The following is a 56,300-nucleotide window of genomic DNA, read 5'->3' as shown; positions in this document are numbered from 1 at the left end:
ATGGTTTAAAAATGAACAACTTCTCCACAATTCACACTCGCCTTACGAACAACAAACCAAGCGGCACGAACGACGCCGACCTTCTTATGGCTATGTTGAAACAATACAAGGGCCTTCATGGTCACCACTTCGGCTTGGGGATGTTTGAAATTTGGAAGAAATGCACGAGCTCGCCAAAGTGGCATCCGATCCCGACATCTTCACCGCGACCGTCCAAACGGTCAAAAACAACGTCTAATTCGGCCGATCAATCGCCGTCTCAAGCCGGGTCGGATGCTCGTTCTCAATTTAACTTAAACGAGATTGATCCCGATTTTCTTTTTGATGAACCGGATGAGTTGCCACGTCCGGTAGGAAGAGAAAGGGCCAAGGCGACGGCTAGAGGTGGGGGGTCTTCGTCTAGAACGACATCCTCGATGAGTTCCGATGTGAGCGCGCGGTTTGACAACTTGGAGCTTGCACTTAAAGAGTTTCACGAGGACAAAAAACACTCGAAAGAGGAACTCAAGATAATACACGAAGAAAGAAAAGCGATGCATGCGGAATACAAAGCCATGCATGAAGAAAGAAAGAAGGCTAAATCGGAGCGACAACGAGAGGACTTCAAGCTACTCGCAAAGGATCTCTCGCATCTAGATCCGGCCACACGGGCATTTTTGGAGAAAAAAAACAAGGATAATGACAAAATACGCAAACGAGGGCTCGGGCGCCGAATAGTAGTTCTATTTTTTTTTCTATTTGTATGTTTTTTAGTTTAATTAAGTTTGATTTTTATTATTTAGTTTAATTTAGTTTGTATTTTATTATTAAATTATATTAAGTTTGTTGGTTTATTAAATTTATAAAAAAGAAAAATAAAAAAAAATTAAAAGGCTTCGAAGCCTTTTAATTAAAAACAAGTGTCCACGTGGCGTTGACGTGACACCGGGTATTCGAAGCCCCTCGTGAGGAGGACAGCCTAGTAGGCGCATTGTTTTGTTTTTAAAGAAAGTCACAATTGGTCGAATCTCGTGAACAATGACGTTGACTGTATAGAGTTCCGCGCTGTTAATTAAAAACAAGGAGAGTGAAGTGAAGTGAAGTGAGCCCTAATTAGTAGTAGATTTCTTCTTCTTCTTCTTCTTCTTCTTCGACTGGCGATTGGAATCATGTGCGGGCGTTGTCGGTGTTCTATCCGTCCAGATGACATCCCTCGCTCTTGTAACATCGGTAACCGTCCGGTTCGTTTCATCGATACTGACCGGTAACTTCAATCGCCCTTACGGATCTCCTATTATGCGTCTAATCTCTGTTGATGTTGCTGATTTGATATGTGTTGTCTGTGTCAGTTTATGCTTTTGATATAATCAGTCTTAACGTTTCACTTACTTTATTCGATAGTCCAACTCGCTAGGCTCTAGTAAGGGCAATGGGTACCGACTAGCGATAAATAGGGATTAAGAGGATTGGAATTTTTAGGGGTGGGATCCGGTACAAATAAAATTAACATACTTAACATACAAATAACCAGAGTAATTACAGTTTTGAGCTAGAGTAATTATGTTATCAAAAATAATAATTACCCTAGTTATTTGTACACTTCTCACGATAAAAGTCATCTGTGATTGATCCAAACCCGATTTTTTATATGTAATTTTTCAAAAACTTCAAAATTTGACCGAAATTCGACAAAATTTGACCAATTTTGACCGTTTTCAACAAAATTTGACCAATTTTCACCGATTTTGACTGGTACCGATTTAGGCGCCGATTAAGTGCAATCGAATCGTTAGCTCTCCGATTTCCGATTAATCGTCGCCAAATGTGATTTTGCAACACTGACGTTTCATATGGATTCATGCTAGTTATTAGATGTATTATCATTTGTGGATTGTGAAACTTATCGATTTGCATTGTTGCAATTAGGTATAGCATATTAATGAATATTGTACTTGTGGAACGTAAGATATACCTGCTGTAGATTACAGATACATAAATATGTAACGAGGAAAAGTTAAAATCTATATCTGTATACTTTTTTAAGTTTAAAATCTAATCCACAAAACCAGAAGTTGGCACATGGCTTCAAATTGATCTTGATATACTGGTGCTGCCTCTTAACCAGTAACATGTTTAAAATTTGGATGATAAAGAAACACTTGCTGAAGTCCATTCACATTAATATTACATTATAGCCTAGTTTAATTAGTTGTTATATTATATGTAATGGTTCATTGTTAATTCAATTATTTTGGATGAAAATTTAGGTACCGTCCAGCATATAATGTTTCACCTGGATCAAACATCCCTGTTGTTCGAAGAGATACGGAAGCTGATGGTCAAGGAGCTGTTGTGCAGTGCATGAAATGGGGGCTTATTCCAAGTTTCACTAAAAAGACCGAAAAGCCTGACTACTATAGAATGGTAATGTCTCAATGCATGCTCTTAGTTGATGACATTATCATAAGCTAATTATTAAAAGTTTGTGACATTATCAAGTTATTATGACGGATTGATTTTTGTGTTCTAGTTCAATGCTCGATCAGAGTCAGTTGGTGAAAAGGCTTCCTTTCGGCGCCTTCTTCCTGGAAATAGGTGTTTGGTTGCTGTTGAAGGGTAAGTAGCAAGTTTTATACGCGCTGTATTGCTGTAAATGTTTTTGTAGAAATAAAATTGTATTCAGTCTTTCTCATATTCTTGTAAAAGTCTTTATAACATTCTTTGTTTGAAAACAAGAGCTTTAAGAATTGGGTTTTTAGATCAGAGTAATGCCTATTAAAGCTTTAATGATGCCAGTTTACGATTTAATTTGTATGTTGGAAGATTTAGAATGAAGTTTGATGTCTATATGTAAGAAATTATTGTTAGTAAAGGCTTATTGTAATAAGTGACTTCATATAGGTAGCTGATTTTTTTTGTTTAGTAAAACCAGTTTAACATTCATCTTTAAATCTTTTGCCTTGATCTTATAGATATTTTTTTAAATACCATACTTATAAATATCGGTCAATTATTTGGATATTTATTTTTTCATCTTGTAAACTTTGATTACCATTTTCAGATTTTACGAGTGGAAGAAAGATGGCTCCAAAAAGCAGCCATACTATATTCATATGAAGGATGACCGCCCCCTTGTCTTTGCTGCTCTTTATGATTCCTGGAAAAACTCTGAAGGTAGCACAACTTACTATCCTTCTTTTTAAAATGATGCTTTCTTTAGTTCTCTTGAATGATTTTTGATTTTGTGCTACAGGGGAGATTCAGTACACCTTCACTATTTTGACAACAAGTTCTTCATCAGCCTTAGGCTGGCTGCATGGTTAGTAATGTCTTATTTTATTAAGCAACTTTTTTTATGCTCTTTTATTTCATATTGACAACTTGTGAGCTAATATAACTTGCCACACTAATTATTTACATTAAGAATTAAATATTTTGGACTTTTGTCTATTGTAGACAGGATGCCTGTTATATTAGGAAATAAGGTGTCAATTGATGAGTGGCTAGACGGTTCTTCATCTTCCAAGTTTGATTCGTTACTCAAACCATATGAAGAGCCAGACTTGGTAAGCGCACATATTTTTATAAAAGATGTTTATGTTATTGAAGAAAATTAGTAGTTTTATTATTACTATCATTATTTACTTTTGCAGTTTTGGTATCCTGTAACCCCTGCAATGGGAAAACCTTCATTCGATGGACCCGAGTGTATCAAGGAGGTATGAAATATGAGTCGGTGTCTGTCGATTTTTTTATATATTTAAAACTTGTCACTAATTTTATTCATTTAAATTTATAACTAAACATTCAGGTAAAGATTGAGGAAACAAAACCGATCTCAATGTTCTTTGCAAAAAAGGTTACTAAAAAGGAAGACCAATCAGAGAATCAAGAGGTAACCGAAACAGACAAACTAAAAGGCCCAAAAGAGGAGCCCGAAACAGACAAACCAAAAGGCCCAAAAGAGGAACCCGGAACTTCCGTGGGTCCCGGCACATTGAATCTCAAACGCGAGTATGGTGACATTTGTTCTGATGTAAAACCTCCTGTTACTGAAGAAGCTGACAAGCAGTTTAAAAGCCCGGCTAAAAAGGGAAACTTTAAAAGTCCAGGTGATAAACAAAAAACACTATTCTCGTACTTTGGGAAAGGTTAGTTTTTATTTTTTATTTTCACGAATGTGTAAATATACTTGATCTTTTGTTGTATCTGGGACGGCTTTGTTGTAGGGGTTGAACCTTGACTGCTTGTACCTTTTTGACTTGTGGGTATGAGACCCACAGTTATGGTTAGAATGTTTTTAATGAAATCGAATGAACCGTCTAAATCAAAGTAAATCGGTCAGTTTGGCCGGTTTGAGATATATTCAATTCAGTTCACGGTCTGAGAAAGCAGGTTTAATGGTTTGGTTCAATGCTTGGAACATGGAACCAACTGTTTAAAAACCCAATGTTTATTTTTTTTCTTGCCATTTTTGGAATATGTAGCTATGATGCATAATATTTATGTATTTAATACAAGTTGACGGTTTTGAAAGAAAAAAAATGGTTTTGACTGTTCATATTGCCAAACACAACGCAACCCAACCAACTTGGCCTGTTTGGTTTGTTGTTTTCCAAAATCTTAATTGGCAATTCGGCTAAAGTTTTTGTCAAACTGACATAATGGGTAGAGGTGCAAATACCAGTTAACCGGTTTGCCATACCAGTTATTGGTCAACGTAGCTAAAACCAGTTATTTAAAAAAGCAGGTAATAAAAAACCAGTTATTAACCAATAAAGAAGCCAGTTTCAGTTCCCTTTTACTTACCAGTCCCCACTTGAGTAACCTAAACCGATTCTTATTCTGCTGTTCATATTGGTTACAAACTGGTTATTAGGTCGGGCTGGTTTCGGTTACTAACCTGTTACGGTTAGGCTAACCAGTTATTTTTTGAGATGGTAAATTTGGCGGGCCGAAGGGGGAATTTTTTGTTCATAGACTAAAATGGGTCTGTTTTACCTTAAAACACTTTTTGTTCGAGTAACAAGCCTATGGATAAGGGATCATGCATGTAAGAACCAAACACGAAAATGGGTTCCTAATCAAACAAATGTATCTAGTAAAATTCCACTCATATATAGCAAATAGCAAATCTATTGGTATAAGATCACACAAAATGTTCTTGCAGGTCGGCTTGCGGCCGGTAATCTAAATTCATAACTGCGGCCTGCATCAAACTACAATCAAATTTCAAAGCTCAACATAACATTTATAACCAAATAAAGTCTAAAAGAACACAAACAGTGGAACATAGTGTAGTCTTAACCTTCAAACATTAGATTTGAAGCTAAAATCACAAAATATACCAACAGTTAACACATAGGAAATAGTTGGGGTTTGAGAATCGGTAATGTCAAATAATATGCTTCCATGAACCTTCCTTTTGATACCATCTTCATGATGAACTTCTTCAATATACAAAACGGGTTAGCCACAACCCGACATTGTATCACTAATCGAGATCTAGACCGGAGCTTTATAAGCTTGTTTCCCAGCCAGACCGTGCTGTTCTTTCTCCTTCTCCGCTGGTGGCGTTGGTGGCGGCACCATCTAATCATGGTGGCGGTGTTGGTGTTGGCAAACATGGGGAATGTTATAGCTTCTCTTTTTTTAACATGCTTCTTTTCATGTTGTTCTTTATACTAGTTGGTATTAATAGTGCTTAACTTGAGGAGTTCGAAGCTTAATGATCAATGATCTTGGTGGTCCCATGTAAATCAATGATCATTATCACTAAATTAATATCTAAACCCAATTGCTTAGGATATTTAAAAATTCTTTTTGGGATTTTACGAGGACCAGAGTAACCTAAGTCTCGCAAAGTGTGCATGTCGCATGGGTTTGGGTCAAGATGAATCCGAGTCGAAATGAATCGTTTTAAAAAGTACCAATTTTCGTTTCTGGTTAAAATGGGATGTCGTCAAATTGGAATTGGCCTAAAATGAGTCTCTTTGTGAAAAGGTAACACATTAGGTTCAACCACTATATTGTGGTTAGTGGCAACATTGGAGGTGGTTGCGACAACGGCGGTTGGGACTTCTATGAGGTGGTGCTAGTGTTGGTGGCGGTGGAACAAAAAATAGTCATGAGTGGTGCTAACCCATTCAATAAATTTAATAATAGTTTCTCGTTGTGATTCGACTAATTTGATATGACCCAAATTGATTTTTTGACTAGTTTCGTTAGAATCATATCAGTTAATCTGAGTTGACTTAAATGAATCCATACACATGAAATTTTTACCCAGATCGTGCCATTATTTATAAAACGAGTCAACATTGTCACCTTTAGTATAACGGATCACAATGCGTAATGTTTCTACCGAATTGGCCGATAAGTGTTTTTTATTAATTTATGTTAAGAGGTGCTAAACATGGTTACAACATATGTTATATCAATAATAATTTCTTCTTAATAAGATGACTTGGGAAGTCTAGCATATAAGATTAAAAATTTAATAATTTTTTTTTATTTTTTTTAATCTACTCGTTAAAGATAGCCGATGAGACGGAGAAGAAGATAAGCGCGATATAGAAACGAGCAGTGTTGTAATAACAAAATTACAATTTAATATCATTTTGTGGTGATTAGATAATTGAAAATGTGTTTGAATTTTGTTTAATTGTGTATTAAGAATGATTATAGGAAAGAATCCTTAATACATTATTAAGCAGGGGTGAGGGTGGGGGGTGGCTACTTGCTCGAGTCATGATTAGAGGGGGATGCACATTGCTTTAAAACAGGCCTTAATGGTCCCAAAGGAATCCGGCTACTATTTGTGATCAAATTAGTGGGCAATCATCTGGCTTTATCTTCAAGATTTACTTTTGGTTTAATTATCTATATTTAGAAAAAGTCTAATCTAGGTAAGAAGGACTAATTAATCGCCTACAATAGTCATGGTGGTGTTAACTGTTAACCCGAATTCCAAAGCACTCATGACGGGTTTTTGGACAAGTATTCGGGTATGAGATTATTTTTAAAATATATTGCGGATAATGAGACATGCATAACATTAGATGATACTTGACCTAATAAAAAAAACTATATACACATTGGGAGTTTGACTAGAAACGTCAAAATAATAATCTTAATTTGACACATATACATATGAAAAAAAAATACAAAAGTTAGCTGAAAATGGAAATATTGAGCACAAAAACACCAAATATTCTCCCTATTCTAAATCTTAAATTGTACTTTGAAGGCCATTGGGTCAATGGGGGCTTCAACCTATTACTTTTTTTCTTAGACCATGTGTGGTGGGTGTCAAACACCATTACGGTATAAAAATGGGGAGCGTTAGAGTGTTGGGTGCAACCATGGTGGAGGACATTAAAGACAAATAGCCATTAAGGACGGGAGAATTCCAATAAAGAAAAAGTAGTTGATTGATACTTTAGTTATAAAAAAAATAAATATTAAACCAATATAAATACAATTTTCGGGATCTAATATTTTTTCATATTTATTATTTGAATTTCCGTTTTTATTTTTTATACTTTGTAATTTCTTAAACTGTATTAAAAAATAATTATTTTCTCTACAAAGGAAATAGTCATAAGGGTGACATCTTGTAGTCGGGCCCGTGAACAATTCCACATGATTATTAACCGACTACTCGTATTTAGGAAATAAAAACAAATGCTGAACTTAAAATCCTTGTGAAAGACATCTCCCGTTTACCAGGTGTGTTCGTGAAATTTACAAAATAGACAAGCCGAAATAGCTACAATTAAATTTAGTATTTTTTTTACTCCCGTTCTAGTATTTTTGTTTCAGTTTTATTGTAACTCTTTTTGTTTTTATAGTAATTTGAAACTTCATTTCAATTTTGTGTTGTTTTTATTAATTAAAATAGTATTTACTTCAAACAACAAATAACTAAAACAATGATTAGCGAATGATTACATTTTAGTTAAACAATTACCTAAAACTACATGTCAACTCTTCATAGTTCATAACTTCATATTATTTGTTTACAAAACCGGTTCAAGTTTGCACTATAGGTTTCAAGTTCTGGACCATAAATCATTAAACCGTTAAAACCGACCCATAAACCAAACCGTGTATAGTAATAAACCCGAATAAGTTTTCCCGCGAAAACTAGATAAGAAGCCAACTTATGAAGAATACCAAACCCTTATCTCTACACATTGTTTTCTCTAATTTCTTTCACTTAACAATGGCGATTGCCAAATTCCAGACACCAAAACATCTTCTTTCTTCACCATTAAGCTTACCCACAAAAAACCAAATTCATTCTCAAGTAAAGCATCATCCTTCACCAACACGTCAGCTTCCAATCACCATAAAACCCAAATCAAATCATTCGATTCAATCACCTTAACCTCAATTCCAAATACCCATCAAAACCCATCTCTTAATTTAGCCTAATTTGCCCACAATGTCTTCTGCACACCAAGTGTTCGATGAAATGCCTAAACCAAATCCAACACCTGTTCCGACGCTGGTTCCGACAGCGATTCCTGTGGATCTTTCCAAGTACTCGAAACGGGTGCTCTTGAAAACGATTATGGACCGTGGAGACGGTGGTCTGGGGTTGATTGATCAGAGGGTTGTGGTTGGTGGATGGGTTAAGTCATCGAGGGAAATGAGGAAAGATCCTGTGCCGGGAGCTCAGCCGCCAGCTGGCGGTGATGCGAAAGCGGTTGATGGTGGTAAAGATGTGAAATGTGTTGAAGTGTTTCAATCACGAATCCCGTTTCTTCGAAGCATTATTAAAGTGTTCGGTGGAAACGTTGTTCACACCAAGGAGAAACTTGAAACGGTGTTTCCAAAACAAGCGACTCCTTCGGTTTCAATCTTGCAAATTAATGATGGTTCTTCTGTGATCAGCCTGCAGGTATTGTAAAATGATCATTTTACCCTCTAGCGTGTAAATTTACGTAAATATTCACAGTTTTATACATTTAGGTAGAATTGTAGAAAGCCCGCTTTAAAAAGTCTCGGTAACATTGTAAAATAACCGTTTTAGCCTCTAACGTATATATTTACGTAAATATTCACGGTTTTTCAAATTGAGGTAGAAATCCCATTTTGAAAACAACCCCATAACATTGTAAAATGATCATTTTACCCTTGTGTAAATTTACGTAAATATTCATACATTTTTTTAAGCTATTCACAATATATAATATTATAATAAAAGGATCCAATTTTATACATTTAGGTAGAAAGCGCACTTCAAAAATTTCCCGTAACATTGTAAAATGACCATTTTACCTTCGTGTAAATTTTTGCAATCTTATACATTTAGGTAGAATGAATGAATAGAATAGGCCCGAGAGCTATGAAAGGAGAGAGTTTCCTATTATTTTGATTTTACCCTCTAACATGTTAACTTACATAAGCCTTCACAGTTTCACACAACTTATTATTTGATGTAGGTCATTGTGGATTCTTCCATAGCTCCTCCATGCCAGCTCATGCCTACCGGAACTTGTATACTAGCAGAAGGTGTTTTGCAAAAACCATCATTGCAGGGAAAACACGTGATCGAGCTCAAAGCCGAAAAGTTGTTGCATATCGGGGTAGTTGATCACGATACTTATCCTTTATCAAAGAGAGGTTTACCTTTAGCTAGAATAAGAGATTGTGTGCACTTTAGACCTCGAACAACCACCGTAAGAACTTCAACTTCATCATTTCTCTGTATTTTATTGATTTTCGTTTAATAAGTGGGTGAATCGGGTTTGTTGACCCATTGGGTGATAGTTATAAACGGTTTGGGTCGAAAGCCGCGTTCACCCGTAAAATAGGCGGGTAGGGCTGTTGGGTAATGAGTCAAAACGGGATTTTTGTCTCAAAAGGTAATCTTTATATGTAAGGTATCTGTTGTCAAAATGATTGAATAAGTTATCCTATATCAATAGTTGTCTACTTTTTGGATGAGGTATTATGAGTTAACGTGATGGGCTTTTTAGGTGGCATCGGTTATGAAGATACGGAACGGGCTGAATCAAGCCAGTCACACCTTTTTCCAAAACCATGGGTTTATTCACGTGGAAGTCCCAATTATAACGGCCACCAACACTGAAGGCTTTCCCAACGTCTTCCAAGTTTCAAGTTCAATTTTTTCTGCTAAAGATTCAAAAAAAGACGAACCAGTTTCAACGAACGATACAGAAAACATTGATCTTGAAACCGTAAAGCTTTCAATTGTTGAAAAAACCAAGAAAGTTGAAGAACTTAAAAGAACTGATAGCAATAAAGAAGCGCAATATGCAGCTGTTCAAGATCTTCATAAAACAAACTTATTGGCTGCTGAACTAGAAGCAAGGTCAAAGTCAAAGTTGAGGTCGAAGTCACAGTCTAAGTCAAAGATGGAGAATGTTATAAAGGATGATGGGTTCTTTTCTAATCAGGCTTTTCTTACTACTTCTGGAAGTCTTCATCTTGAAAGCTGTGCGTCGGCTCTCGGAAACGTGTATGCGTTCGGGCCAAGATTTCAAGCGGATAAATCAGATTCGAAAAAATATTTAGCGGAAAAATGGATGGTTGAAACCGAGATAGCGTTTTCAGAACTTGAGGTTGATATATATGTTTCTTGCTTCAACAACTTTTGATTTTTTCTAGTATACGGTTAAACACCTTTTTGTTGCGGTTTTCAGGAAGCGATGAATTGTGCTGAAGATTTCTTGAAGTTTGTATCGAATTGGGTTTCTGAAAATTGTTATGAAAGTCTTCATTTTCTTTCAAAAAGAGTTGACCGAACGATTCCCGATCGCTTAAGTTCATTGGCGTCAACAGTATTTGAAAAGATCACATATACAACCGCAGTAGAAGTTTTGAGCAAGGTAAGTTTCAAGATTTCACTTAAATAAGCAACTAAAGGTAGCACAATGGCGGATTGGGTAACGGACCTAAACATGTTGGGGTAAAAAAGTCAACTTTTTATATGGGCCGCGCGGGGTTTACCTAAAACACTTTCTTTTTTGTCAAAATATAAGTTTACTAACTCTTTGCACAAAAAAAATCATGAGATTTATGAATCAAAATTACACTTTTGGCAACTTTTGATATGTTTCTTATTAAGCAAATTGTTTTTACCCTTTTGACCCACATAACCCGAATCAGCTCATTAGTAAGTAAATGGGTCGAAATCATCACATCAGCAACACAAAGATAGTATTGTTATAATCAAATTAATTAATATAACTTACAATTGATTATTATCTTTCAGGTTACAGACAAAACCTTTGAAACCAAAATCAAATGGGGCGTTGCTCTAACAGAAGAACATGAAAGGTTTGAACCAAACAAACAAATCTCTTATTATACTACTACTACTATTATTATTATCAACCTTCACGTCTAATTTTTTAATGTAGTTATTTGGTTGACGAGTTCTACAAGAAGCCCGTAATTATTTATGATCACCCTAAAGAATTAAAATCGTTCAATGTGAGATTAAATGATGATGGGAAGACCGTTGCAGCATTCGATGTGATTATACCAAAGGCGAGTTTTTTTCTAATTCGTTTTAACTGGTCGAAAGTTGACCCGACTTGACCGTTAATAATCAAATAAGTAAATGATTGTTGTTAATATTATTAATTTTATTATACAGGTTGGAGCTGTCATAAGAGGCAGCCAAAAGGAGGAACGTTTAATCCATTTAAGTAAAAGGTAATATAATAAACTCGTTTGTTAACAAATACTTTAAAGTACTAAATATGATTTCAAAAACTATATTGTTACATTAATGATCTAATTTTTACGGGTTTTTTATGTTCCAGGATTACGGAATTAGAGTTGAAGAAAGATCAATACGAATGGTATTTAGATCTTCGAAAGCAAGGAACAGTGAAACATTCCGGGTTTAATGTTACATTTGACGTTATGGTTCTTTTCACCACGGGTCTTAATGATGTTCGAGATGCGGTCCCGTTCCCCCGACATCAAGGAAAAATACATAATTAATCATGCTTATTGCTTAAATTCATATAAAACTCATTTAGTACAAAAGTGATGTTCAAGATACTTATATAACATGTATACATGTAAAAAGTTGAAAAGTGAAATAAGTTTATGGTTTGGTTTGTGACCTTTATAGTACTTGATTGATCCTATTAAACCTTTTGGATATTTACTCAACCCGGCTCATTTTTACATATTTATTTATGAATATAACAAATTAGATTTTAGTAATTTATATTATGACTCATTGGTCGATAATAGTCTATATTGTCAATTAAACAAGCAACACTCCTCGTTCTTAGTTTGTGGTCAAAGTAATCAAGCTTACTCGCCAAATAAATTGGGCATCCCCATGTGCCCATCTGTGAGAAAGAATCGGACATCTCCATGCAGTGGCGGACCCAGGATTTTTTGTCAATGGGGTCCCAATTTTTCCGGTTTACAAAATTTTTGGGTCGGTCGTTATTCGGGTCGGGTCAAGAGGAGGAACATAATAAAACACGAAAATATGGTGTCATCGGAAACGAGTAAGTAGAAAGAATATAGATTAGAAACTAGATAGAACATACACTTTTAATTCATTTTTATTCATACCCGAAAAACATAAGCGTAAGCTATATATATATGGTCTTACATGAATAACCAAGACATGAAAAACTAACTCTGACACAAATAAATGATTAATTATAATATACATACACAAGATAAATAATTTAAGTATATGTAAAACTCATGTTGTCATTATATATGTTGCATGGTGATAATGGTTATATGGGATAAACTAAAGTGATAATGGTTATATGGGATAAACTAAAGAAAAAACACAAATACCCTAACTAAATAACTAATATTGACTAGAATATTAAAAAAACAACAAAAACTGGGTATGGTGAGGCTTGAACCTGCAACCTCTCAAAGAAAAAACAAGGGACTTTCCACTAGACTAGTTCAGCCTTAATAGCATGGGTTCCAAGTATTAATTTTTATGGGGTCCTTACAAAATTTAATATATCGTCTCTAAGTAATTTTTAAAAAACATTGGTGTCCCGGGACCCCGATGGGAACTATGTGGGTCCGCCCCTGTCTCCATGCATATGGCTATGCGTATGGACTCCATACACTTACATATTAGGCGTATGGACACAAACCTATACATATGGAGACCCATACGCATACAACTCAAGCGTATCAGGTGTATGGACACAAATCTAAGCGTATGGAGTCCCATACGCATACAACTCGAGCTTATGGACTCTATAGTATGTGTATGAGCCACCACAATTACATTAGGCGTAAGGACTTAAGTCAGCGTATGAGGCACCATACACATACAATCCATGCACATGGGTCTGCAATACATGTACACAACGCTAGACTAATGAACCTTATTATATTCGAACAGTCCTAGACACAAAATACTGTCGTAACACATTCTTTGGGTCATCCTTGAATCTACATTATTGCGAATTTTACAATTTTGAAATTTTAAACCATGCTTTAGTTCGTCTAAATAACACCGTGGTGCATATGGGATCCAACCTTGCACAATTATAATTTTGAAATTTTAATTTAGATGAAACCTTTGACGTATTTGATTTGTTTCAAATGTTTTGTTAGTTTCTTACATATGCGGTTTTATCAAACTAAGGGATCCAACCTTGCACAATTATAATTTTGAAATTTTAATTTAAATGAAACCTTTGGCGCACCTTGATAGTTAATAACTCAATATACTATATCTGTATATGAAAATGGATGATTAATCATACCTTTAAGGAATAAAAAAAATATTTTTCGTAATGTTGGAAGAAATGAGTTATGTTCATGTGAGCCGTGCTATATCATATTGCTCGTAAATACGTGAGATTATTGTTTATCGATCAAGAATTATTTTTAGAATCAAAACATTAAAAGAAAAACTCAAATCCATAATATATCATTTAGTGATTTTTGTGATCAGTCAAGTATTATCTAAAAATACGTGTCAACTATTCATATTATTTAAACTACGACCAATTATACGTTGACACCCATGAGATCGGGTTATCTTTAGAAAAAAAGAAACCATTTGTAGTTACCAGCCAAAAGCATTTATGTTGCTTTATAATGCTTCGGCCGCATTCTCTCGCAACAGCATGATCGAAAACATTAAAAGTAGCCTTTCGTAAAACTGTATTGTCATCATCTAGCCATAAAAATTCCCCAACAAACTTAGTTGTTTCACGAAGATTCATGCGAAAGTTCCAATGGAACGCGTCTTTTACGGTCATTGTTTTGTTTCCAAGATCATCTTCCGTAGAGTAAACATGAGCAGCGAGATGCTCGATGTTACCATCAATCACTTGAATCCAATACGGGTCGAATGAAGATGTTACAAAGTAAACATGAGATAATGTTAAGACCGAAACGAATAGAAAGTATGTTGTATGACTCATGTTAGGTTTATTGATGGTTAGCCTATGAGTTTGTTTCCTTTATATGGTATTTGAACGAGAGTCTAATGACTATTTATTGTGGTAAAAGTTGTTACGTAGCTTCTTAATTGTCGATCTTTAATTATATAAAATGGTTTTAAAGACATCAAACGCTTATCTAGGTTGTACGTTTAAGATTTTGCCGATATTAATTAATAAAAATATATGTTGCATATTAAACGTTATAATGCTTAAGTTGGAGTTCTGGTAAGCTATCACAATATTATAAATCTTTGTTTGCAACATAACTGAAAATATTATTTTTTTTCTCTTAAAAGTACAAGTAATTCAATTTCCTATTTTATCTTGATTTATCAACTGTCTTGTCACGGGAAGTCCCATTACTTTTATTAAATAACTAATTTAACAAAATTCCTAAAATCTTAATCACGTTAAATGCTTCAAAAGGTTAATCCATATATATGGATTAACCTTTAAACCTTTAAACCACAAATATTTATCTATAATGAACTATCTTATAATCTTTTGGTAGAATTTCGATGTTCATTAAAAAATATAATTACAACTTATAAAATTAGTCGGTGGATATTTTTCGTGATTATAAAGAAATTACGTGAGAATACAGAACGTATTTGTATGAATATTCATATAGTTTGAACTTATTAAATTATTTAATTTAATTAAATATAGTTTTTTTTTTAAATTTAATCATTATATGGGTTTAAAGTTAGTATAATAATAAACAATAATACTTAAAAATAAAGGAAATTAAATGGTGACAATGGACAAGTATGCATGTTAGGATTCCGTATATCACGCATTTATTCCCTGCTAATTGCTACACACCCCTCCACTCTTTCTGAAGAAACACTAAGTGACCCCGGGCAGATTATGGATAATCTGGGGGCTAGATAATGTTTCCCACGAAGGTTAGGTCCAGCAGAGTAAGTTGTACTTCAGGGAACCTGCAAAACAGACACCGTAAGCTCGTCACTGAGAAGGGGGGGTTCCTCCTTGTGACCACCCTCCGGCGTGAGAATCAGTCTATATTGCTCTTTGAATATAAAAGTATGTGAATACTATTAGAGCAGTTATCAAGTAAGTTATACGAGATAGTAGATGATCTTACCATTCCAAGATATTGGAGTATTTATAGCCGAAGGTAGGTTTTCTAGAAGGTACAGCCGGCTGAATAGTATTCCTGTTCAACCAACAGTGGATTACGCACAGGCCATACTGGTTGGTGGGTAGGTTACAGCCAACAGTAATAAAGTCGGCTTCACTATTCCACCAACTGTAGACCATGCACGTCCTACTGACTGTGGATTGTACGCAGGCCATGCTGGTTGGTGAATAGGTTACGGCCAACAGTAATACTATTCCACCAACTGTAGGCTGCGCCTGCTCCACAGTGAGAGTTGGTGAGTAGGCAGCGGCTAATAGTGACAAACAGTACTAGAGGGTGCTCCTCCTCGCACTGTTGTCGGTGAGCTGTCACCCTGTGATTGGCTCATGGGCTGTTCTGGTCAGATCGTCTGTCCTATCCATACCTTGGTAGGTATGGTACAAAAGATCTTTCAGAATCAGACTGGCTCATTTGGGCGGGATTGTTCCCGCCTTGCTCATGCCTTCACGTGACTGCTGAAGTAGCTAATCTTGTACGTGTAGCCTTGCTGTCTGCGGGTAGCCTTCCCTGATGGCTTGTATCCGCAACTGCGGGAACAGGCGGGGTACTTCACCATTGAGAGGCTTTCCCTGCGTGTACAGCTTGCGTACTGCGCGTAAGATTCTATGAGCATGGTGGGTCCTGCGGGAGCAGATGGCCTTTGCGCAGACAACCCTGTTCAAGGTGAGTCTTGCGGGACCAACTGGTCTCTGCTGGGACCTACCTCTTCAAGTCCCCCCAGTCCAATGTTCTTCTCATGCGTGTTTAATAAAGTGAGGTGAACTTTTGGACTTAAGCAAAGGGTTTTGAAAAGGGTTTTGTAAGGTTTTCCATGGGAAGTCCTTGTCACTTGCAGAAATGCCCGAGTTTCCTGCTTGGTCTCTGGGTATGATGCGGGTAGGTCTGTAACCTCCTCGCAAGTCAGGAGCGTTGAGTCCCAGTTGTATGTATTTTCCATGAGGTTTTGGTAGTTTTGAACATAGTGATCAATTATGTTAAGACCACCAATTCCATCTTAGAGCTTCAAACAACGTAGTTCTCGACGTTCCCGCTATGCGGGGATGTTACTTCCGTTTCCGCAAGCATTGCCCAGAAGATCCTTCTTGGTTTCAATTCCCAGCGGAGCGCTAGGTATGTGAAGGGTTTTGCCTTAACACTGTACCTGCGCTCGTCTTACGGTTACTTTACTTCCAAGGTATTCCTGGCGTCAATTCCCTGCGGGTGCTAGGTATGTGAAGGGTTTTGCCTTTACACTGTACCCGCACCCGTCTTATAGTTACTTGGTTGCCGGGGTACTTGGCTTCAATTCCCTGCGGGTGCTAGGTATGTGAAGGGTTCTGCCTTAACACTGTACCCGCAGCCGTCTTACGGTTACTTGTTTACCAAGGTTTTCTTGGCTTCAATTCCCTGCGGGTGCTAGGTATGTGAAGGGTTTTGCCTTAACACTGTACCTGCAGCCGTCTTACGGTTACTTGTTTGCCAAGGGGTAAGGGATATTTTCCCGCTTACTTTTTAATATTTTCGAATTTTGAATTTTGAAATTCGAAGAGTTGGTGAAAAGATAAGAACAGTCCAAACCTCTGAAACGTCGTGCGACAGTTTCTTCTGACTGTGTCAGGACGTGCAGGAAGTTATGGTGACGTGACAGAACATGGTCATTCCAGTCGTTTTTTCAGGCGCGTGGGCGTGATTTTTCAGGCGCGTGGCCGCGAAATTACTGGCACACGTCCTTTCAACAGCTGTTGCCAACCTGCTTTTTGCCACGTGTCATAGTTTCATTGCACCTTTGATTTCTCTCTCCTCCGCATTAAATTCACCGCATTAATTGCGATTACTATATAAAGGGGGAGAGAGTTATCTGTAATTCACACTTTCACCTTTCTTCTTCTTCTTAGTGATTTCCTGCAAATACTCCCCTTTTCAGGCAAGCATTTTCCCGAAATCACTTTCTTCTTTCCACCATGTCTTCTCATGATACTGATGATCAGAAGACTGCTGGCGAGTGCCAGTGTTCTCTTCCTGTCGATCTGTACCAGTATATCGTCAGGAAGTTCATGCTCGAGTCTCTCGAGCCTGAGTTTCCTGAACCCCACCATACTGTGTACGATGCCCCTAGTGGCAAGATCGGGGTTTATGCTGCATTCTTTGTCTACGGAAACCTTAGGTTTCCGTTGACAAAGTTTGTGTACCGTGTCCTGGAGAGGCACGGTGTGCACCTGACAGAGGTGCACCCCATGGCCATTGCCAAGGTCCGGCACTTTGAGTGGGTGTGCCGGATACTGGGCCTTGAGCCCTTTGTTGACCGTCTGATGACCTTCTACACTTGGAGGTGCATCCAGGGGTGGTACACTCTTACAACCCGTATAAAGGGTTTAAAGATTTGCACCACCGAGCGGAGTCTTCGCTCATGGAGAAGAGAGTTCTTCTTCATATCCGCTCGCGCCGTCCCCATCGCCATGAAGTTTAAGAATGGCCAGGCACTTCCGAACCTTCCCGCCCTTAACTACGAGGAGGCGGAATGGTTTTCGAAGATATCCCGGGTCCAGTCCCCGGTTTTCCGTTTTCCGGAGTCGGCGATGGTGATGCTGGGGATGAGCCGGGTGTGGAAGGCGGCGAATGCGGATAAGGTTCCGATCGTCCTTGAATATGGTTCGAACTCTACCCCTTATGGTATGTCTTGTTTCTTTTTTGCTGACTACGATTTTTTCTAACTTTCTTGTTGATTTCAGAGGGTAACGATCTTCAGTCGCTCCTGAATCCGCGGGAGGAAGATGGTCCTGCGCGGATGGGTACTCGTGCTCTGGACGAGAACGAGTTGCCCATCCTCGAGCAGACTGCGGGTCGGTTCGTGGAGGTTTACCCGCCAGGCCAAGAGATCCTGAGCCACCGACGGCCAGGTAAGCCTATCTTCTACCCTGAACCTCTCAAAGCTGTGCCTGCTGCTGGAGTTCATGACATTTCTTCTTCTGAGGAATCCGCAGAAGGTCCTCCACTGGTGCGGAAGAGAAAGGCTGCCGTCGCGAAGGGCAAGGAGAAGGTGGCCTCTACGGCCGACCCGGTAGTCCTATCTGACTCGGAGTCAGATAATGCAGAGGTGGCGGGGAAGCCCGGTGGTGAAGAGACCACGGCTCCGGAGGCTGCAGGTGTCACCTCCGAGGAGGCAGCGGCAACGACGGTTACCGGTGTCAAGAGGCCGGCTCCATCGGGTTCGCCCCCGCTCGTCCGTGCGTTCAAGCTCAAGAAACCCCGTAAGTGCCCCCATAATTCTTGTCTAGATTTGTTGTTTAAAATAAATTTTTCTAACACTTTTGCTTATGTAGGTGTGGATGTTGACGCATTCCAGGGTGGAGTTGGAGCAAGTATTCCCCCGCCAATGACGGTAGGCTCGGTCAGCCTTCCCGAGGCATCGACCCAGGCGTTTACGCCTGCTTCCGCTGGTTTCAGCCTTCCTGAGGCTGTTCCAGCTGAGAAGGTGTCTCCGCCGGCCGTGAGTGCAATTTTTACAGCATCTTTCACGGAGCCGGCGGTTACTGTTGCTGAGGAGGTGGCGCCAACCATGGCTACCACAGCGGCTGCCACTATACCTGCGCCACCGGCACCGACGGCCGGACCTTCAGGTATGCGCCAGGCTTCCCGCCGATCTATGCCACCTTCCCGTCTGCCTGACCTGTTGGATGGATTTCCTTTAGGTTCAGGTGATGGGTTTGGCGGCTATCGGCCTGTTATTGACCCTACAGGTACGTAGGGTTCTTTTTCCTTTACATATTTTTATCATCTTTTCCTAACTGCCTTTGTTTCTTTTGCAGTGTCGGATTCCAATGAAGTGTATGTTCCAAGATGGAACATACGCCGAGGAACAACCCTTCGCACCCCTGTGGAGTGCGTGGACTGGGCTCGCCACGCTGCTCCTCATGGTGCGTTGGGGGAAGCCATGGCTAGCTACCAAGAGGGTAGGCTAACCAATGAGCTTCGGGTTCTCCAGGCCCGAACGCAGCCCCGCGTCGAGCTGCTTTGTCGTGAAAACGACAAGTTAAAAGCAGCTCGCGCCAAAGATATATCTGAAGCGCGGGCTCTTCGGGAGGAGAACCGGCAGTTGGCCGCTGCCGCAGCCGAGAAGGAGAAGGCATTCAAAGCCCTTGAGGTTGAAGTCCACGTGGCTTTTAACCACGTGGTCGTGGGTTCGGGTCCCACGGATGGCGCCAATGAAGAAACACTAAGTGACCCCGGGCAGATTATGGATAATCTGGGGGCTAGATAATGTTTCCCACGAAGGTTAGGTCCAGCAGAGTAAGTTGTACTTCAGGGAACCTGCAAAACAGACACCGTAAGCTCGTCACTGAGAAGGGGGGGTTCCTCCTTGTGACCACCCTCCGGCGTGAGAATCAGTCTATATTGCTCTTTGAATATAAAAGTATGTGAATACTATTAGAGCAGTTATCAAGTAAGTTATACGAGATAGTAGATGATCTTACCATTCCAAGATATTGGAGTATTTATAGCCGAAGGTAGGTTTTCTAGAAGGTACAGCCGGCTGAATAGTATTCCTGTTCAACCAACAGTGGATTACGCACAGGCCATACTGGTTGGTGGGTAGGTTACAGCCAACAGTAATAAAGTCGGCTGCACTATTCCACCAACTGTAGACCATGCACGTCCTACTGACTGTGGATTGTACGCAGGCCATGCTGGTTGGTGAATAGGTTACGGCCAACAGTAATACTATTCCACCAACTGTAGGCTGCGCCTGCTCCACAGTGAGAGTTGGTGAGTAGGCAGCGGCTAATAGTGACAAACAGTACTAGAGGGTGCTCCTCCTCGCACTGTTGTCGGTGAGCTGTCACCCTGTGATTGGCTCATGGGCTGTTCTGGTCAGATCGTCTGTCCTATCCATACCTTGGTAGGTATGGTACAAAAGATCTTTCAGAATCAGACTGGCTCATTTGGGCGGGATTGTTCCCGCCTTGCTCATGCCTTCACGTGACTGCTGAAGTAGCTAATCTTGTACGTGTAGCCTTGCTGTCTGCGGGTAGCCTTCCCTGATGGCTTGTATCCGCAACTGCGGGAACAGGCGGGGTACTTCACCATTGAGAGGCTTTCCCTGCGTGTACAGCTTGCGTACTGCGCGTAAGATTCTATGAGCATGGTGGGTCCTGCGGGAGCAGATGGCCTTTGCGCAGACAACCCTGTTCAAGGTGAGTCTTGCGGGACCAACTGGTCTCTGCTGGGACCTACCTCTTCACTTTCCCAATCATATGCCAACTTTTTTATTATTTTGGAATTATTGTAGATAACTTTTTGTAAAATTATGGGATTTATCCATGGCTAAGCTCTTTTTATTTGTCAATAATTTTCGTGATTTTTACCACCATAACCACAACTCAAAATTTTTATAAGTTTTAGATCCGTAGATCTAAATATCTCTCGGAACTGTATTGGACACTGTTATTAAAATATTTTGATGGTTATTTAAACTTTTAAAAGGAAAATAAGAACTATGTATATAGAACAAATTATTGCAACATTTCAGTTGACGATTATAACTAAAGGTGGCTGATTGTGTGGTTACATTTTTAGAAAACTAAAGTCAACCAATAATAAATTAGTTTCCACTTAGCACTACATCCCCATACTATTTATCATTAGTTATCACTTATCACTTACTAATAGGGATACACATTTTGTTCAAAAATACATGTACACGTATATGTATCTGTATTGATTTACTTTATTCGGTACGAGTACTCATTTTTGTTAAATTTTGGTACATGTACAAGCGGGTACATGTACGGATACGATACATGCACGTCTGATATTTTGTATATGTTTGGAATATACAGGGGTTTAAATGAGATTATTCGTATTTAATATATAAAATAAATTCTCCAATCATGTTAAACAAGTACCGAATGTTTCTTCAATATTAAAAAACATAACATCCAAGACTCGAAGCAACAAATAAATCACTTAAAGTTGGCGACCGACTCATGGTACTTAATACTATCTTATCATTAAATTCGCGACCAATTTGGTACTTGTACTAATTTGGTACCCGTCACGTATCTGTGCAAGTACCAATACTCGGACTAATTCAGTTTTTTGTTACTCGTACTAGTATCAGTTTCAAGATCGTTGAAGATTTGGAAATAAAAAATTAAAGTGGTACGAAAACGGATACTGTACCGAAATACCCGTACCCGTACCATACCGAAAAGTTTGGTACGAGTATTGATGCATGTTTTTATTGATTTTTTGTATGAGTCTAATCGGGTATGAATACAAGTACTATCTCAAGTTTATCCCAACTGACGACTCTTTGTAACTAATCAACAATAAACTAAAATTCACGATTACCGTTAGCGTTTATGACTTGATTAGTTTTCAAACAATTCTCAATTAATAATGCAAACACAAAGCACTTCAAGTTAGGGTTGTTCATGGTTTGGTTTCAAACCGTGAAACCGATCAAACCGGACATCGGTTTAGTTTCGCGGTCGTTTTTTTTAAATTTCGGTCGGTCGGTTGGTTTTAGAATTTTTAAACCGTAACAAACGGTTTGGTTTACGGTTTATACCGGGAACCGACCGTATAAAACCGGACCGGACCGTTAAATTTGACAATATATATTTTACATTTTTATATATGTTTTATATTCATTTGTTTGTTGTTTATAACGGGTTTAACAAAAATAAATCTAAGGCTAGTAGTTTATTTGGAATGTACTAGGATAAAATTTGAAAATATCATTTTAGCAATTTATGTGTATTATATTGCATAGGTTTAATCTTTACTTTTGCAGTTATTTCTAGACTTATAAACTAGTCATTAGACTACTATTGTTTTCCTAGTTGTTTGATTCAAATAAAAAGATAAATGTAATGTCATGAAAGTTAGTTGGCAAGTGATTTTCATATAACAAAGACTAATAAGTCTAAACCGTAACCAAACCGTTAGTAACGGTTTAGTTCGGTTCGTTTTTAATTTTCAACGGTCCGGTTTTGGTTTTTGAAGATCAAAAACCGTTACTAATAGTTTGGTTACGGTTTAACCTAAAAACCGTAAAAACCGAACTGCAAACACCCCTACTTCAAGTACCATTTCAATAAGAAAATGAAAAGTTTTTGGTTCGATGGGGGGTTCTCAAACTTCAAAGTTGACATAACAAAGTCAGTAGTCTTCACAAGTATTGATGTTATGCTAATTTACTTCACATGGTTTTCTATTATTATCATAATAATAGACATTATATTATTATTATTATACATACTCCCACATATCCTAGTATTAGTATATCATCACAAAATACATACCAAGTCTCCAATCGAGCCTAGCTATTCAATATTGGATCAACAAAATGTTAGAATCGAGCCGGGCTTTTTCAAGCTTGAGTCAGATCGAGCCTCAAACAAAGCTAGCTTAGTTATCAAGCCATGACTCGAGACTTGTAGGGGAAGCTCATTTAGACTTCTATGTATTAATTTCACACTGCACAGTTAAGTTCGAGCTGAATTTAACTCTTTTAAAGTATTACACGAGCTCAAGTTGACCTTAGGCTCATTTAAACTTATTTCACATCGTATATATAATTAAAACAAAAATGTATATTAACTAGTTATAAACAAGCCTAGCCTGAGCCTGAGTCTGAGCCCGAGCATTAAAAAAACAACCCAAGAGTCAATCTTCAGATTTAGGAAAAGAGCTAGAAACGAACCGAATTCGTGTTTTTGTAAGTCAAAAAAAGCGTAGTGGATCTTACGCTCAGCTCAACTCATTTACAACACTACTTTTTTTTAATGGAATTGCCTAAGTGCTCCATGTTGGGTGACCCAATCGCAACAGCCACCGCCAACTAGCTTAACCCATACATACTGATGCCACCGCCTACAAATTATCTCAAGTTCTGAGGAAAACTCACTTGCTCGAAGGTCCATTGATAGTAACCGAACGCTTTCATGATCGAACAAAAGGTCACAAAAATCTCAGTTTTTGTTAATTGAGAAACCCAACCCATTTGGAATGGAGTTACGACACTATTTTATAAAAGGATTTTGTTCCTAAAAACAAACAAAATAAAATCTTAAAAAAAAAGGAAAGAAAGAAAACGCGGCCCAATTTTCCTTTAAAACGTTCCCACGTTATCCCTGTCAATCACACCTCTCTCTCTTTCTCTCTCTAAAACCCAACTTTCTCTCTCTAGAACCAAAATGGGTGAACCCGAGCCCGAATCCAGAGAAGAGTACCTGTTCAAAATCGTGGTGATCGGAGACTCAGCGGTGGGTAAATCCAACCTTCTGTCTCGGTTCGCTAGAGACGAGTTTGACGCACACTCAAAGGCCACCATTGGCGTAGAGTTTCAGACGCAGGTGGTGGATATTGACGGCAAGGAGGTTAAGGCACAGGTGTGGGATACTGCCGGTCAAGAACGGTTTCGTGCGGTTACTTCTGCTTATTACCGTGGTGCTGTTGGTGCGCTTATTGTTTATGATATTAGTCGAAGGACCACTTTTGACGGTATTAAACGCTGGCTTGGTGAACTTAATAGTAAGTTGTTGTTATTATTATTATTATTATTACATTCGGTTTAGATTTGGTTTTGTTAATTTTGTGAAATTTGAAGAGATCTAGAAGATGAGATGAATGGTTTGACTGATTAGTTTTGGATTTTGAAATTGACAAGAGTTTAATTAGGTTATTTTACGGACATATTTTGTGTTTGTTCGTTTCTGTTCGTGAACGTTAGATGTGTAATGTTTGTTTGTTTGTTTATGTTTTTCATTAAAGGTTTTTAATTTTTTTTAAAATCTTATTTTCATATAGATTTAAGTGAAATTATTAACTGTAAAACAAAAATGTATATGAGTATTATGTGATTAACATATGAATAAGTATGTTAGAAAAAACATTAACACAAATTTGGAAGCCACAGGCCTGGAGCGAATAGTCAACACTAAGTCATTGACTATTCTTGGTTAGTCAAATTTGTTTTTTTAATATGTGGCCGTTCGTTTGTGTCCGGACACCGTTCGCAAACAAGTTGATTTTCTTAGTATATCCTTAGGTTTCATCTTTCTAATTATCTACTTGTGTCTAAAGGAATTTAATGTGTTTGCAGCTCATTGTGATACCACGATGGCGACAATGCTGGTAGGGAACAAGAGTGATTTAGAGAATATTAGGGAAGTAAGCGTTGAAGAGGGCAAAAGTCTTGCAGAAGAAGAAGGCCTGTTCTTCATAGAAACATCTGCACTTGACTCAACGAACGTTACGACAGCTTTTGAGAGTGTGATTCGTGCTATTTATGATAATGTTAGAAGAAATGTTTTGAACTCAGATTCTTACAAGGCAGAAGTTTCGTTGAACAGTGTAAGCTTGGTTAAAGACGGGAACACAAAGCAAAGTTATTGTTGTTCCATTTGATTGTTTTTCGGGTTTGGATCGAAAGTTGCTAGTGGCATTACTACTCTCGTTTAAACACGCTTGGTGGTGGCATGTTTGAATGTTGGTCTCTAATGGGGAGGTTTTTTGGTTTGGTAGTTGATTTTGATGTATGTCTTTTAGTTGTCTTATTTATTTGGACTGTTTTGTGAGTTTAATTTATATTTATAATCAGGGTCGAGGCCCAATTATATACAATGAGAACAGAATAAATCGGTGTTTGTTCTTTTTTACTTAAAAGAGTTTTGAGTTATTTACAGTTTACACTATGTTATTGGTGGGAATGTATTGTAAAGTGTAGTGGCTATATAACTAAAAAGGTTAAAGCTTGAAGCTTGACTCGAGTTCAATTGAGGCTTTATTTTCAAAGCTTAATTATCGGGTCAATGTTTTCTAATCTGTGTCAACAGGCCTTGATTGTTACTGTTAAGATGTTACATAATATTAAAGTTAGAGAAAATATAACGAATATGTTTGTATTGCACTGCATTGGCATAATATGAAGATTCTGATCTTGGAACATTAATATCATTGTTGGAACTGGAAACACTAAAGAGCAAATACCAAATCCAAAGATCATGTGATGGCACAACTTCAAGCATAATCGTCGGAATCAGATCATCACCACGCTGGTACTGACATCGCCAAGAAGTGGGGCGGTTTGACCGTTGCTAATGTCAATCAATGCCACCAAGCATCACTGGTAAGTCGTGTTTGGCTTAATGTAAGTCATGTATCTGCTGGATGTCGGCCCACATCACTATACGTAAATATTTCATGACAGATATTTATCACGCCTTTACAAAATATGCAAATATTTAACCTTAAAGTTTTAGTTGACATCTTTAAGAGCTTGTCTTATGGGTTTATGCAAGCACATACCCCTACCCCGATTCGACGAATTGACGATGTACACTTTTGTAATGGTCTAAGACCCCATCGACCTCTTACATCATACTTTTTTCTGAACTTTGGCTTTTCTCTTTCAGAATCCGCAACTATTTGTAGGAAATTCATACAAAAACATGGCTTATTCATTTGGTTAGTATATAAGACAATAAAAATAATCGTGCACCAAAAGTTCATGGCAGCTTGATGATCATGGTTTAAAAGCAACATTTTTTTAGTGACGACGACGAAGATGATGATGTCGTGGCACTTCTGCTATGATTTTTTCCTGATTGCGCCAACAGTATGAAGAAGGTAGGCTGCACGCATCTAGGAAGGCTACATTCCATGAGTGAGTTCGTGGATCACAGTCTCATATGATGCACAATGGCTTGCTTTATTTTCTTTTTAGAATTCATCATCCAATGCTTGTTGTTACACTCACGCACTTTCTAACCATGCTCCACTCACGACCATGGGCATGGTGTGTCGTGCTCATGAACCAGCATGGCACGTACACTCATGATAACGCTATTACGCCTCACAGCCTCAATATCAAGTAGTTTGTGAGTTTCACGTCTTATCACCAACCCTGATTTGGTTATTTGATATTCTTCTCCTTTTGATTTATGGCGAATTACAATCACATTATTGGGAGATTAAGATTTGTTTAATATAAAAATGTTCTTATTAAAATTGATTGAATTTGAAGAATATGAGAGTTAATAATATCCACCAATTTATTATACATTAATACCAATGTAACTATATCAGTAAATATCACATGGAGAGTTTGCACTTTGCAGTTATTTATGATGTAGTAGTATAAAAGTAACAGAAACCAACTTTATTATAGTTGTACAACTTTGAAATGGGGAGTTTGGCGACACTAATGCATTGTCTACAACCAAAGTATAAAGGTTAAAGACAACTTTAAATATATGTGAGATCATTGTGAGTTGTTTCCATAGTACAATAGTTTGAATGTTTCTATAATGTCATTTTTGAAAAAAGGATAAACCACTCGGAAGGAACTGCCCTTTTGATCAATTTAACTACAGATACATACAGAAGAAAACAAGGGAATGTAGTGTCGTGTCATCAGTATATAAGCTCACACTAAATCAGACTAAACTCACCCTACCATGCCGACCAACAATGGTTATAATACAACAAATCTACATCCAACCTGAGTTCGTCCAGAGCATATTATCATCCAGACAAGTAATGGTTCGGATGATACTCATTTTGCCAAAACTAACTGTTTATTACAATACCATTCTTAATGACTATCTTGAGTATTTACCATACCCGTCTAAATCGATCCTTTAAAGGTAGCTTTTTATACCATGCCCGTCTATGTAAAACATAATTGGGTTGATTGCAAGTTCAATCCTCTAAAGGCAACTTTTTATAGGATTCACTATTTCACCTAAATGATTAATATAAGCAGTCAATGAAACTATACAGTTTAAACCTCAAGTTAAATGTCTAAGCTTTATAAGACATGTGGTACAAATCTTAATTATTGGTGGAATTCTTTATGATTAGCCTTAGGATTCTTTAATATGCATGTCTAACCCATCATAGATTCATCCATATAGGAGACAACAATAATAATGATCATAATAAAATATTCATAAATACATTCTCTCCCTTATAAATTTGCAGTCAACCAATATTTGAAGGAATTGTTTATTTTCATCAACTTATAATTTATTAACTTTTTAGCAATAAGGTGTTTGGGATTGCTTACATTGTTAGGGGAAAAATTTATAAGTTATAATAACTTATTAATTTAATGAAAAATTATAAGCAGGTAAAATAAGGAATCCCAAACACCCCTAAATCAAATTTATTAGGGGGATGTTTGGGATTGCTTCTTAAAATTGTTTTTTGGAGCGGCAAAATGTCTAAAATGCCCCTCCAAAAGCACCAATTTGATGCTTTTAGGTGCTTTTGGAGGGTCATTTTGAACATTTTGTCTCTCCAAAAAGCAATTTTAAGAAGCAATCCCAAACACCCCTAGAAGTGGACAACGCGCAGGAGCACCGCCCCGGTACCACACAAAAATCATCCCGAGCAGCATCACATCCTGATATCTTAAATAAACAAAGAAGAAATTGGTCTATGCAGGGTGGACTTTTGGGGTGGGAACACCACCCCGCCTTTTAGGGAGCGAAGCAACATGTTCAGGGTGGTGACACCACTCACTCCTATTATATGAATTTTGTAGACTTAAAAAATAATGTTCACCTATGAAAAAACGCAACTGATTATAAAATGTAGATAATCAAAGGCTTAAATTCACCAAAAATAATTGAAACCAACATGATAATAATGTTAATCTTCTAATTAGAGATCAAAGCCCCAATAATAACCATAAATAGCACGTACATTGCACTGTTCCTAGAACCATAGCTCGGGTTAGGGCTAGAAACTGGAGCAATAGCCGGACTACGGGCGATTGAATTGCTAGTTGGCGCCTTCTCCGTCACTTCCAGCTGCAATTTCCCCTTGGCATTCAAATTCTCCGGCTGAAATTCATGTTTCACCGGCATTCCATCCACAACCGCACCACCGACCTGCCAGACATGATTAAACTCCTTCATCGTCTTCGGCAACTTCACCGTTGCATGGATCTTCATAGTTCCAGCACTATACTCAGCTCTGGAGTTCAAAACCTCATACAAGAGAATATATATATTTGATAAGTAATTAATTACGATGAGAATCAACTAATTAAGTATGTATCAAATACATAAACTCTGTTACCTTCAACAATTGACGAGTACGAACTGATGTTGTACGTCTTCAACGTCATCGAGCCTTTGGAGTCCTTAAAAGCCACAAGCGCTTGGGAACCAGCCATTCCGGTTCCTTTCGGGTTAATCGCCCAGGCGATCCACCCGTCTGGTTTCGAAGGAGGCGCAACGAATGCGATCGAAAGCGAGGAGGTTTTGGCAACATGATTCCAGTAAAGAGAGGCTTTAAGAGTTGGTAGATCGGTGCAGTTAATGTAGAGGTTGTTGCTAAACTTTTGTGATGAGCAGGTGATAGAGTGCGCCGGTGAGATTAGGAGGAGGAGAGTTGCGTAGGTTAGTAGGATGACACGTGGCGGTGGTGGTTTTGGGTGGTGGAATAAGGCCATGGTTGCCGGTGGAGAGAGCAAAGTGTGTTGAGAGTTTATGTGGAAAGAGGACATTTATAGAGTTATTTTTGGTTGATTTGAAATTTAAAGGGGACCAGTGTGACTCTGGTAGTATGGTGTGTTGGTGACAATTAGTTTTGAAATAGTAAATGACTAGTAGTAGTTTTGAAATGAGAATGTTTTTATTTCAATTTTCCTAAATATTTTGATAATTAACAGTTTATTGAGTGAGTCTATTGTTATTGTTATACTGGTTTATAGGTTATATTGATTTTAAAAGCCAACTTTTTTTAACACAGTGGTATGTCTATAGTAAGCCATTAGGCCTACCAATCATTAATGCATGAGTTCGAGTTCTGATACACGATTTCAATCATCGGTTATTAGTTTAACGCTTAAAAGTTTCTAACACAAGGCCTTCCAAAGAGGAGACCATAAGGGAAAACCTCATGGCCACCATACTAGAGACCTTATAGATCGGGTGAATCTAGAGTATTTAATCAGTCTGGTTGTTTAACTTTCCGATCGATCAGATTTTAAAATGTGAGTATCATCAAACTATCAAATTGTTGCATAGAATTAAAAATGTATATTTAAATCGATTATAATGTTTAATGGATACTCTCATCGAGTCATCGTATCTTGGAATATACATGCCTTTCATAAATATCAATGATTTCGATCTTCAGTAATGAATGAAAATCTAACGACATAAAGGTCTTCAATGTAAACAAATTATAAAGATAAAAAAAAACCATGAAGATATAAACTACCTATCAATAATTCAAACACTAATTATGGTTGAATACTATCTAACATATGTTTGTGTTTGCTCTAAATCTCAATATTTCGTCAATTATAGGTAAAATACTTGGTATATCAAAAATGTTTATTTTTAACCAAACACATCTAAATCTAAGGGTTGTTTGGTAATCTTATGCTTAACTAATAAGGGGTGTAATCTTATGCTTAACTAATAAGGGGTCTGATTAAGATGGAGTCTTTAAATAATTCAACATGTCACTGAAACTTAATCATTAAGAGACTCCATAAGCTATTAAGAGGTGTAGCCAAACAAACTATACTTGTTACCTATTCAGATATAGGGGGTGTTTGGGTGGTTTTTCAAACTTGCTTATTTGATTTTTAAAAAGCTTCATTTGGAAGCTTTTTGAGAAGTTTTGTCAAATATTTTTTGCTTTTCAAAAATCAAATAAGCGAATAAATAAATTTATAAATTCATCCAAACATCCTCATAGTATCTTTATGAAATCATTAAAAGCAACTGAAGAGGTAGGTCCCAGCAGAGCCCAGTTGGTCCCGCAAGACTCACCTTGAACAGGGACGTCTGCGCAAAGGCCATCTGCTTCCGCAGGACCCACCATGCTCAGAGAACCTTACGCGCAGTACGCAAGCTGTACACGCAGGGAAAGCCTCCCAATGGTGAAGTACCCCGCCTGTTCCCGCAGTTGCGGATACAAGCCATCAGGGAAGGCTACCCGCAGACAGCAGGGCTACACGCACAAGACAATAGATACTTCAGTAGTCACATGAAGGAATGAGCAAGACGGGAACAATCCCGCCAAAATGAGCCAGTCCGTATGATTCTGAAAGATCTTCTGTACTATACCTACCAAGGTATGGATAGGACAGACAATCTGACCAGAACAGCCCATGAGCCAATCACAGGGTGACAGCTCACCGACAACAGTACGAGGAGGAGCACCCTCTAGTACTGTTTGTCACTATTAGCCGCTGCCTACTCACCAACCCTTACTGCAGGGCGTGCGCAGCCTACAGTTGGTGAAATAGTGTTACTGTTGGCCGTAACCTATTCACCAACCAGCATGGCCTGCGTATAATCCACAGTAGGTAGGACGTGCATAATCTACAGTTGGAGGAATAGTGCAGCCGACATAGTTACTGTTGGCCGTAACCTATCCACCAACCAGTATGGCCTGTGCATAGTCCACTGTTGGTAGAACAGGAATACTATTCAGCCGGCTGTACCTTCTAGGAAACCTACCTTCGGCTATAAATACTCCAATATCTTGGAATGGTAAGATCATCTGCTATCCTGTTATCTAGCAATCTCTTAATATACACTTATATTCAGAGCAACCTAGTCTGATTCTCACGCCGGAGGGTGGTCACAAGGAGGAACCCCCCCCCCCCTTCTCAGTGACGAGCTTACGGTGTTTGTTTTGCAGGTCCCCTGAAGAACAACCGTCTCTGTTGGACCTCATTCTCGTGGGAAACATTACTTAACCCCCAGATTATCTATAATCTGCACCGGGTCACTTAGTGTTTCTTCATTGGCGCCATCCGTGCATAAAAGCTAGAACTAATTTAGTTTTTTCGAATTTTCTGAAGAAATGGTTAACGTTACTCCGGTCCAAAGGCCAGTAACCGACCAAGAAACCCCGGTAACAACCCCAGCAACTGGGGGGAACACCGGCGGTTATACAATCCTTACGAACACTACCCCGACTACCCAAGCCGGGGCAAGTGGAGTAAATATTCCACTGGGGTTCACCGATACCCAGCTGGATAAACGAACGAGGGTCCCTCGCCAAACACTAGACCAAGTGAAGGCGTGGGCCGAAGAACGTCAGAAAGAGTTCCAAGCTGAGTTGGACGAACGCTTGCGTTCAGTTCAACAGGCTGACGAATTCGGCAGTACTCGCCAACACCTCATTATGAACAGCGAGGGCGAGTACTCAGACGAGAGGGAGGAGTCCGATACCGACGCAAACCCTCGCCATAAGGCGAAAGGGAAGCGTAAGGAAACGGACTCCCAGCCAAAAAGGAATTTTGGGGAAGCCTTTAAACCAACAAATGCGGAGAAAAACCCGCGTGACTTCTCCAAAACCTTTAGACCAACTGCTACGAATGCAGGAAAGTCAAAATTTGCAAGGGACATTGCGGAAGCAATTGCCCCAAGAAGTGCCAAACAAATGTCCAACATTGGCACTTATGATGGTCTATCCGACCCAGATGACCATTTGAACAGGTTCATTGCAGGGGCTACCGTCAGTAATTGGACGGAACCCACGTGGTGTTACATGTTCCAGATGACTCTGGTCGGAGCAGCCAGGGCATGGTTCGACCGTTTACCGGTCCACCACATATATGACTGGGCGGACTTTCAGAATAAGTTCAGCCAGCACTTCAGCCAGCAGAGGAAGCATACTGAAGAGCAGTGGACGATCCTCAACTGCGTGAGAGAGGAGGATGAATCTTTACTAGACTTCATCACCCGCTTCAACTCCAAGAAACTGAGTCTGGGCAACGTAAGTGAAGATCTCGTTCGCGCCGCTTTCATCCAGGGCGCCGAGTACCCAGAGCTTATCCGCACATTAACGGGTAAGGACGGCATGCCATCCACAAGGGATGCCATCATGACGGCAGCCAAGCGCTTTGCCGAGACGGAGAAGCAGCTGGGAAGAGATCTTCCCCAGAGTACTCACCTCTACACGCAGAGGACAAGGGAGAACAACGTTAGGACCGCCCGGCAGAACAAAAAGAGGCGGCTAGGTATTTGGCAGTCAAGGGTAAACTTTGACACCTCATCCAGCTCTCGCCCTCTTGTTGGTGGAAGGGACAACACACACCCTTCAAACCGAAAACACCGGTGGACGCCACTCACCAAGAGCGTCACGGAGATATTTGCCACAGAAAAATTGCCATGGCCAAAAGCCCCATTGATCCGGCAGAAACCTAATGCGGATCAAAGCAAATCCTGTTATTTCCACTGGACAAAGGGTCATGGTACTGAAGAGTGCACATCCCTGAAGGATATTGTTGAGACATTTGTGAAGGATGGAAGACTTGCACATCTCGTGGCATCAATCAGGAAAGGAGGAAGAAATGACAACCGGTACAGAGGTAACGGACGAAAGCCCGTCGACATCAGCATCAACATGGTTCATGGCAAGGTCGGAGGAAGAAAAAGACGAGCGACAGAACCATGCGCGTGGAAGGAAGCTGAGGTGCGCTTCCCGCGAGTGCCAGGAGGCCCCAGCAAAGAAGGCCCCATCGTCATCAAAAGCCAGCTGGGGCATTACATCACTTCCCGCACTCTTGTTGACAACGGCGCTTCGTCGACGGTGATGTACAGGCAGTTCTTTGACAAACTGGATGATGAAGACAAAGAACGCCTGGAAACGGTCTACGCTTCAATGGAAGGGTTTGATGGCAGCACAGAAACCCCCCTGGGTATCCTATCTTTCCCCGTTACTCTTACCGATAGGAATCATTCACGCACAGAGGACGTGGATTTTGTCGTGATGAGAAAACCACACCACACGTACGACATCCTATTCGGAAGAGACGGGATGGCAAGATTCAACGCCGTGGTATCTTCAGTCCACGGCATGATGGGATGGCCAACAGCTGAGGGTGTAGCGATGATCACTGGCATTCCCCAGGTATGCATCGCATCTGTCTCATCTAAACCCAAACCAAAAATGGCCAAACCAACCATTACCAAACCGGAAAAATGGGCCTTCAATGGCAAATACCCCGACCAGCCCGTTACCATTGGACCAACAATCGTTGATCCCACCCGCACCTTACTCAAACGCCTACTGCAGAAAAACGCTGACATCTTTGCGTGGACACCAGCTGACATGACTGGTGTACCCCGAAGTAAGGCGGAGCATAAGCTCAAGTGCGATCGGGCTGTTACGCCAGTCGTACAAAAGCGCAGAGTAATGGGGCCTGAACAAACTAACGCGTGTAGAACCCAAGTCAAGGAACTCCTTGACGCAGGCATCATACGCGTTAGTAGATATCAAACATGGGTTGCAAATCCCGTAATGGTACCGAAGAATGACAAACAATGGCGCATGTGCATAGATTTCAAAGATTTGAACAAAGCATGCCCCAAAGATTGTTATCCGTTACCAGAAATTGATCTTAAGGTGGATTCGTTGGCACCATTTCGCCTTAAATGCTTCTTGGATGCGTATAAGGGGTACCATCAAATCCACATGGCCGTAGATGACCAGGACAAAACCGCGTTTCGGACGCCCGATGGTACATTTTGTTATAAAATGATGCCCTTCGGACTTAAGAATGCAGGGTCCACGTACCAACGCCTGATGGACAAAGAGTTTCATGCCCAAATCGGGAGAAACTTGGAAGTCTATATGGATGATTTGGTCATCAAAAGCCCCGAGCCAGAAGCGATGTTGAAAGACATTGAAGAAACTTTCAACACGCTCAGAAAGATAAACATGAAGCTCAACCCGAGCAAGTGTTCATTTGGGATGGAAGAAGGGAAGTTCTTGGGAGTCATTGTTACTAAAGATGGCTTCAGAGCGAACCCTGAAAAGGTCGAAGCCATTGTTAAAATGGAATCACCTACCACCATCAAACAGGCTCAGACACTGAATGGACGACTAGTCGCACTTAATCGCTTTTTGGCAAACCATGCGGATAAGTCGTTTCCTTTCGTGTCAACATTGAGAAACTGCTTAAAGAAAACGCACTTCCGCTGGACACCAGAAGCGGAAGCAGCTTTTCAGTAGATTCGGTCACGCTTGATCGAACTCCCAACACTTACAGCACCACAAGCGGGAGAGGAGTTAATCCTATACCTTTCCGCAACAGATAGAGCAACCGGGGCAGTACTGCTAACAGAACGAAAAGGCATCCAGATGCCAATCTATTATGTTAGCCGTGTACTAACAGACGTAGAAACCCGGTACTCTACCCTCGAAAAATTAGTCTTAGCACTTATACACGCTTCACGCAGGTTAAGACGATATTTCCAGGGCCACCCAATCACCATTCTCACCAACTTCAAACTCTCAAACGTTCTAGGCAAACCCGAATTATCGGGACGTCTAGCCAAATGGGCAATTGAATTGGGAGAATATGCAATTAAGTACAAGCCAAGACCAGCCATAAAAGGCCAGGTCCTGGCCGATTTTATTGCAGAAGTCCCCGCTACGCGGGAGAAAGAGTGCCAGGAGGAGGCTCAACCCTCCCCAGCACAGGACATCAACGATATCTGGCGACTCTATACTGATGGAGCAGCCAACAACGAGGGTTCAGGCGCAGGGTTAAAATTAACCAACCCAGCGGGCCAAGAATATACTTACGCTATTCGGTTGGATTTCCCAAGTACGAATAACGAAGCCGAATACGAAGCATTCTTGGCCGGATTGAGAATTGCGCGTAAAATGGGAGTGAAAAACTTGGAAGCCCACGTGGATTCCATGCTGGTGGCCAACCAAATAAATGGGACGTACACGGCTGTGAACGACACAATGGCCCTGTACCTCGCCCAGGCAAAAACCCTTATGCGTGATTTTAATGATTGTAAAGTCATACACGTTAAGCGCAGCGAAAACAAATCTGCGGATGCGTTAAGCAAGCTTGCATCACTAGCCTTCACCCACTTGGGAAAGGACATCCGCATTGAACTCCTCGAAGCACCATCAGTCCCGCGCAAGGAAATTTGTGTCATCCAAACCGGTACAGAAACGTGGATGACACCAATAATAAATTACCTTGCAGCAGGAACACTACCAGAATCAAAAACACAGGCAAGAAAACTACGCTGTAAAGCACTAAATTATCAACTCATCAATGACAACCTTTACAGACGTAACTTTCTTGGCCCACTTTTAAGATGCGTGGACAACCAAGATGCTGACTACCTCTTAAGGGAAGTACACGAGGGCATCTGTGGAGTTCACGCAGGTCCCCGCGCTGTTGTGGCTAAGCTGAACAATGCGGGATACTTTTGGCCGGGGATGCATATGGATGCACTGGCATACACTAGAAAATGCAGGTCTTGCCAGCTTTACGCACCCAACACGCATCGCCCGAAGAACGAACTTGTTCCAGTCACTTCTTCGTGGCCATTTCAGAAGTGGGCCATCGATGTGACAGGCCCATTTCCCACAGCAGCAGGAAATGTTCAGTTCCTAGTGGTAGCCATCGATTACTTCACCAAGTGGATAGAAGCAAAACCTTTAGCCCAAACAACCGCAAAACATATCAAAAAATTTATTTGGGAATTTATTATTTGTCGTTTTGGACTTCCACAGAATCTGGTGAGCGATAACGGCACCAACTTTGCTGACAAGAAGCTACAGCAGTGGCTGAAAGAACTTCAAATCACCCACACCTTTACCTCAGTGGCACACCCGCAAGGTAATGGTGAGGTGGAAAGAGCAAACAAGAGCATCGTCGATGGCATAAAGAAAAGACTCTTGAAACACAGATCCGGCTGGGTGGACGGGCTCCCGCACGTCCTTTGGGCAAACAGAACGCTGAAAAAGGCCAGTACGGGGGAAACCCCGTTCAGTCTCACTTATGGCACTGAAGCCATGGTCCCAGTCGAAATTGGTTTACCCTCACCAAGGGTCTTGATCCAGCCAGAAGACAATGATGCGGAAAGACGGTTAGACCTTATGCTAACCGAGGAACGCAGAGACTTAGCCGCAGTGCATGAAGAAAATTACAAACGACAAATGCAAAAGTACTACAACACGCGGGTAAAACTCTGCAACTTCAATGAAGGAGACTACATACTGCGTAACAACGAGGCTTCAAACCAAGAGCGCCCAGGAAAGCTGGCCCCGGTCTGGGAGGGGCCATACATTATCAAAGAAGTCCTGGGAAAAGGCGCATACCGGCTTGAAAGGCTCGATGGCACTCCTATCCCAAGAACATGGAATGGAGCTCAATTACGCAAATGTTATATGTAGATCAATTCCAAACTTGTAAAGAAAAGGCCTAGAGCCACTTCTAATGGAAATGATTCTCCTTACACAATGTGTTGATAGCCTTACCTTTAACTTATGAACTTCCCATGTGCCGGTATTCACCGCACCAATGCGTGAAGAAGTAAGTAGTTGCGTGTGGAAGGCGGCAAAACCCGCATAAACACAACGCTAAAAATGTTAAAAAGTTCTAAGGAAAACCTACACGCAGGTCAGTGGTAAGTAAAGTTTAGCCATCCTTGTAAGTGTAAGTGACGGTCTTACCCGCACAATCACAAACAAGGAAGCAAAACTTCAACCTATCATCTACCACGTTCAAAGGTTAACTTATTCTGAACACTTAGAAAATTTCAAGGAAAAGATGAGGAAAACTTCCACGCAGGATAAATGTAAGTTTAGCCATCCTACTAAGTGCAAGTGACGGTCCTACCCGCACAATCATGAAAGAGGAAGCAAAAATAAACTTATAATTTACCACGTCAAAAAGTTAACTTATCTAAGTACTAAAGAAATTGCTAAGTGTAAACATGCGTAAAATAAACAAAGAAAAAGACAAACACATTCTTTATTTCATAAACTTGAATATTACAAACATTGCTGGGTATATACCCGCATACAAAAGAAGTACAAGAGCAAATATCTACGCTAGTGGTGGAAAGGGATCTTTTGGATCATGCTTCAGGACCACTCCCACTTGGACCCGCACCATCGGCAGAGTGTGACGGTTCAAGGAAAGCTCTAAGGACAGCAAGCCCATCATCAGCAGCAGCAATTTCATTCACCTTCTCCACCACCGGATGCGGGAAGGCAGCATACTGGTTCACTGCTTGGTCATAAATAGTCTCGGTATTCGCATTATACAAAGGGAAGTTGGAAGGCGGGACGCCTTTCTCAGCAAACCATAGACCAAGCAGGAAGCCGGTCCGTTCCCCATCCTCATGAGAAGCGTTGAGGGCTGCGCTCATAGCATCGTCGTAAGATGTCTCTGAAAAGACCCGATGCACAACCTACAAAAAATGTACAAGTATAAGAACTTCTATTCTACAAAGGAAAGCGTGACGACATAAAGCTAAAATACCTGAGGCAACGCTTCTCGAAGAAGCCATTCCTTGACAACCAGAGCTTGGGTGCAGGCGCGTTCAGCTTCGTTCTTATTAAGATTGGCGAGAAGCACATCCTTTGCAGCGGCCTCTTCAACGCCCTTAAGCTTCCGCTCGGTGTGCGCAAGCACACCCCTCTGGTCCAGGATCTCTTGAAGCTTCTTCGCATCCTCCATAGCCAAGGCATCATGAGCCTGTTGAAGAGCCTCTAACTTAGCTTTAAGTTCTTCATTCTCCAGGCGGAGAGGCTCAGCAACAGCTTCAGCCTTGGTGGCCCTCTCGGTTGCGTTCCTCGCAGTCTCCTTAGCTAGCCGAAGCTGTTCGTTAACAGCTTGGGCAGCCTTGGAGCGGGCCTCGAGTCGCGCTTGAACCTCAACCTCGAGGGCCTTGAAGGCCTTCTCCTTCTCCGCAGATGCTGCGGTTAGTTTTTGGTTCTCCTCCCGGAGAGCACGCGCCTGAGATACTTCTTTAACGCGAGCTGCTTTCAACTTGTCGTTTTCACGACAAAGCAGCTCGACGCGTGGCTGCATCCGGGCCAGGAGAACCCGAAGCACGTTGGTTAGCCTACCCTCCTGGTAGCTAACCATGGCTTCCCCCAACGCACCATGGGGAGCAGCGTGGCGAGCCCAGTCCACACACTCCACAGGTGTGCGAAGGGTTGTTCCTCGGCGAATGTTCCATCTTGGAACATACACTTCATTGGAATCCGACACTGCAAAAGAAACAAAGCAGTTAGGAAAAGATGATAAAAATTGCATAAAGGACAAAAGAACCCTACGCACCTGTAGGGTCGATCACAGGCCGATAGCCACCGAACCCATCACCTGAACCTAAGGGAAATCCATCCAAAAGGTCAGGCAGATGGGAAGGTAACAAAGATCGGCGAGAAGCCCCGCGCGTACCTGAAGGTCCAGCCGTCGAGGCCGATGGCGGAGGCGGCATGGTTTCCGCCGCAGTCGATGGCGGAGGCATGGTGTCCGCCGCGGACGCCGCCGAGGAGTCAGCAGCAACAGTAACCGCCGGCTCGGTGAACGATGCTGTAAAAATTGCACTCACCGCCGGCGGTGACGGCATCTCGGCTGGAACAGTTGGCTCAAAGGATTGAGCAACTGGACCAGCGGAAGCAGGCGAAGGTGCCTGGGTCGACGCCTCAGGTAGGCTGACCGAGCCTACCGTCATTGGCGGAGAGGTACTCCCCTGCGCTCCACCCTGGAATGCGTCAACATCCACGCCTGCAGAAAGAAGACAAGTGTTAATAAATTTATGAAGTATGATAAATCTACAAAAAGAATAATGTTTATACTTACGGGTTTTCTTGAGCCTGAACGTACGGACGGGCGGGGATGAACCCGATGGAGCCGGTCTCTTGATGCCGGTCACCGTCGTCGTCGGTTCTCCGGAGGTAACAGTCGTAGCCTCCGGAGCAGTGGTCTTCTCACCACCGGGGTTCCCCGCCACCTCTTCATTATCTGACTCGGTGTCAGATAGAAGCACCGGATCAGCTGTGGAGGCCACCTTCTCCTTCCCTTTCCCGCCGGCAGCCTTCTTCTTCCGCACTAGCGGAGGACCATCTGCGGATTCCTCAGAAGAAGACAGGATGTAAGGAATTCCAGCAGCGGGTACAGCATTGAGGGGTTGAGGATAGAATATCGCCTTACCTGGCCGCCGGTGGCTCAGGATCTCTTGGCCCGGCGGATAGACCTCCACAAACCGATCCGCCATTTGTTCCAGGATGGGCAACTCGTTCTCGTCTAGAGCACGAGTACCCATCCGCGCGGGACCGTCAGCTTCCCGCGGGTACAGGAGCGACTCCAAGTTGTTCCCCTCTGAAAGAAAATAAACAGTTAGAAGATAAACTCGTATAAGCAAAGAGAAACGGAGCATACCGTAAGGGATAGAGTTTGAACCGTATTCGAGGACGATTGGAACCTTTTGCGCGTCAGCCTCTTTCCACACTCGGCTCATCCCCAACATCACCATCCCGGACTCCGGAAACCGGAAAACCGGAGATTGGACCCGGGATATCCTCGAGAACCATTCCGCCTCCTGGTAGTTGGTGGCGTGAAGGCTCGGAATTGCTTGGCCATTTTTAAACTTCATGGCGATGGGGATGACGCGGGCAGAAATGTAGAAGAACTCCTGCTTCCACGAACGGAGACTGCGCTCGGTTGCACAAATCTTCAAACCCTTGATACGGGTTGTCAGTGTATACCACCCCTGGATGCACCTCCAAGTGTAGAAGGTCATCAGGCGGTCAACATGGGGCTCGAAGCCCAAAATCCGACACACCCACTCGAAATGGCGAATCTTGGCGATCGCCATAGGGTGCAACTCGGTCAGATGAACACCGTGCCTCTCAAGGACACGGTAAACAAACTTTGTCAACGGGAACCTAAGATTCCCGTAGACAAAGAATGCTGCATAAACCCCGATCTTGCCTCTGGGGGCATCGTACACGGTCTGATGGGGTTCAGGAAACTCAGGCTCGAAAGGATCGAGCATGAACTTCCTAACAATGTACCGGTACTGATCGCTGGGCAGAGCACACTGGCACTCACCAGCAGTACTCTTGTCATCGGCCGAAGACTCAAGATCACGAGAAGACATTGTGCAGAAAAAAGAAAGCGATTTCGGGAAAATGCTAGCCTGAAAAGGGGAGTATTTTCCGGAAATCGCTAAAGAAGAAGAAGAGAAGGGTGAAAGTGTGGATTGCAAACAGCCCTCTCCCCCTTTATATACTAATCGCAATTAATGCGATGAATTTAATACGGAGGAGAGAGAAATCGAAGGTGCAATGAAACTATGACACGTGGCATAAAGCAGGCTGGCAACAGCTGTTGACAGGACGTGTGCCAGTAAATTCGCGGCCACGCGCCCAAAAAATCGCGCCCACGCGCCTGAAAAAGAGACTGGAATGACCATATAATGTCACGTCACCATAACTTCCTGCACGTCCTGACACAGTCAGAAGAAACCGTCGCACGACGTTTCAGACGTTTGGACTGTTCCTATCTTTCTACCAACTCTTCGAATTTTGAAATTCAAAATTCAAAAAAGATTCAAAAGTAAGCGGGAAAACACCCCTTACCTTGGCAAACAAGTAACCGTAAGACGGATGCAGGTACAGTGTTAAGGCAAAACCCTTCACATACCTAGCACCTGCAGGGAATTGAAACCAAGAAAACCTTGGCAACCAAGTAACCATAAGCCGGATGCGGGTACAGTGTTAAGGCAAAACCCTTCACATACCTAGCACCTGCAGGGAATTGAAACCAAAAAAACCTTGGCAACCAAGTAACCATAAGCCGGATGCGGGTACAGTGTTAAGGCAAAACCCTTCACATACCTAGCACCCGCAGGGAATTGAAGCCAAGAATACCTTGGCAACCAAGTAACTATAAGACAGGTGCGGGTACAGTGTTAAGGCAAAACCCTTCACATACCTAGCACCCGCAGAGAATTGAAACCAAGAAGGATCTTCTAGGCAATGCTTGCGGATAGAGGAATAACATCCCCGCATAACGGGAACGTCGAGAATTATATTGTTTGAAACTCCGTAATGGAATTGGTGGTCTTAGCATAATTGATCACTATGTTGAAAACCACCAGAACCTCATGGAGACTATATACAAGTGAGACTCAACGCTCCTGCCTTGCGAGAAGGTTACATACCTACCCGCATCATACCCAAAGATCAAGCAAAAAAATCGGGAATTTTTGCAAGTGACACTAGGAAACCCGCGAGAAGAATCCCCACGGAGAACCATAAAACTAAAAAGCCTTTTCAAAACCCCTTGCTCAAAGTCCAAAAGTTCACCTCACTTTATTAAACATTCATGAGAAGAACATTGGACTGGGGGGACTTGAAGAGGTAGGTCCCAGCAGAGCCCAGTTGGTCCCGCAAGACTCACCTTGAACAGGGACGTCTGCGCAAAGGCCATCTGCTTCCGCAGGACCCACCATGCTCAGAGAACCTTACGCGCAATACGCAAGCTGTACACGCAGGGAAAGCCTCCCAATGGTGAAGTACCCCGCCTGTTCCCGCAGTTGCGGATACAAGCCATCAGGGAAGGCTACCCGCAGACAGCAGGGCTACACGCACAAGACAATAGATACTTCAGTAGTCACATGAAGGAATGAGCAAGACGGGAACAATCCCGCCAAAATGAGCCAGTCCGTATGATTCTGAAAGATCTTCTGTACTATACCTACCAAGGTATGGATAGGACAGACAATCTGACCAGAACAGCCCATGAGCCAATCACAGGGTGACAGCTCACCGACAACAGTACGAGGAGGAGCACCCTCTAGTACTGTTTGTCACTATTAGCCGCTGCCTACTCACCAACCCTTACTGCAGGGCGTGCGCAGCCTACAGTTGGTGAAATAGTGTTACTGTTGGCCGTAACCTATTCACCAACCAGCATGGCCTGCGTATAATCCACAGTAGGTAGGACGTGCATAATCTACAGTTGGAGGAATAGTGCAGCCGACATAGTTACTGTTGGCCGTAACCTATCCACCAACCAGTATGGCCTGTGCATAGTCCACTGTTGGTAGAACAGGAATACTATTCAGCCGGCTGTACCTTCTAGGAAACCTACCTTCGGCTATAAATACTCCAATATCTTGGAATGGTAAGATCATCTGCTATCCTGTTATCTAGCAATCTCTTAATATACACTTATATTCAGAGCAACCTAGTCTGATTCTCACGCCGGAGGGTGGTCACAAGGAGGAACCCCCCCCCCCCCTTCTCAGTGACGAGCTTACGGTGTTTGTTTTGCAGGTCCCCTGAAGAACAACCGTCTCTGTTGGACCTCATTCTCGTGGGAAACATTACTTAACCCCCAGATTATCTATAATCTGCACCGGGTCACTTAGTGTTTCTTCAATAGTATAAATAGTTTCATACTTGCATTTGTAATTTTAACTTTTTCATTAGTGTAAATATTAGCCTAGAGGAATATTCACCTCTTTATATATATTTAAGTAAAATAATATTAAGATGTTCAATCACCCTCTTAAAATCTAACCAAAATCCTGGTTTAAAAGGCTAGAGACGTTATGAAACTTTTAGGCTCTAAAAGTTAAAGCGCGTCGCGGCATTGAAAGTACAACAAAATATGCCTTATATATGAGCCTTTTAATCTAGTAAATATTCGAAGTCTTCATTCGTTGGTCATTTTTACATACCAATCTCCCGAATACCCTCTATTGTTAACAGTTTTTACTCAAATGAACATAAAGCACCACCTCAAGGCCGTATGCGTTTTATTTAATCACCACACACACACGTTTTTGCTCTTTTTAAAACCAAGAAGGCAAGAACCAATCATTCATAAAACCTTGTCTCCAACTTTTATCGCATGGTCTGAAAATTTAAAGTACCAAAATGAAGGTAGGCTTTATCATATATCCGTATACCAGTCAGCCATAACTTTTTCCTTTTTTTTTTTAATAAAATGAACTTCAAACTCACATGGCACATAAAAGTAGGCATAGAACTTCACATGGAGTTACATCAACCCCCCTTTCACTTTCTTATTAACCCTAACTAAAGGCCTAAAGCTGATCACCAGTCAACAAAAAAACCAAAGCAAGAATCCCTTCCCACTTGGCCACTTTATCCCATTCTCTAGTAAATCACAAAATTCCCATCTCAATACACCTTTAAAAAGATTATTCAAAGTCATTTTAATCACTAAACTGTCACACCGACCCGATCCTAGTGTCACTCGAATGTCATATAAGTAACTACTACAAAAATCTGCTAAGTGGATCCGCTCCTAAACAAAACAATAACCAGATAACAATAACAAAAAGAACAGCTGCAATTTATATAAGTTGAAATGAGATAAATTGAGTAAATTAGCAATGTCGAAAGATGTTCTAAAGGAAAAAAAATGGTAGAAGGATCTTTTGCACAAAAAGATCCTAATAGATTCCAGTGAGCTCAACTCAACTCAACTCCAGGGATAGAAACAGGAATCTACCACCCTAAAGGAACTCCATGAACATACAAACTCTTGCACATGTGATCCACAACAAACAAACTCCTTTCTTTCTTTCTTCTTTTATAATTTAATCCTGTACCGAACACGCGAAAGAATAATAAAAGCTTATCTGGTCATCCTTTAGTTCTCATAATAGTAATGCTGCCTTTCCCGCCTTCGGTCCTGATTTTGGTTTTACCAACAATAGGCTTCCCCGAGAATGCAGATGTAGGGTATAACAGCGTGGGGTCCTCATAAGGTTTCTTGGATTTTGATGGTGGTGGGGTCAGAATCTTTTGGTTTATGTCTTTCAGAGTAACTGCGCCTTCACCACACGGTTTTACAAACGCAAACGGTAGAACCACTGATGATGTAACCTTCGCTGGTGTTTGAATGAATGATTTTTTCCCTATGATCAAGTAATGGAACTTGTTTAGGATTTAAGCAAGAAATTAGGGGTGTAAACGAGCTTAGCTGCTCATAGCTACCTGAGATTGGCTTGCTAATAAGCAAACAGCTCGAATTGAGCTGAGCTTAAACAAGCTCGACTAGCCTTGTGAGCCTAAACGAGCTTGTTATCTATATAACTTTTATCTAATATATTAAACATATACGAACACAACAATTACTATAATGTGTGTGTGTGTGTAATATTAATAAATATAACCAAACAGAATATATATCATGTTATACACAATAATGATAAACGACGAATATATAAAGAATGATAATTATATATGTATACAAATAATAAACAATAAATGAGTCGATCGATCTTGAAAAACTTCTCATGATCCAAGCTCAAGCTTGTTATTTATATAAATTTTATTTAATATACTAAAAATATACTTACATAACAATTACTGTTGTATAAAAATACGATGAAAATAACTATGTATTATATTAGAATGATAGATAATAAACAAGCCAAACTCGAGCTTGAAAAACTACTCATGAACCGAGCTCAAGAATGAGGAGACAAACCTTTGAAAATGATGTTTTTACGGGTAGGAGTGCGGTTTTCTTGAACCAGATTACCTTGATTCATGGGTTGTGAAACACCAGAATCTAAAACAAAAATTAAGCAGAAAATAGTTAAGAGAGAATAACTAAATTATCGAATTATTTGATATCAAAATATGTGTGTACCTGTAAGATGCATCCGGATATCAGATGTCCCAGTTAAATTCCTATATTCAAAAATTGGACTCATGTGATTAACATGCAGAATTGGCCAATAATAATATAAACTCAACGAAACAAACATACATATCATCAGGGCTAAAATGCATTCCCGAGTCATTTACTAGGCAATCGGCTAACCACCCTTCTGATGATTGGTCCAGATCCAAACCGTCATACCCGGATCCAGATACAGACATATCATCTAATAAACACAAACTGTTAGTCACATTCAAACTGAATAAACAATTCTTACATCATTATAATAAAATTATCAAGAACCAGACCAGCAAATCCAGACACCCATTGTTCCATGTCCGCAAAGGCATCATCCAACGAGTCTACATTCTCCTAAACAATATACCCAAATAAGATTTATCAAACGAAACTAATATCACGAAATAATAAGAAGAAGAATGTGTGGTCCTTATATACAAACCTTAGACTTCAAAAAGTTGGATGAAAAATCCTCATCACAAAGTGGAAGACCATCTGCAGTCAAACCTTCATCATCAAATTGCAGCATCCGTCTTCTCTTTGATTGCGAAGACGGCTCCCGACATATCTCCTTTCCCTTGTTCACATTTTCTGTTTCATCAGTCATGTCAGATTAACAACAACAATATCCAAAACTAAAACATAAATGACAAAATTACCATTGTCGGTAACTTGATAACCCAAATCCCCACAAGACCTCGCAGGGGTGGTGGTTGTATCATCAAACACATAAGAAAGATCATCATTGCCGTTGTCTCTCACATCGTTCCACAAGCTATTAGAAACATCTGTTTACAAATCAATTATTAGATTAGATACATCCGACAATATCAGTGTATAAAAATGATTGCTAGCTTTACCTAGCTGTAACGCGTAATCTTCGTCTTTCCAGTCCCACATTTCGTCACTAGAATTCAGACAAAATGATAATACATTAACAACATTATATTAATATTATACCCATTGAAGACCATGAATCAGACACAATTACAAGGTATTTAATTATAGACATAATACAGCAATCAATTCGTTGATTTATAATTTTATATATATAATGCATGCAATCCATACATTTAGTGGTGGATCTATATCTAAGGGAACATAAAGCTGAATTTAAATCTGAATTAAATTATGCAAATCACTCCAACCAATTAAAAGTTGACCAAAATATAATCATTAATGCCGACTATAACAGATTAATAAATAAAAAAAATACATTTGACCTTGACCCACCTCAAATCAAACACCATGAACATACATTTGAATAAAATCAACACCAAACAGAACAATAATAAGAGGATTAGAACATACTTAAGGCTCTTATCGTGGTCCATGGCAATGAAATCTGTAAGCAATTGGATAAAATTAAAGAGAAATCGAACAATATATTTCAATCGGAAGTAGCCGTAGAGAAGGATTGACGAGACATAGAATTGAAATGGGAGCAGAAATGATGTGGGTTTATGAGCAAACCGCCGATTGTCAAGCAGCACACACACAGAGCATATTAATATGAGTGTGGGTGTGGGTGTGATTTGTGTAGTGTGAGTGGGCTTTGGATTATTATTTTGGGGCTCTATTTATGAGAGTGAATTGGGATTCCATGGGAGACAGACCACCAGGCTGAGGAAGGGGTTCAGGATACTTTTCCCCTTTATTATTTTATTTATTTTTTTTATTTTTATTTTATTCTAACGGATAATAAATAGCTTTCTTTAATTAATATAAATATAATAATAGTAATTTTGTTTGATCAATCTTTTACTTTTTCAAGAAAAGGGCAAAAGGTAACATGTTTCTCGTTATTTTTAGTTTAATCAAATAAAAATAATACTTATTATTAATATGTGCATATGTTAAATAAAATAAGTTTTTTAGTGAAGTAAAATTAAATTAAATAATAACAATAATAATATATTAAAAATAGATATTTAGATTTAAATAATTCTAATGTTGTAAAAGTCGCTAGACAGACTCTAGGTGACAGACTGAGAGTTGAGTGTACTCGGAGTACTCGGGGAGTAATAAGACATGGTAAATATAAAGAAAACTGATTTTCGTTGTTATATATATGACAAATATAATAAGTTTACTAATATTTTAAATAAAATATATAAATATCAGTATAACTAAAAAATTACATTTTGAAATACTAAAAAGTACTAATCATTAATAAAAAATAAATTATATTCGTTCTTTAATAATATAGAAATATGAATTTTGTTTTACGTTTTTAAGTCAAAATTGACCCAAATTGAACGACTAGACCTGATTCTGGCTAAAGGTTGACCACCTTTGATCGATTCTTATTAACTAGGCGAAGTTTAAAAGAAGTCTCCTCGGCGTCATCCCTTGTTGCAATTACTCGGGGAGTAGTCGACCTTAAAGACCTACTTTTACAACGTTGAATATTGACTATTGACACATAACTGTAATAACTAATGAATTTTCTACTCATGGTTTCATCTTTTAGCATCCTCTCCCCCTCCCCGGGGCCCTAACAACACGCGATAACAAAATTCGAAGGCCGTTAGTCGCCACTCACAACTTTTTTGGCCTGAAAACTCAACTTTTTTTCACCGAAATCCCAGCAAAAACACCACCTTCACCAACCATCCACCATCACTTGAACACCACAGTTGACCACCATGTTGAACCCCCCCCCCCCCTCCTCCCTCCACTTGAGCACCACTAACTAACTCTGACGATGTAACTAGGGTTCCATCGACTCAATAACTGGGGAGTTTAATATAAAAAAAATAATTCTTAAGGTCTGACTAAGGTTACAAAGAGGCTCGGAACAAAATGTTGCGTTTTCTGACCAAAAAAAATAATTCCGACCTAAATTTTTTTTCAATGACTATTGTCGTTAGGATTCTGCTAGCCGCGGGTCATTGGAAGAAAATATATTAAAAGATGAGCTCGCCAACGGACATATCGTTAGTTGGGTTGTTATTTGTCAATAGTCAATCGTTATGATTATTTAAATCTAATTTCCTTAACAAATTATATGAATTGCTTTGTGTTATGTATATGTTGTGATTTTGATCCTTATGTTTCAAGATTTACGAACTTGGTATTTGGAGGTCTTCATACCAAAACGTTGGAAATTTGTTACGTTCATGATAAGGCATATTGTTCTACATGTGTAACATAAAAAAAGTTTATCAAACACAAATCAAAGACAACAATGTTCATTATACTCTACATAGCTTGGGTTAGGGTTTTTTTTGTTTGGCGTGTTTATAATATAAGTAACTACTTCAATTTGAAAAAGCGTCAATTTCCACAAGGTAACAATGAATAATGATGAAAATAAATTTGTTGCTACTTAGGGGGGAGGGGTGGTGGATGTGATGGCATCACTCATCACACACTCCACCCAATTATATGGTGCCACATCACCAACCCAAAATCCATCACATGTGATGGTTTTTATAGGGGTGGTGATGTGGTGTGATAGTGTGTGATGGATTTTTTTAATAAATAATAAAATAAATAAAAAGAAAACAATATTACATTAACTAAAAAATAAAACAAGATCACATTAAACAAAGACAACTAAATTAAAAAAAAAACCGACAAAAAACCACCCAAAAAAACCTACGGCCCTTCCCAACCCCACTTGTCGCGTATCTCGCGTTTGCGTTGAAGTATGAGCGATTTAAAGGGTTCCTCAAGATGTTCGTGCGGTTGTAGGAGAAAAGTTAGATCGGCGTTTTTTTGTTTTTCATTCAAATGGTTAATATACGCCTCCTCGCGTTTCATTTTTAACATATGAGCCTCTTTCCTAAGCTCCTTCTCTGCCATTTCCCCCATCTTAGCCGACTTATATTCGGCTAAGTTTTCGGCCACCGCTTCCTTTCCAAGTCTTGACGGTTCCCCACTTTTCTTGCAATTTGGCCGTGTGGGTGTGGGTATGTCTTCGTCGGGATTGTCTTCGGGTTCTTCGTTCAAGTTTATGTTCGGCATGTTGCATGACAAGCCGCCTGTAACATCCCGAAATTTCTAAAGTAATATTTAATATATTATTTTGTCGGGTGAAATAAACGAGTTAGTGGAACGATAATAATAATAGCAAAATATGAAGACTTAGTAGGATAATTAGATGGGATTAGATAGGGATCAAAAGGAAATATGGGCCTTCGGTCCATGGGCTTAAGGGAGTATAAATACCCCCTTAAACCCCAATCCTTTCCATTCCATCCATTTATCCATCCTAATCTCTACACACCCCAAAAATACACACACAACCCGAACCAAGATCCAAAGGCGAGGACCCGAGCTTGTTGGTGTTAGATCGTCGTGACGAACCAAAGCAACAAGACCAGCTCGTGTTCGTAGTTCGACTCATTTACGGTACGTTTATATCGAGAACTTGTTCGTTTAGGTTGGGATTAGTATAGAAATGATAGATCTGTGTTTGTATGGTAAAAACGAATCCAACAAAGCTAAACTTACTGAAAATGGTTATGATTTGATGGGTTAATCGATTGATAAAAGAACCCGTAACCTATATGCCTAAATCGCACCCTTTAAACATCGATGTTAGGTCGATTTGATGGTTGGGGTTTGTAGGCGCTGGTCAGACGATTCCATGAATACCTAAATCAAGTTATTTGGTTAAGAAACGAAGATGATTAAGGGATTTAAGCACGAATAGTAGCTGCAGCCGACAACTTCGCCTGCAAGCTAAGTTCGCCTGATGAACTTCGCCTGCAAAGCTAAGTTCGCCTGATGACAACTTCGCCTAAAGCTAAGTTCGCCTGATGACAACTTCGCCTAAAGCTAAGTTCGCCTAAGGTTTAACTTCGCCTAAAGCTAAGTTCGCCTAAGGTTTAACTTCGCCTAAAGTCGAGTTCGATTAGAAAATAAATTAAAAACCTAATGAAAAATGTGTTAAGACAGTTAAGGTAAATAAAATTTTTCCAAGCTGACCTGGTAGCTCGACCCCAGCCAGGGGCTCTGCCCCTTGGACCCTGCTAGGGGCTGCCGCCCCTAGACCCCGCTGCCAGGGGCGCTGCCCCCGGACCCCCGTTCGTTGTGGGTAGTAGTTAAGACTAGAAAGATGATATGAGTAGTGATAGTTAATTGATACGTATACTTGTTATACAGTCAGCCGTGCAAAACTGAAGAAAGGGATTACGATTAACGGTGAACGTAACCGTGTTCAGGTGAGTTTCTAGCCCCATTTCCTTGTTATGTTTTCGGGGTTGTGTGCATACTCGATGTGAAGTGTGAATACACTTACCTTAAGTGGTAAGTGTATGCTATAGATGTTATACGAGGTAGCTACTATATAATACTTGTTGGTGCGTGAACGATCTTCGGATATTGCACGCATCGCCAAGGATAGTGATTGCCAAGTGGTTATTAGTGTGTATGAATGCTATGATGTGACTTGCTTATTATGTAAATTATATGAAGCATGTTGTAGACAAGTAGAGGTAGAGCGTGTTAGAAGTGGCAAGAGTGTAGTAAGAGTGTTAGTGGCATGACGATAGTATGTGGTAGGGTAAGCCTATACGTGACTACGTCATTAAAGTGGCAAAGTGGCATAACGTTATACGTTATTAAAGTGGCAAAGTGGCAAGGTGGTAGGTGTAAATAAGAGGCTAAGTGGTAAGGTAAGCAGGTTAGATAGTGGACTACGTGTCTTCATATACGTATATGATGCAAGTAGTGGTTGTATGATAAGTTGCTTGATTAACTAGAACTCACTCAGCGTAGCTGACTTTTAGTATGCACGCAGGTGATCAGACCAAAGAACTAGCATAAGGATGACACATGGCATGGATTGAACGGCTGGCATCTTAAGATGGAAGAAAAGATTTAAATATAATGATTTGTTTTATAGTATCAAAGAAGAGATTGAATGTTTTGTAACGAATGCTTCAAGTAAACGTTTCCGCGAAAGTTTTAATTAACTCTGATTTGTAAGAACTGTGTTTATGAGTAAATCCGACACTAAAGTAGGGCTACCGGTTCGGGGCCTTACACCGCCGGTAGACGTCGTGTAGTCCCCGGACTCGGAAGTTTTTTATCTTTTTGAACAAGATCCTTTCTTCCTTGGAGCCGTTGCTCCGTTCAAATCGACCAACGGAATCGGTACCCACTTCGCGTGACGTCTCGCAATCTGCCACGCATCCAAGTGGGAAAATCCTTACAATGGTAAACTCGGACATATTCACGCAAAGCGTTCGTTATCATAGTCGCCTCGCTCGATCCGCTTTGTGGAGTTCGGGACTACAAAACATTTAGAAAAAATATATATATAACAAATTGTAAAAATAAAGTACTAGATTATAAAATAAATAAACTAAAATAGTTACCTCTTTGACGTAACAAGCATTAAATTTTGACATTTTTCAATTCAAATCTCCCCACTTGCCAATCATTTGATCCTTGTTTTGTTCGGTTGCGCCGAGAAGTTGCGAGAAATGTTCTTTAATATGTTTCCATAACGCGTCTTTTTTTTGTTGGTTTGAGCGTTTTTTTGATTCGGAGCAATGTAAATAAGCCTTGGTCAAGGCGACCTCCTCATCGGCCAATCAACGCCGAGCACCTCTTTGATGCGGCTCCTCATCCTCGGATTCATCTTCATCCAAAGTTTGCACATCGTGACGAAAAACACTTGCAAATTGATGTATAACATCGTTATTGTCTAGGGGATCGACGGACATTTGGGACGGTTGAGATCCAAACATTTGAGACGGTTGAGATTCAAAATTTTGAAAAGCATTATTTGGGTAATTTTGGGTAGAAAAAGGGGGTATAAAAGGTTGGTTTTGATACGATTGGTTTTGGGGCGGTTGATAATAACGTTGTTGTTGGGAAGGTTGTTGTTGGTTTTGGGACGGATGAAAAGGTTGGGGATAATAAGGTTGTTGTTCGGAAGGTTGGTTTGTGTCGGGTTCGTCTTGTAAGCGAAATCTCGTCGGTTCGCCTAGATTTTGTCGAACCTTTGGTCGGGTTTAGGTTTTCTTTGAACCCGACCCACGTTTCTTAGAACCCTCCATTTGATATGTTAAAAATGGTGTGTGTAATAGAAGATTTTGAGTTGGATTTGAGTTGGATTTGAGTTGGATTTGTGTATGTTTTGAAGATATATATAATGTTTTTAATGTGTTTGTAAATAATGTTTTTTTTTTATTTTCCACAACACCAACGGCTAGAATGACCCCCCCCCCCCAACGACTATTTTTCTTGGAAATGCACCCCCACCAAGCGTGATGGCCATCACGCAAACTACCACATTTCCGCGTAATAAGGGGGCGGCGGCGGTGTTGAAACTGCCATCACCCGTGATAGGGAGGCCACCACGCACCGCCCCGTCCGCCCTTAGTTTCGTTGAAGTTTTATTTATTTATTATTTGAGACTAAGTATTTTGAAATAACAAATGAAAAGCCTTTTGTTGGTAAAGGTTGATATAATATATGATGGTTGAAATAGTTGATGAATACAAGTTAAAGGTAATGACGTTTACGTCAAAAGCTATAGGAACCTGGAGTTGAGAACTGCACTGGTCCGGTCCTCCTTCGAGTTTTCCTCGGATAATGCTAAGTAGCGCCACCGTCGGTGACAGATCGACGGTTGGATTAATGCCAAGTGGCGTATCTTCACGGTCCTCGCGGACCCCATTGTCATTTAATCGTTATGGAAAATCCTTGGGTGACGCTTGTGGGGTCCGCCCTAAATTTGTTTGTAACCATCTTGATATTTTGTGGGCCTCTTTGTGTCATAGCCACACCTACGACCCCTATGTATCAAGTGGTCCAAGCAATGGGGATGGATCCAAATTTGTCTTGGCCTGTGTCATGTATCCGAGTTTTTTCAGTAATCAAACTTTGATTTGTTATCCAAAGCTTCTAAACATTCATTCTTTGAGTTTGACTTAGTTTTTTGATGATGGTTAAGTCATCGATGTTTGTTTTGAATGAAATACATTTCCAAAGTGAAATGATTATTTCAAATATTATTTGAGATTCAAATTATGAATATTTAAATATGCTTAAATATATTTCTATGAATTATCACCAAGTTTATAAAATTTCACAACTTAATTTGATTTAAGTTCCATCATCTTTAATCTTCGTTATGTATTAAGCACTCAATCTTTAGAACCAAGTTGTACCAAACATGTTGAGACAAACCTTAAGCGGTCAACATGCATGGGAAGATGTTTTATCAACTTTTTTTAAGAAGAATATTTTTTTAATATATATTTAACATGTTTAACTCACATAGACACAGAGTTCTCTTTATTTTTTTTAATCAAAATCTTGACTTTATATTTAACCTAACCCAGATGTGAAATCATGCCGTTAATTCACACGTCTTTCTATAGTATGATTTTTGGAATGTTCAAATAAGAGTAAAGGGGATGAAGTGTAATTCAGGAAGACATGGTGTTGGCATCTACCCAAAAATAGAGGTCGTACCATTTCCAAATTTATCATTTTATACATACACTACTTATTTACTATTTTTTCCCCTTTGTGCGGTTTAAACATCTGACTTCCTAAATCACACCTTAATCACATTTACGTACTTATAAAAAATTAGAGGCATTGCATTCAAGTCACACATGCAACAAAAAATAGGGGTTTCAACCTTTCAGGTTGGGTAATGGGGTTTCGTATTCAATGTGACATTTTATTTTTCATAACTTTTATTATATGATAACTATATATATTCAAGCACGTGTTGTAATACCATTCAACTTTTGTTTACGTTTCAACACATATTTTATCACTCGCTGAGACATATTAGATACAACATACATCAAACAGAAATAAAATGCAACATTAACTTTTGATAAATATTATATTGTAACTTAAAAACAATGTTCTGTACTTCTGTTCATTTTTGCTTGAAATCCCTAGTTGAGCTTCTTAAATTCATTATAATAGATTGAAAAGAAAAACCACAATGAAACCGTATATTTAGAGGTTTATATTCAACTCACTATATTTTGTTGCGAGTGTATAAAAATAGTAAGTATTGCTGAGTTTGAGATTTTGAAGATAAATAAATTTATTTTAAAAAAAATATATTTTTAAGTTAAATCACTCCGATATGAACTTTGTTTATGACACGTACGCAATAAGTGACGTGGTCATTGATGGTTGGAATTGGTCACAAGTGTTGTACGCTGATTGGGTGTTGGGTGAGGACTGTGTTACACATGTCATGCAATATGAATATGATTAATAATAATGGTAGGTACACAGTTTGGGCCGTATTAATTATACAGACAATGGGCTGTATTCATTTAATATTTTTGGCCCACATACGATACCAATTTCTGTTTTTTGCTTTAAATAAACAAATAAATATCCTTAAAACCAGCATTAATATCAACTTGTAACAAGGTTGGTGATGTCATTAGTTCACTTACCAGAGAAACAGACCTCCACATATGTAATTTCAATACTAAAAAAAGTGTGTAATGTTAAGAACTTGGGAGTTTTTTACAATGCATTTTAAAAACGAATTATATCATAAATACATATAAAATAAAATAACAAACTAAATTAAAACAAAATATGGAGCTATTTTATATATTGGTTTCAATTGCAATATACGGGTTAGTAATAAACTAAAAACAATAAAAATAATATAATAAGATAAATAATTATTCTAGATGAAACATGAGAAAAATACGATTCACAAGTCACTTAAAAATGTTCCTTGTTTTTTGTTACAATTGAATTTTCAGATACATTTTGATCATTGGTTAAACTATCTTAAACTAAGATAAAGACTCGTTTATCATTCAATTTTGGAAAGTCCTTTGTTGATAATTTGCCTGATTTTAATTTTTGACCAGCCATTTTTTTGGTCTTAATCAACTTAAACAATTGCAGGGCCTAGGTACTGGGCTCATCAATAAACGTGTTAATTGTAGGTAAAGGATTCGAGTAGGTTGAGCAATGAGTGAAAATAAGTAACTTTAAATAGAGATGTTCAACGAAACCGGTTCCTGGAACCGAACCGGTGGACCCGAACCAGTTCCTACCCGACTTTTGTAGGAACCGGATCCTATCTGATTCAACCCGATGATCCGTGACCGGTTCTTGCATTTCTGAGTGGGGGCGGGTAGGAACCGGAACCGAACCGGAACTGGTTCTGGAACCGAACAATCCGGAACCGGTTCCTAACCGGTTCTAGCCGTTGGATCGTATATAGCCGTTGGAAATCGTTTTTTTGGCCGTTTTTTGACCGTTGGGGTCAAAAATAGCCGTTTTTTTGGCTCCCCAAGCACCCCACTACTAGTATAAACAGGTATTTGGTGTCATGGGTTCATCACAACACTCAAAACGCAAACCCGAACGCAAAAAAATACAAAAAAAACGCTATTACAACGTTTTGAGTTCTCTAATCTCTTGTTTTCTCTTATTCTATATTCATATTTGTTGTTATGGCTACCTCACAATCATCGGTTGGTCAAGGTTCCAACGCCGAACCAAGTTTTGTTCGTATTGTACCTCATAATCGTAATCAAGAGATTTGGTGCAATTGGGATTTGGTTGAATTGAGTGACCATTCATTGAAGGCTCGGTGCAAGTTTTGTGGGATTTATTTAAACCCACTTTCGAATTCAAATTTGAAGAAACACATCGAAAAACCGTATTGCAAGGCGTTGAAAAAGAACGTCGATTCGCAACAAACGCAAATGGATAGTGAAGGCGGAATATTTACATACCAAATTGATCGAGTTCAAGATCGTATGGCGAAGTTTGTGATTCAAGAAGCTTTGCCGTTTAGCCACTTCGACAACCCTCGCTTAACCGCCATGATTCGAGATACGCTTCAACCACAATACACTCACGTAAGTCGTCATACTCTTAAACGTTATTGTTTAAAATTGTGGAAGAAGACCAAAGAGGTACTAATTGCATATTTTGAAAATATAAATACGGGAATAAATTTAACTAGTGATGTTTGGTCGGCTCCACATGGTCTACCAGAATCTTATCTTTGTGTCACCGCTCATTGGGTAGACCCGTCATCGTGAGAAATGATGAAACGCACCATTGCTTTCGAACTCTTTGAGTATCCACATACGGGAGATAATTTGTTTGAAATTTTAGATTATGTTATAAAAACTTATAAACTAGAAAATAAAATATTTTCAATGGCATTTGATAACGCGTCGAATAATACATCGGCGGTTGATAAATTAAAATTAAAATATACGCCGATTTGCAATGGTGTATTTTTTCACTCAAGGTGTGTTGCACA

At 39.8% G+C, this 56,300-nt stretch overlaps 6 protein-coding genes across 7 annotated transcripts; 3 read left to right on the top strand and 3 right to left on the bottom strand.

Annotated features, from left to right (window-relative positions):
• Positions 1 to 1,053: 1,053 nt before the first annotated feature.
• LOC143535818 (uncharacterized) lies at positions 1,054 to 4,286 on the top strand. Of its 2 annotated transcripts, XM_077029962.1 has the most exons (9): positions 1,054 to 1,243; positions 2,247 to 2,403; positions 2,510 to 2,595; positions 3,041 to 3,153; positions 3,233 to 3,298; positions 3,436 to 3,545; positions 3,633 to 3,698; positions 3,791 to 3,874; positions 3,911 to 4,283. In XM_077029962.1, the coding sequence occupies exons 1-9, from the start codon at positions 1,149 to 1,151 to the stop codon at positions 4,133 to 4,135; spliced, it is 1,002 nt and encodes a 333-aa protein (XP_076886077.1). In that variant the 5' UTR covers positions 1,054 to 1,148; the 3' UTR covers positions 4,136 to 4,283. The 2 variants fall into 2 exon arrangements, with proteins under 2 accessions (XP_076886077.1, XP_076886076.1); XM_077029961.1 differs by having other exon boundaries at positions 3,791 to 4,286.
• A 3,771-nt stretch (positions 4,287 to 8,057) lies between these two features.
• LOC143535817 (asparagine--tRNA ligase, cytoplasmic 2-like) lies at positions 8,058 to 12,313 on the top strand. Its single transcript, XM_077029959.1, has 8 exons — positions 8,058 to 8,887; positions 9,432 to 9,668; positions 9,969 to 10,574; positions 10,656 to 10,841; positions 11,228 to 11,292; positions 11,376 to 11,505; positions 11,615 to 11,673; positions 11,784 to 12,313. The coding sequence occupies exons 1-8, from the start codon at positions 8,429 to 8,431 to the stop codon at positions 11,965 to 11,967; spliced, it is 1,926 nt and encodes a 641-aa protein (XP_076886074.1). The 5' UTR covers positions 8,058 to 8,428; the 3' UTR covers positions 11,968 to 12,313.
• A 1,657-nt stretch (positions 12,314 to 13,970) lies between these two features.
• LOC143535797 (uncharacterized) lies at positions 13,971 to 14,399 on the bottom strand. The gene has a single exon (XM_077029943.1). The coding sequence runs from the start codon at positions 14,397 to 14,399 to the stop codon at positions 13,971 to 13,973; it is 429 nt and encodes a 142-aa protein (XP_076886058.1).
• A 9,283-nt stretch (positions 14,400 to 23,682) lies between these two features.
• LOC143535816 (ras-related protein RABA5e-like) lies at positions 23,683 to 25,223 on the top strand. The gene is made up of 2 exons (XM_077029958.1): positions 23,683 to 24,102; positions 24,674 to 25,223. The coding sequence occupies exons 1-2, from the start codon at positions 23,766 to 23,768 to the stop codon at positions 24,976 to 24,978; spliced, it is 642 nt and encodes a 213-aa protein (XP_076886073.1). The 5' UTR covers positions 23,683 to 23,765; the 3' UTR covers positions 24,979 to 25,223.
• Positions 25,224 to 28,235: 3,012 nt separating this feature from the next.
• LOC143535796 (cytochrome b561 and DOMON domain-containing protein At4g12980-like) lies at positions 28,236 to 29,035 on the bottom strand. Its single transcript, XM_077029942.1, has 2 exons — positions 28,652 to 29,035; positions 28,236 to 28,568 (listed from the first exon to the last, which is right to left on the bottom strand). The coding sequence occupies exons 1-2, from the start codon at positions 29,033 to 29,035 to the stop codon at positions 28,236 to 28,238; spliced, it is 717 nt and encodes a 238-aa protein (XP_076886057.1).
• A 13,899-nt stretch (positions 29,036 to 42,934) lies between these two features.
• Positions 42,935 to 46,538, bottom strand: LOC143535815 (protein XRI1-like). Its single transcript, XM_077029957.1, has 9 exons — positions 46,364 to 46,538; positions 45,913 to 45,959; positions 45,712 to 45,840; positions 45,495 to 45,643; positions 45,343 to 45,406; positions 45,143 to 45,260; positions 45,023 to 45,063; positions 44,858 to 44,941; positions 42,935 to 44,282 (listed from the first exon to the last, which is right to left on the bottom strand). Exons 1-9 carry the CDS (start codon positions 46,384 to 46,386, stop codon positions 44,008 to 44,010), a joined length of 930 nt encoding a protein of 309 aa, XP_076886072.1. The 5' UTR covers positions 46,387 to 46,538; the 3' UTR covers positions 42,935 to 44,007.
• Between the last annotated feature and the right edge of the window lie 9,762 nt (positions 46,539 to 56,300).

This window comes from Bidens hawaiensis, unplaced genomic scaffold (assembly GCF_021521415.1).
Source record: "Bidens hawaiensis isolate Kalapana, Puna unplaced genomic scaffold, B.hawaiensis_p1.1 tig00010636_1, whole genome shotgun sequence".
Lineage (NCBI taxonomy): Eukaryota > Viridiplantae > Streptophyta > Magnoliopsida > Asterales > Asteraceae > Bidens > Bidens hawaiensis.
Note: the sequence above shows the minus strand (reverse complement) of the source record. Positions and strands in the feature narration are given on the sequence as shown.

Bases quoted from the DNA above. Each gene is read 5' to 3' on its own strand.
- LOC143535816 (XM_077029958.1), top strand. From the start codon at position 23,766: ATGGGTGAACCCGAGCCCGAATCCAGAGAAGAGTACCTGTTCAAAATC. The intron at 24,103-24,673 runs GTAAGTTGTTGT...ATGTGTTTGCAG, and splicing joins CTGGCTTGGTGAACTTAATA to CTCATTGTGATACCACGATG.
- LOC143535817 (XM_077029959.1), top strand. From the start codon at position 8,429: ATGTCTTCTGCACACCAAGTGTTCGATGAAATGCCTAAACCAAATCCA. The intron at 10,575-10,655 runs GTTGATATATAT...TGCGGTTTTCAG, and splicing joins TAGCGTTTTCAGAACTTGAG to GAAGCGATGAATTGTGCTGA. The intron at 11,674-11,783 runs GTAATATAATAA...TTTATGTTCCAG, and splicing joins TTAATCCATTTAAGTAAAAG to GATTACGGAATTAGAGTTGA.
- LOC143535797 (XM_077029943.1), bottom strand. From the start codon at position 14,399: ATGAGTCATACAACATACTTTCTATTCGTTTCGGTCTTAACATTATCT.
- LOC143535796 (XM_077029942.1), bottom strand. From the start codon at position 29,035: ATGGCCTTATTCCACCACCCAAAACCACCACCGCCACGTGTCATCCTA. The intron at 28,569-28,651 runs GTTTATGTATTT...CTCTTGTATGAG, and splicing joins CAATTGTTGAAGGTAACAGA to GTTTTGAACTCCAGAGCTGA.
- LOC143535815 (XM_077029957.1), bottom strand. From the start codon at position 46,386: ATGGACCACGATAAGAGCCTTAA. The intron at 45,960-46,363 runs GTATGTTCTAAT...TCTGAATTCTAG, and splicing joins GACCACGATAAGAGCCTTAA to TGACGAAATGTGGGACTGGA. The intron at 45,407-45,494 runs GTTTGTATATAA...TATATTGTTTAG, and splicing joins CCAACTTTTTGAAGTCTAAG to GAGAATGTAGACTCGTTGGA.
- LOC143535818 (XM_077029961.1), top strand. From the start codon at position 1,149: ATGTGCGGGCGTTGTCGGTGTTCTATCCGTCCAGATGACATCCCTCGC. The intron at 3,546-3,632 runs GTAAGCGCACAT...TTACTTTTGCAG, and splicing joins CATATGAAGAGCCAGACTTG to TTTTGGTATCCTGTAACCCC. The intron at 3,699-3,790 runs GTATGAAATATG...CTAAACATTCAG, and splicing joins GACCCGAGTGTATCAAGGAG to GTAAAGATTGAGGAAACAAA.